Here is a 72,089-nt window from a genome sequence, read left to right as displayed (position 1 = left end):
AGGGATACAAAGTTTTTCGCTTGCGTATTATTAATAGTACCTGGATGACCGAGCTTTGCTCGGTATAGCAAACACTCATTGACTTCGTGTTACTTAATAACGCCATCTGCTGGTCGTTAAAACAATTAGTTGCAAACAAAATAGTATTATTATTCGCCAATAGATGTCAGGAAGAGTCATATTTTTCAGTTTATCGATTATCGATAAAACACGAATAAGAAGACATTTTCTGAAAATGATTCCTAGCTAGATCGATTTATCGCCCCCGAAACCCCCTATATACTAAATTTAATATATATATATAATTGGATTTATATATATATATAATTGCCTTTGTATATAATAAATGATTCCAATTATATATATATATAATTGGAATCTCGGAATCGGCTCCAACGATTTTCATGAAATTTAGTATATAGGGGGTTTCGGGGGCGATAAATCGATCTAGCTAGGAATCATTTTCAGAAAATGTCTTCTTATTCGTGTTTTATCGATAATCGATAAACTGAAAAATATGACTCTTCCTGACATCTATTGGCGAATAATAATACTATTTTATATATATATTTTATATATATTTTATATATATATATATATATATATATATATATATACAAGGTGTAACAAAAACAAGTGATAATACTTTAGGGTGTGTATGTGTTCCTTATAGAGAGTTCACTGTGAAAGTAGCAGCGCTGAAAGACCAAATTTCTTTTTCACTTTTGTATGGGGAAACTCGTGACGTTCGGGCGCTTGCCCATACAAAAGTGAAAAAATTTTTTGGTCTTTCAGCGCTGCTACTTTCACAGTGAACTCTCTATAAGGAACACATACACACCCTAAAGTATTATCACTTGTTTTTGTTACACCCTGTATATACATATATATACAGGAATTGCTCGTTTAAAGATATAAGATAAGATACATATAGATACCCGCTGTTTGGATGGTTTACATTATTTTAATCCAGTGATAGTATCCAGCGGTGTATTTAGTAACACATCGCTCTATTTAGTAATACAGCGGTGTATTTAGTAACACAGCGCTGTATTTAGTAATACAGCGTTGTATTTAGTAATACAGGGCTGTAGTTAGTAATACAGTGGTGTAGTTAGTAATACAGCGCTATTACTATATTCATGCCAATTTTCAGCAAAATCGGTTCAGCTGTTTGGGCGTGAAGCACTGACAGACATACAAACTTTTGCATTTATATTATTGGTGTGGAAGGATGGATAGATTCAACATTTCTGTCACTGTAAGCTAGTTGGCTTTATAATAATTAACTAGGATTTTTTAAGAATAGGTATTCATTCCAATATAAAATATGCGAAAGTGTGTCTGTCTGTCTGTTACCTCTTCACGCTCAATTTTGCGGAAATTTGGCATGGAGATACTTTGAGTCCCGAGAAAGGACATAGAATATATTTATCCCGGAAAAATGTACGGTTCCCGCGTGATAACGAATTTTGGCGCAACGGAGTTGCGGGCGTCATGTAGTTTTCAACTAAGTATTTGGAAAGTGATAGAATTAATGAAGACTACAAGTAGTAGCCTTCATTTAGCTTTTATCACTACAATTGAAAAAAGTGTACTGTAATTGCAATTACAGTACACTACAGCCTACAACAGCTGTCAGTTCCGGCCATTTCGAGAGCAGTACAATGTTGGCGCTATTTATTGTCATACAAAACATTACCGCTATAATTACTATGTGCCATAAATAACAGCAGGCTAATAAGGTTGTTAAGACTTTTGCAAACGCTCACTCATTTCTGTGTTATTCAGTTGATGTTTACGGGAACGCTCGCAAAGTAACAAAGTTGTAAATTCATTATGCACGTGGACATGAGTTTACGAAACCCTTTTTTCGAATTCAACTCGTAAATAACGAAGTTTACACTGCCGTAAACATTGTTTTCTAGACCTTCCCGACCCATTGGGAAAATTTATTCGCCTCCCAAACTAGAAGTTACCGCAAGATTTTCGAGTGCGATCAAATTCAAATAAGTAAAATATAGAAAAGAATCTTGGGCGAGTTCGAGTCTCGTGTGAGTCAGCTGACCCTTATGCCGGACGAATAGCAATGTTATTTCTGTGTAATATCCACAGATTGTCATGCTTATTTGAAATATTACCGAAGTGACTAGTAAGTAGTATCTAATCGTTTAGGCTACATTTCATTTCATTTCATTTTTTTAAAGTTACATTTGAAATGAAACTATGTATTACAATTTACAATATGAGCAGCCTGCATTGTTCTGACTAAACTTGAAATCATTTCAAGTAATTGTTCTGACCAATGTCTATCGTGGAACACGAACCCACGACCGTCCAGAGAGCGTTATGCACTAACCCATAACGCCTACTTCTTCTTCAGAGGCTTCACGTATTACCTTAGCAAGAAGGTATGCAGTATATTCTGGTCAATGGATGAGAAATAATAGAATGCTAATAGGCTGTTTTACCACTTCCTGATAAGTGCCGAATAGGCTATCCACCACTTATCTGACAGATAGAGTATGAGAAATGGTTAAGGCCCTAAATCTTCTTTTCTATGTAGCCGAACAAAAATAACTTACAATTTAAGCGTCTTACTTTTTATTCTTCACTGTAACGTTTTATGGGACCTATAATTATCTTTATCGAGATTGCGTAAAACAATAATATTTGATTGCCTCTATCATTATCGGGGTTCCATAAAGGGAATATGTATAAAAATAAAGAGACAGCAGTAAATTTTTATGTTTTTATCTCGACTGAAAAAATTACTTCCTCAGGATGGCGTTCAATAATGAAATTCTATATGCCAGGAGTCGAATAATTCGATCATAAATATTCCATCGCTCTTCATTTTAACGACAGGAATCAGGAGCATTCAAAGATAATTGCAATTGTATTCTGTATGCTACGACTATAAATTTCACTTTAATTGTCGTAAGCTTCGTAAGCTAAATACAAGGCGAATTCGGCTTATTCAAAATTAAAGTTTCAGTAAAAACCTTCAAGACAAAAAAATTTATACTGCGAACATTTAACTTCTCCATTTTGGAAGTCGGTTAAAAAATAAGTATATGTTCGACCCATAAAGTTAATATACCTAGCGGAATAGAGCAACAATCTCGAGCTGTCAAACGTAACCGAAATTGGTTTCATCTGTGTGTAAAAATATGCTTACACAAGCATGATTGAACATGATTTCTATGAGATTAAATTGTCAACTTGCGGCACGTGCCGACTGGACGTCAAAAAAAGAGTGCTGCTGTCATGTATCACACGTCTCTTTTTACCACGCAGTGTTACTGATAGTGACATCTCTCTTGCTCAGGCCTTTGTTTCTCTATTCCGCTAGGTATATTAACTTTATGGTTCGACCCGATTTATAAAGATCGAATTCGACAACCAGTCGCATGACAGCCAAACGCTCGTCGCGCTAAGCGCTTTACCAATGACCGCGCGTTTATTTTCCGGATGAGAGTATGGTACTTGTACTACTTCTGTGATTACGCTAATTGTGAATCACCCGGCTGGATTAATCTTTGAAAAGCTATACTTTTTTATTAAAAAAAAAACATCTCACATAATACATGGCCTAAAACTTACCAAGAAGTAAATACGATGTTAAAAATAATTTCGGAACGCAAACTTCAGTATGCATTTTCTTTCATCGTTCACCCAGTCATGCTGGCTTCTCACGGCGCGTAATATCACGGGCCGCGCCGCGCCAGCTCGAGCCACGCCGCCGTGGCTCGAGCAAGTGCGTCCGATCCAATTGAAATCGGTAACTTCATAGGCGCGGATCGGCGTAGCTCTTGATATTACGCACCGTAAGGCTCTGTCCCCATCAGACACGGCGCGGCGCCGGCACCATGTTACGGCACGACGCCGCCACCGTGATACGGTACGGCGCACGGTGTCACGGTGCCGCGTACGGTGCGTCCCTATTCAGTCGATATTTGCGCTCGAACGAGAGTGCTTGTCTAGATAATAGATATGGATCGCGAAAAAATTATTCTCTTGTTGTTACTAAGACGAAGATTGAAAAAGAATCATTAAATATTTTTTGAAGTCGGTTAAAAAGAAACCGAGGAAATTTATTATATTTATTATATTATATTAAATTTATTATAAATAAAATTTCCTCGGTATACATGACAATATTTGCATTACGCGACTTTGATATGTATTTTCATATTATGCCTCGTTTAAGTTTGGACACAAATTTTGTTCGGAAGTTTACATGGCACCGTGTCACGGTGCGGCGCCGTACCGTATCACGGTGGCGGCGTCGTGCCGTAACACGGTGGCGGCGCCGTGCCGTGTCTGATGGGGACGCAGTCTAAGAACGGGTAGCACGGACTTGCCTGTTGGCTCGTGCTCGCTAGAGTACAAATCGGCTCGGCGCGGCTCGTGCTATTACGCGCCGTGATAAGCCAGCACTATAATATGTTCCTATAGGATTTAGGAACATAATAATACAAGGTAGAATATTCTCATTATTGATAAAAATAAAGAATCTTGTACAGAGACCTGAAATTTAGGTTCAGGCAGTATAATATATATATTATAGCAATATTATTGCTCGATGGAATGCAAGGAAAAAAAATGAACTCAGACAGAAATCGGAATGCCTTTTATTTCTTCACTCGATTACAAGTGTTATTTGATTTACATGCTTTTGTTATACTTAATAATTAAATTATCAAATTCTTTATTCATCTTATTGTAAACAATGTAATTCATTCATACCTTGAAGTCACCTAAATTCTTGCCAATTAAAAAGTCGCATAAAAGCGACCGCAGACTTACAATTCCAAGTTGGTCAACTAAATCACATAGTATACCAATAGCTATAGCAGGGGTCACCATTAGTTTCGCTCGGGGTCTATTTTAGGAAATGAAATGACCTTCGCGGTCCGCACATTTTATATAAGTAAGTAAAAAACAATATTAAACAAAGGTAATTGGAAATTGCAAATACTTAGGTACTTATTTATTTACATATTATATCAATTAGAAAAGTGTCAATTTTTGTAGATAATAATTATCTCTCCGCTGCAAGCTATTGATATTTAATCCAGGAGATGTTTATCAGTAAGACGAGACCGAAATTTAAGTATTTTTAAAGGAAGTTCATCTTCGAAAGTGCTTGGTCCGCACACAATGGGTCGGCGGTCCGGATGCGGACCGCGGTCTGCCATTTGGTGACCCCTGAGCCATAACGACTTATGAGAGCTCGCACATTTTTCCAACTAAATTGTACAACTAAAAAATTGGACACCAATACAGTTAAAAATTGTGATACAACGCAATTCAGTTGTAGATATAATTGAAATTGTAAATCTGCAGTGACCCTAAAATATGTCTAATTTAAACTCCCTTCAAGAAAGCGCTCTTCGGTAGTATCTTCGCTGAGGCCCGAATGTTGTGTACGACTGTGACATAGGCTCTATTTACTATCTCACAAATCTCCTTCTCCCGAAGCTCCTTGGATTTAGATGCGTAATTACGACGCATGTCCGTTATATCTTTATCTGGAAAAAAAAATTCTTTGAAACTTTTTGTTTTTGGATAGGTACCTACTCGACACTCGTACATTACCCGGCTTCGTTGTAAAGGCTAGCTACGCAAGAATTATTTGCGGTGGCAAATTTTTTAAGTAAATTAGAGCATAGATACATTTTTGATCAGTGATTCTAAAAAAAAGCGAAAAAGAAAATGTATTAGCTCAGCTCTCTGTACGAGTATTTAATATAGCTAGTTATGACCAGATTAAACGGTTAATTTTCTTGTTTATTTTTCTTTCCTTCCGCAAATTCGGAATGCCGAGTGAGTACTGAGTAGTGACGCGTCTAGCGAGGCGCCTAACTTTCATGCCTCGAATAGCTTTGTCCATATTGTGCCTTTTTTTTGTTCAACAAGAGCATGCGTTATAGTCAACAGCGAAGGTGTGGCATGCCCGTGACGCGCGTCAAAATCCACCCGCGTTCAGCGGTTTGGACGTGAACAGACAGACAGACACACAGACACACTTTCGCATTTATAATATTAGTATGGATGGAGCTATTGTTTTAATTTATTTATTCTAGTTAAATTATTAAGCTGGCTACTATCGGTTCATTAAATATGTTAGTGTAATAACTAATAAGCATGAAAAAAATGCAGTCGATAATAACAATCAATGCGAGGAGGTATGCGGCATTGATAATAATTTGTTCCACTAAACATTAATAGAATACCTAGGCTTTACACGTGTTGTTCAGTTGCCTAGGAACTAACGTCATTTGAAATGCTGCTAGGCATTGCTGCTATATTTCATATGTACAAATCACGTTGCAACGTTGCGAGGCGCTGTAATGCTTTATGAGCCATTGAAATTTAGCAACAGCCAACACACTGGCGGCAAGTCTGTCAATTCAATATTATCTATAGTCTAGTACAGTGGTCCCCAACCTTTTTTTTCGTACGGGCCACAAACATGTTTTGGTCTTGGTGTCGCGGGCCGCAACAAACATTTTTTAGGGTTAAAAAATAACATTCTTCAAAATTAACGATTTAAAAGTGGAAACAACTTAACTACTATCACGCAGACTTTACGTTATTTTGCCGGTAGGCGTAAATTTCAAAATTGTTTAACATCACGCGGGCCACAAATACAGTCCCGGTGGGCCGCATGCGGCCCGCGGGCCGCGGGTTGGGGATAGCGTTATTCACACGTCACATCGCAATGTGAATTGATCTTTACATTCTATCTATCCTTACACTAGACAGTCTACAGAATTTTAAGCAAGAGTGACAAAAAGAGACTTTTGCAGAATATCTCTAGATTTCGTGGACCAGTTAAACCACACTTATATCAGAGTCTATGACTGAAATAATATTATATTTTTTTAAGTCACAGAAAACGAGGTGAAATGAGCATCTCGGCGATTCATGTAAGAAAAATCTATACTTACTTTTTTTTATATTATAAAGCTGAAGAGTGTTTTTTTATTTGTTTGAACGTTTTTGAAAAGTCAGGAACTACTGGTCCGATTAGAAAATTCTTTCAGTGTTAGATAGTTCATTTATCGAGGAAGGCTATAGCCTATACATTATCACGCTGAGACTAATAGGAGCGAAGAAACAGAGGAAAATGTGGGAAAAGCGGGGAAATTTATTTAAAAGGGCTTATCTCACGAATTATTGGAACAATTTTTATGTTATTTGGCAGAGATAAAAAGTAGACCACGTGAAGGATCATAGATGATTCCCGCAACTCCGTTGCGCCAAAACTCGTTTTTTGCGCGGGAACCGTACATTTTTCCGGGATAAAAAGTATCCTATGTCCTTTCTCGGGACTCAAAATATCTCTATGCCTTTCAGCAAAATCGATTCAGCGGTTTGATCGTGAAGAGGTAACAGACAGACAGACACAGTTTCGCATTTATAATATTAGTAGGTATGGAAGTATGAACTTTTTTGTGGGCTAGTTTGTCTGTGAAATTCCTAATTTACGCGGGCGGAGCTGCGCGTCTAGCATAGATATTAGGTACTATAAAGATGCTCACCATTGCTCAATTCCTTCTCGAGTTCCGGACCCACGGTAACCGTAGGTTCGCCCACGGCCTGGCACGTGATCGTCTCAGGGCCGACTTCATAATGTTCAACCCCTTTCTCGTCCACTTTGAAGTCGTACCCGTATTTCGCGGTGCCCAACACAGCTGCGAAAACAAAAATGTTATCATTCGATTTAACCTCTCAGAAAAATTTAATTACATCTTCCCTAGAAATATTGGATGGTATTTCAAACGAGTACTCTTAATTTTCTTTGAAATACCAAGCGTCGATTTCACAGTTGCCTAAATTAAAGACATGAGTGGACTCCCTCACCGGGAGCATTGACGTGTATTGTAACATTCAAGATTCTACTTTGAGCATTACATTACTATAGTGTCGAGCATTCGCATGTAGTATAACATTCGACTTTGAGTATTCCATAGCTAGTTGATCTCATAATGTCAGATTGATGTTACAAGTTGTATCAAGATGTTATGCCGGGTCCAGACGAGTGTAACGTGTAGTGTAATTCACCGTGTAATGTAACACAAATTCTACGTGTGGACGGCACTACGAGCATTACATGTAACGCTCGGGGTTTATCCATCGGCTGTCGATTTTCGCGCGAGCACAAAGGCTCGTTTGGACATTTCGCTTTGAGTTCGTGACTCATGTGCCGTGTTGACGCTAAATTACACGTAATCTTACATTACAAGTTACACTCGCCTGGACCCGGCTTTACACACTGCATCACTACAAGGTGCGCATTGTAATGCTCGGTTCTCCTCCCTCACTGATGTAATGCTCGACTCTGTAACGTTACATTACAAGCGAATGTTCCCGGTGAGGGAGCACTAAAGAGCAATTTTAAAAATTAGTACTACCTACTTCATCTAGCTAATGTCTATCTAAATATATCTAGCTATTTTAATATGGAATCCACATTTTATTATTTTTAAATCATTTTTCCGGTTCTAAAGCAGTTTACAGTTTACAAATTGTTAGTTACCCAGTTCACTCAATCAATTATGCATGTCACTGTCTTCAAATTAATAAAAAAATACGGTCCTTTTTGGTAGTCGGTTAAAAATAAAGTTAATATTTAAGGAGCGACAGTAGGCATAAAATTGTATATTTTGTAAGGGACACAAAAAACACATTTGTTTGCCTACTATCGCTCTGCAGTAACGCTACGGAGCCCTTCGTGCGCGCAGCGCGAGTCCGACTCGCACTTAGCCAATTTTTTAATATCTAATATTCATTAAAACGTATTTGTACACTGAGAAATTACGCGATATTTTCCGAGACCCCCCAAAAAATGAGATTTGGTGTTTTGAGTATAACCCAACCAGTTGGCGTAATTTATGGACGCCCCAATCCAAATCAATAGGTCACATTCTTGAAAATGTTTACATATGCTTGGAGCTTAGACTCAGTTAATGATCGGTACAAGTTGCTAGATTAGAAACGGTCTAACCACATTTCCCAAACAGCATTCGAAATGTGGTTTGTCCTTTGCCCCTGCTACTGGCTGGTCCAAATAAGATTAAACTTTCAGTATTTATGGTACTAATTGCGTCTCGCAGGAATTTCGGAGAGCGTGATATACTCTACCAAATGAAATTAAGGCGAGCACGTAGCATGTAATATACCTTTTAGTACTTTATTTTTGGTGATTACTTTTTACTACAATTTAAGATGTTTCGACCATGACATATAGAACATAATATGGGACACATAGATTAATCTAGAATCTAGATCAATGTAATTATTAATAATAACATGAACCTAGATTAATAAGGGCGAGCGAAGCGGACCCTAGTATATCCCACAACCTCAACATTTTGTGGTACACTTTACGGAAAAACTATCACGCATATAATTAATTTGTGGTTTAACATAGTAATTTTTATTTTTCTCTCCAAATCCTTCGAACCCTAGCACATAACAATATTATGTAGATGTGTTATCATCGGTCAGTCAAGGTGTGACGACGCGAGCCCTCACAAAGCTCGGCTTTTAGCTAGTGTAATTATTAATAACATTAATCTAGATTAATCTATGTGTCTGTGCAACGATGTAGGCAATATCTAGTAAAATAAAGAGTGTCACAGACAGAGCAGCTGGCCGATTCTGTATCGTTCATTAGTGAGTTAATAACTGAGTTAATAACGAAACGGAGGAGTGAGTAACGGAAAGTGCCACTTTTTGTATTCACTTGCATACAAAAGTGAGACTTTCCGTTGCTCACTCCTCAGTTTCGTTACTAACTCAGTGATTAACTCACAAATGTACGATACAGAATCGGCCAGCAGGTAATGTATATTAAGGTACATTACATCCCGGGATGTTATAGCTTTACATTATATTAATGTATCACACACACAACAGGTAATGTAATGTATCTTTCCCTACATTTCAATGCTAAACGCCTAGCTTGACACACATTTCAGCTGCTAAAGTATTATACAGGCTGTTCTTATTTTTAATGTTGTAATACTATGGCCTTTCGAGTTACTTGCTATTAGATTTACTAGATAGTTCATCAGAAGATGATTCGGATTGTAATTTTGATGCGCGCATTGTTACATATTGTGTCAAAAACTGAACGTTGTGGATTGAAGATATTTGATTGAAAATATAGGCTCTGGGGAACAGACTGGCTGCAGTACCTGCTGTGCTAAGGTGGCAAGTGGCAACACTGTGTGTATCTATCTATCATACACATATAATAATATAATCACAGAAATTTTTGAACACCCTATGAAGAGAAGAGATGTATAGTAATATACAGAAATATATTGAGATGTATTGAGATGTATTTAGATGTACCAAAATATAAATGTATATTTTCATATAGCTCTGTATTTTAAGATACGAAGATGTAAAAATATATGTTGTGTGTGGTGTCCTGACGATTTCTATAGAAAGATGTATCGAGATGTATCGTGCTATAATATACATCTTTACATTACCTGCTCTGTCTGTGACACCCTTAAAGGACAAAATATAGTCAGACATTTATATTTTAGTAAAATTGTTGTCTACAATAACATGAAATGCCTGAAATTCATGAAAAGCAAATGAATTATGTAACCCAGAGTCGTTAAATATTTCACAATGACAAATACGTTAAGTCAAAGTTATTACTTGTGTATTGTAAATCTTTTGCAGTTTACATTGTACACAAAACCTGTGCAAGTTGGAAATAATACGACATATTCAAACAGCGCTCGTTGACTGCAAAGTTTCGGTAATGTATGGCGTATCACTGCAAAAACTCTCCAAGTTTCAGACTTCGGGGGAGCTTCAATGATATTTACTTTGCTAGAATATCTTCGCGCTCTTCAGTGGTAAATCGTAGTTTGAACGACATTTTAGGTTTATAGGATAGTTTTTTAAGAAGAAACTTTTTTAAACATAATTTTTTTAAGAAGAAACGAGCAAACGGATCACCTAATGGAAAGCAGCTACCGTCGCCCATGGATACTCGCATCAGAAGAATTGCAGACGCGTTGCCGGTCTTTTGGATTACGTCATGCTTGTGCCATCAGATAAATTGATTCATAAGCCTACTTTATTCGGTCGGGTTATGTCACAGATCATGGCTTGATAGCCATGATCTATGGGGTTATGTCAAGTCAATGATTTGACTTGACATAACCCCACCAAATAACGTAAATCCACGTATAAATAACTTTTTCTTCTTACCCTTTATATTTGAAATACAAAAATACAACATGCGTATTTCCAGATACTTTCTAAAATACTAGATGACGCCCGCAACTCCGTTGCGCCAAAATCCGTTTATCGCACGGGAACCGTACATTTTTTCCGGATAAAAAGTATCCTATGTCCTTTCCCGGGACTCAAACTATCTCCACGCCAAATTTCAGCAAATCAGTTCAGCGGTTTGGGCGTGAAGAGGTAACAGACAGACAGACACACTTTCGCATTTATAATATTAGTATGGAAGTATTGATACAAACAATTAACTACATTATTAAATAACTCTACATAATTACACAATATAATGTTGATTAAAAACATAATGTTGAAGAATTCTTCAATTATTCAGGCATACATTCCATTAGAGCTATCCGTATGAGTATTTTTCCTCAGCACACACTCCTCTACAACTGCTTCTGACACGTAATACAAGTATTGAAAACATCTTGAATAGAATCGCGTGAGCTTACTAGAACTTTGTAGAGGTGGTTTTAGTCAAATAGATATACAAGTTGATATAGAATATTATATTCTACAAAAGAGTTATTCCTTAGGTGTTCAATGTTTTCCTTTTCAAATACCTTAGTATCTTGATATTGTATTAGTCAATACATCTATAATTGACTGTTGTTTTTTAGACTAAAATAAAAATAACTATAATACAGGAAGGTAAAAAGGACCGTAAGCGACTAAATACTTTTTTATTTACATATTTACACGTATTTTTACTACTTAAACCACGTATGTTATATGTAGCTTAATTATTGTTAAGTAAATAATATAATAGTTTTACAGCCGCACCCAGAGACATTAAGAGTGGGTTGCCAGTGCCGTAAATACGTGCCACCGGTGCCCAGGCACAGGGCGTAGACTCTGGGGGGCGCAAGAATGCCCAAACCAGAGAATCCTATACATAGCATTACTCTGGGTACCTATAATACCTAAGAAAACAAGGGCGCAGTTACAGAAGCTCGCACAGGGCGCAAAAAAGGCTATTACGGCACTGTCAGGGTTGCACCAACTTACTTTAACTATAACTGTAACTTTAACTATAACTACAGTGCAAAATGTCAAATCTTTGGACGCCATATTGAACGATAACCATAACCGCTCATACTTAAATCGAATTTTTTTCGTGAAAATTTACTATGGCTGAAAGTGTTGTTATAACAAAATATATTTTTCCTGTCGATTTTCACGGATAATTCAATTTTTATACTCACAAGTCACAATCCCATTAACTCTAGCTTTAATAAAAAAATAAATGCAACAGACATCTGTCAAATTCTGTGGTCAAAGTTGAGGTTAAAGTTAAGTTAGCCTTAACTATAAGCATAACTTTGACCATAACTGTAACTATAACCACGCCTCTGGTGCAACCCACTCTTTAAGATGCTTAAACATCAATTTAATGAAGAGTTTGACAGACAATGTCAACATTTTTTTTAAATAATTAATATTCGTTGTAGTGTATATATTATGGTTCTTTAATATCGTAAATGTGCATGCTCCTTAATAATGTCTTACTCAGCGTAATACATCCTTAATAATGTCTTACTCAGCGTAATACAAACTTATTGTTCAAGTACGTTGTTTTCCATATTGTAATAATTATGTGTTTTTTTGAATTAATAATAAATTGGATCTTGACCTAACCAGTCGTTTCCATTCCCATCTCAAAGTGGCTGACCATCGCCACACCTCATCGTCTTGGAGTGCGGCAGTTAGACCCAATTTCACCATAGCTGGGCACCGTTAATCAAATAGTTAACTTCGTTAATCGTTAATCCGTTAAAAAAAAAAAGTTAGCATCGTTAAACGTTAAAGCGTTGCATTCGCAAGTTAACGTTAATCGTTAATCCGTTAATATGTGTAATATGGCCTTGTTATAACTTAAATCATTGGTTTAGTGTACGTACAAAACCTGTTGGTTTCTGGAAGTTAACAGGTTAGGGATAAAACAAAATACTTCTATAATAATTATTGTATTCTACCTAACTAAATTACACTGCACTCTTCTTTATCAACATACAGTGCAAATGATCACTGATAGCAATTTATAATAACAATATGTTTATCACTCAAAGCTCTTCGCTCTATAGGTAAGCACCGGCGCTGAATAATGAAATGATAAAACGAAAGAAATCTCTTCTCACTCGCATGCGCCTGAAAATGTGTCTAGTATTGTTTTTGTTTCATTCGCTGCTGCCGTGCCGCGGCGCCGCGCTGCCCACCCGCCCGGCGCTTGTCGTTTCATGCTCTGTCTGAACCTGTTTTTCGCGCCGCGCCGCGGTGCCGTGCGGTAAATAGTAGGCATTGGATTAACGATTAACGGACTCCTGCATATTAACGGAAGTTAACGAGTCCGTTAATATTTTAAAAAGTTAACTTAAAAGTTAATCCTTTAACCAAAATGTTAACTTCGTTAATTAACGATTAACGGATTAACGAGTTAATGCCCAGCTATGAATTTCACCAACCTCTGTTTGTTAAATCCTAACAAGGCATTACTTAACGGACCTTGGAAAATTAAACAGACTGTTAAAATACTTATGTCCCACAGTAAAAATTTAACAGCGGATTAGTAAATGCAATGTTAAGTGAACAACGAGTGAATAACATTCAATTCGTTCGTTCTTGTTATAAGGCGACGAAATTGCAATGTACAAGTTTAATACGACATGTTGGCTGCAATGTGTCATTTTCACCTTATTCGTATAATACGTCATCTGGTAGATAATGCGACCAAATTAAAATATCACTGATCGCATACACTACAATAGTTCTTTTTAATTTACCAGGTTAATAATTATGATCTGTCAAAGCTGAAAACATGAATCATGATACAAACTTTTATTTACTTATTTCGGTTTGGTAATTTTGATACTGTAAGTCAGTGTATTTGCAATGTCAAGGAAAATCCGAGGGCTGAATTTTTGACAAAATGAAAATAAATAATTATGCCTAACATGAAAAATAATAAATAATATGTAAGGATGTGGCGAAACATGGCGGAAACACTCAAAAGTCAAAACTAATTCTTTTATTGATATTGGATATTGTCTTTGACAGTTGTTGTTTTGACTATTATAACGGCCTGTTATATATTTAACGGACCTCCCCAGCAGGAATTAAAATTTAACACCGTGTTAGGCGATTTGACATGACATTAGCGTATGGTGGAACCCTCGATAGCTCTAACAGGCCGTTAACTGATTTAACAAGCCATTATTTATTTAACATTGCTTGATGAAACTGGGTCTTAGTCTCATAACTCGTAAATTACTATTTTTCATCACCACAAAATGTAACTATTTAGACAACTACTCAGTGTTCGTCAAGCTTTAATTCCGAGCAGGATTCAGAGCCGCTAATGTTCCATGTGTTTCATCTGACATGCGAGGCATTAGCATGTTGTACGCGATTTCGCGAAATAGGCTTCATAAGCTTAAAAGGCTATGCAATCTACCATAATAATAAGCTATAGCCTATAACTATTATGCTGCGCGTCCACAGTGTCTCCTGCGTTTCCGCAATGTATTCTGCGTTTCGTATACGTACAGCGTATAAGCGGTATAAGGCCATCTATATTAAAGTGCTGGGCCACTGTCTCGCCGCTCTACTCGGTAGGTGTTATGGCCCTTACAAACTGCTAAATCATTTTATGGGCGCACGTTGTGCCATACAAATCAACATAGCGCAACGAAAATTAGTGTCCCTTATGTAAGCCATACACGCTACGGTCTACCGGAGAGGTGACCAGAGGGCCTAGACTGTCTACTCTGGCTTAGACAAGCGGCAAGCGATTATCGTAAACGCCAACGCCAACGTCAACGCCACAAAATGTATGGGATTTGACATTAGTATTCGCTAGCGAAGCGATGACTTACGTCAAATCGCATACATTTTGTTAGCGTTTACGATAATCGCTTGCCACTTGTCTAGTAGGGATGTGCAGTTATGTCTGCGCAGCTGGTGTCACTCGAAAGAATTGATTTTCGATTTTGCGCCGGTCGCCTGCGCAGGTCCAAAAAACTGCACAGGTCTATTCCTACACACAGTCCGGTCACACGTCCGGTGGACCGTAAAGCCTGATTTCGCTTTAGACTTAATATTATGTGTCTTGGCTTAATATGTTGATAGTATCAAAATATTTATTGTTAATCAAAAGTAAATGTATATATCCATCATTGAGGATTTAGCTTAAACAGAATTTAAATACGAAAGTGTATCTGTCTAGGACTCCTCACACTAAATATTTCATCCCTCATATTCGCCAACTTTAAATTAAACCGTCACACATTCGCAAAAAATTAATTAAAAATCAATTATAAGCACATTGAGACATTGTCATCCAAGTTTACGAAGGTAATTAATTATCTGCTAAAATACCATAGAAATAATTAATCTTGATCAATTATGTTTACACGTGCCTAGGCTTATGGACCGTTTGTGGTACATAATATTATGTTATGTACTTAATGTAAAAACATCTCTGATCTTCTAAGCTTATGAATATTATAATGTTCATTGTATAATGTGTCCCGACACCAGTGTCCAATCCTTGCATCATAACATTAACGGCTCGGACACTGGAGTTGGGACACATTGTATTGCTATACAGTTTATATAGACGAATAAATTTACAACTAGCATTATAATATACAAACAAACAAACTAGACAAAGTCTAGTTTGTTTGTTTGTAATAACGAATTGGTTTCAAAATTGGTTGACTAACTGAAAAAAATCACATCACAAGTAAACACCATGATATGAGAACAAACATATTCCCTGATGATGAAATAAGAGATTCGACAAAAAAGAAGGTCATAACTCTTACCATGTCTACTAAGTTTCTCACCAAGCAGGGATTCGCCCGAAAAGACTGCCCAAAAATAATATATTCAATTTTAAAATATAAATTGCACTTACTTCCTTTAATTGAGTATGGTCCGGAGAAGGTTTTCCCATTTCCCAACTCGACAAGCAAATCACCATCTGCCTTTATGTCCACCTTGGTCTGTAGATCCACTGTCTTCGTGTCTCTGTCCATTCTGTAAAATAGATTTTATGATGATAATCCCAAAGTGATAAATACAGTGCCCCTTAAGGCGCTGTGGTTGTTGCAACTACGTAAAATGGGTTTTTTAAAACACGTTTTTAGTAAAGGAAATGTCATTATTTAAGTATAAAATAAGTACCGTTTTAAAATTGAGAAAATTTCCTATACGCAAAGGTATATCAGTACACAATTTGAAAAATTCTGCTCGATAGAAAAAAATCTCAAAGATGACTGTTATAATGCTGTTTTTCATAATTAAATTATTTAATGGCTAAATTACACACTTTCTAGAAAAAAAACAAAAAATGTAGTATATGTGTCGTAACCTAACGTAAACGATTTGATATATTTGATTTGTGTAATACTAAAAACAAAAGGTTTTTACTCCTATTTTCTATTATCAAGGCACGCGGCGAGCGCGTAACAGCCGCTGTACAAGGCGCGCTGATATGAATGTTATTTTAAGAGTGTCACAGACAGAGCAGGTAATGTATATTAACGTACATTACATCCCGGGATGTATAGCTTTACATTATATTATTGTATCACACACACAACAGGTAATGTAATGTATCTTTCCCTACATTTCAATGCTAAACGCCCCGCTTGACGCACATATCAGCTGCTAAAGTGTTATAAGGCTGTTCTTATTTTTAATGTTGTAATACTATGGCCTTCGAGTTACTTGCTATTAAATACACTAGATAGTTCATCAGAAGATGATTCGGATTGTAATTTTGATGCGCGCATTGTAACATATTGTACCAAAAACAGAACGATGTGGATTGAAGATATTTGATTGAAAATATAGGCTCTGGGGAACAGACTGCCTGCAGTACCTGCTGTGAAGTGCTCTGCTAAGGTGGCAAGTGGCAACACTGTGTGCATCTGTCTATCATACACATATAATATAATCACAGAAATTTTTGAACACCCTATGAAGAGAAGAGATGTATCGTAATATACAGAAATATATTGAAATGTATTGACATGTATTTAGATGTATCAAAATATAAATGTATATTTTCATATAGCTCGGTATCTTAAGATACGAAGATGTAAAAATATACATTATAGTTGCTGTGTGTGGTCTCCTGACGATTTCTATAGAAAGATGTATTGAGATGTATCGAGATGTATCGTGCTGTAATATACATCTTTAAATTACCTGCTCTGTGTGTGACAAGCTTTAATGTCCTTAACGTCGATATTCGCACTGACAGACATCGACCTGCTTATTTTAGGGACTACTGGGCCTTAAACACAGTCCATTTTGAAAGTGGTAGCGCTGAAAGAACCAACGCCCTAGCGGCGTCATGAATTTGCCCATACAAAAAAAAAACTTTCACAGAGAACTCTATACACACCCTAAAGTATTATCACTCTGTTTTGTGCACCCTAACTATCTATACATATTATAAAACAAAGTCGCTTTTTTTTCCTGTTTGTCCCTTTGTTCCCTTTAATCTTTAAAACTACGCAACGGATTTTGATGCGGTTTTCTTTAATAGATAGAGTGATTCAAGAGGAAGGTTATAGGTATAATCATTTATCAAATAGTGGAGAAATACTGTTATTGTTGGATTTTCCTTGACGAAGATGGAAATGTAGCGAATCCATCCTGTTACATGTATTTACCTGCATTTCACAAATAAAAATATTCTTTTCTATTCTACCCTGTATCCAAACAAGCGGGGGCTCGGTCAAACCGCAAACCATAGTAATCAATTCAGTGGTTATATAGGTATTACTGAACTGAAATAACCGCGGCTGTGCGCCACAGTCAACTGGGGTTTTAGATACAATGTAATTTTAGGTTGCACAGTATTAATTAAGAGCAAGGCCACATTAATAATATATAATAATAATACTCCCCACACCGGTTTCGGTGACGGTGGCCGGTTTCATTGAAACCAGACCAGGTACGCAGGAGTAATTTTATAGTGCCCAAGTGTGTGCGCAGTACACAAGAGCACTCTCTATTCCTTTACTCTCATAACCCAGTGGGACGGAAGACCGACACGACTGGCGAGAGATCAGGCGCAGGACCGACTTTTTACATGCCCATCCGACGCATGGATCATCTTACTTGTCAGACAATCAGGTGATCAGCCTGCATTGTCCTAACCAAACTTGGAAATAACATGTTTCCAACGCGGGATTCGAACCCACGACCTCCGGAGTCGAGAGCGACGCTCTAACCACTAGACCACGGAGGCGTTCAATAGTAATAATATATAATAATAGCTCCCACACCGGTTTCGGTGACGGTGGCCGATTTAATTGAAACCAGGCCAGCTACGCAGGAGTAATTTTTTATAGTGCCCAAGTGTGTGCGCAGTACACAAGAGCACTCTCTATTCCTTTACTCTCATAACCCAGTGGGACGGAAGACCGACACGACCGGCGAGAGATCAGGCGCAGGACCGACTTTTTACATGCCCATCCGACGCATGGATCATCTTACTTGTCAGACAATTATTTGATCAGCCTGCATTGTCCTAACCAAACTTGGAAATTACATGTTTCCAACGCGGGAATCGAACCCACGACCTCCGAGTCAAGAGCCGCGCTCTATACCACTAGACCACGGAGGCGTAAGGCGACATTGCCCCGTTACTGTGCGTCGCTATTTGCCGCAGCGAAAGTCCAACGTTTAACATTGATTCTTTGCGTCTGTAGACGAGAACAGGCGAAAGATATTTAAGAGTTAGAGTTAGTTAGAGTTTACCGGAGGCCCAATCCCCTACCCTATTCCCTTCCCCATCCTCCCCTATACCCTTCCCTTCCCATCCCTACCCTCCCCTATTACTAAATTCCCTCTTAAAAGGCCGGCGACGCACCTGCAGCTCTTCGGATGCTGCGAGTGTCCATGGGCGACGGAAGTTGCTTTCCATCACGTGACCCGTTTGCTCGTTTGCCCCCTTATTTCTTTAAAAAAAAGAGATAAAGTGATTGAGACTGTCAACGTCTTTCACGGCATTGTTGGTAGAAGTCGCAACGCAGATAAAGCATAAAATGTTGAATGAATGAAGATTCAGAATGTAAAATATTCTGACGACGCAACGCACTGCAACGCCATGAAAAAATGTAGCTTCACTTTTAATTATATCTTGTCTTTGTTTTTTAAAGACAGAATTAGCAACAGTTTCACATCTTTAGGCAATTACTGTGTCTTTTCATTACCATTGAAAAGAGTATATTCATCAAGCCCCATACGGTCACCGGTGACCGAGACACAATAGAAATTCTATTGTGTCTCGTTTTTTCACGATCGACGGGTTAAGTACTTAAATAAAATCTCATTCTTTTGTAGCTTAAAGTTGACAAAATAACGCAATATTTCATGTATATTTGGTAAGAGTTTGGGTAATATTACTTACTTGAACTGAGAGAACTGTTGGTTTTTCAATCCTACAACTTTTATATTCTTAAGATGCATTTTCGCCTCTGGATTCTCGATCAGGACATAGTCAATCGAGGGTATATTGAGTGGGTCGATTGCTCTGATATCATATTGTGGTATGCCATTGCTGGTCTTCTCCAAAAACTCCTGAGTTGTCTTACTAAGGCACTGTGTGTCTTGGATTTCACATGGTGTTAGAAGGGATTCTGTAAAATGAAATACACCTTTAGGGCATGTACCTTAATATTTTACAATAATCTTATAACATTTTAAAGGACTTTAATTTAACACATTTAATGTTATATATTTTGTTTGTTATTAAACACATAAATAAAATAAAATAAAAATATATGCACTGTATTTAAACGAAACTTATATATTTTGTTTGTTATTAACACACAATTTGAAATGTTATAAAATATGCTGCAAATATATTATTTTATGTGCACTGTATTTAAACGATACGCTGTGGTTTTGCTTCCGGGAAAATTTGATTGAATGTGTATTAAATTTTGACTTTTCAACTTAATTTAAATATTGGTTTTAACTATTTCTAGTATTGCGTTTCCAGGTAATCTCAAATAGAGATTTCGAAAAATTTGTTTAGTGTATTGAATATTAAAGAGCAAATTTTTATATTGTTGGATAACAACTTAATTACTTAAGCTATGATAGACATTAGACTACTACAACTTAGTACATCTACAAAAATTACAAAGTGTCAAAATTTCTCAGGTAAAATCTTTAAATAGCAAAAATTTAAAGCTCCAATCACCATGGATATATTTTTGATCAAATTACCTTCAGATAAGACCCCAATAGCGAACACGATAAAAATAAAACAACTCAGACCCACCATCTCGGAAACGTAACTCGCGAGACTGACCAAGACAAACGACCAGGTCGAACAAACATGAAATTATCTGAGGCACATAGGTCAATCGCTATCGACTTGATGCATAATATGTAAAGAAATGATAAGGTAAATAATAATAATAATATCTATGGACGCTTCACACCACGTCAATCTGGCCCCGTGCTAAGTACCTGAAGGACTTGTGTTACAGATACCAGACAACGGAAATATATTTAATATTTTTATACTATATACATATATTAAGATTTTTATTATATGATACACATATTTAGTACACGCCCATGACCCAGGAACTTTGAAAACTTTTTGTTCCGTCGGCGGGATTCGAACCCGCGACCCCCGGCTTGATCTACCGACAGCCCACCCACTGAGCCACAGAGGTCGTCAATAATTATGAAATGATTCGGTGAAATTCCGGACTTTTAGACGTTAGTTTACTTATAAAGGAAAAAGTAAAATGTAAGCTCATAGCTCCATTCATGTTTCATCAAAAGTCATGTTTACACTGCCAAAGTGTGTGCGCAGTACACAAGGGCAGTCTTTATAAGGACCATTACTCTTGTGACCCACTGGGTCGAATGACTAGCAAGACTGGCGAGAGGTGCAGGCTCAAATTCGTTAATGCCTATACGAAGCATGGCTACGTCTATCAGAAAACTGACTGATCTGCTTGCATTGGCAACATCAAACATCATTTTAGGTTATATTATCTGGGAAAAATCTACAACCAACGTGGCAAAACCCAAGCGTTTGGGCACTAGGCTCAGGCGTCAACCAATTTTTTTGACAGATTCTCCATACTTGATTTGTAAAGTTAATTGGTGAATAGCCTATTCGTCACTTATCAGGAAGTGGTGAAACAGGCCCTAAGACTATTATATTTTTCTTTCTAATTTAAACAGGGGATACACAAACTATTAACTTTCGAATATTCATATAGGAATGTTATTGTTGGCTTATATTGTGTCTGAGAAATTATCGCCTATGTACATAATATTTACTTTAGTTTGGAATATATTGTTGAAAGTTTATGAGGATAGTGGACTGAATTAGTATTGGAGAATATTCTAGTTACTTGTACTATTATCTATTCTGTGGTTACACAGTAAGTGGATTAATTGGTGATATTTATCCACAAACTTATATATTTTATTTTTTCCGTATCAAGATCAATACCTTATACCTACAATATTATACCATGTATTAATTATTGTTGATATTTTCAATTTAGAAAATATCAACGTGGATAGACGTGGGAGAGCCATGCTTCGGCACGAATGGGCCGGCTCGACCGGAGAAATACCACATTCTCACAGAAAACCGGTGTGAAACAGTGCTTGCGCTGTGTTTCACCGAGTGAGTGAGTTTACCGGAGGCCCAATCCCCTACCCTATTCCCTTCCCATCCCTATCCTCCTCTATTACCCTATTCCCTCTTAAAAGGCCGGCAACGCACCTGCAGCTCTTCTGATGCTGCGAGTGTCCATGGGCGACGGAAGTTGCTTTGCATCAGGTGACCCGTTTGCTCGTGTGCCCCCTTATTTCATAAAAAAAATTGGCAATAATTGCTGTTCCATCTGTTAAAATCGCTAACATTTTAGTGTCAATAAAAATAACCTTTCCTTATTAACATTGATCAAAGTAAATTGGCAGTGATTACAGATCCTCCGATACTAAAAAGTTGGAGTATAAGAAGTTCGTTTGTTTTAAAAGTAAAAATTTACTTTTAACCATAGACTTAATATATACTGTCGTAGCATTATAGGTTTATGCTTTTAACAGATTACTGGCTATCATAGGTCGTTACTTATACAATAAGACAAGTTGAGATGGTTTAGGGTTAGTTACATATTGTTTATAGTTACACTTTATTTATTATCAAAATTTTAAATTTATAATGCTGGTATATAAACTGCTTTATCTAATCGATTTCTGTATACAGTGTGTTAGTGTAAGCACCGTTATCCTTGAAACCATCAGCGTAGCTAGCACGGGGTTTCCCAGTCGATTCTTCGGAAGAAAGTAATGGCAGTTTTTTTCCCATGTCTACATATCTTATTCCCGAGCATGGCCCCACCCATCGACTTGAGTTTCAGTGGACAAAGGCAAGAAACTCTTTCCATAGCAACCATTAAAGCAACGGCAATTATTATTTTTTTGACATTTAGTTTCTTGGTTCTTTTTTTTCAATTATGGCACCTCGGCTATAAAACCATGGCCAGTGTCGAGTAAATGACGGCAAATTCAAAAAATCGACGTGTAGCAACCTTGTCTATAGCCGGAATTATAGTTTTGATCTACGAAATACGAATAATAAAAACTAAGGAACTTTATTATTCGTAGTTTGTAGATCAAAACTATAATTCCGGCTATAGACAGGGTTGCTATACATCGATTTTTTGAATTTGCCGCCATTTATTCGACACTGGCCATGGTTTTATAGCCAAGTGCCATAATAAAAATAAAAACAGAATCAAGAAACTAAATGTCAAAAGCGGATCGTCATGCTTGACATATAGATTTTCAAAAGCGAAAGATATCGAGATACGAAAGAAACTTTTACTCCGATGTTTTTCCGGTAAAACTGTCAAAATTTAGTTTCTTTCGTTTGTTTACGTGCTTGTGCTAGCTATGCAGATGAGCCCGTCAAAATGAACAACTTTTTCTATGAGAACAATCCTGGGAACTCAAAAAAATTGGCTCATTTGATGGTTGGATGGTGTTTAACACACTGTATATCCAATATCCATATAGCCACAATTTTATAAATGCGAAAGTGTGTTTGTCTGTCTTTTACCTCTTCACGCCCAAACCACCGAACCAATTTTGCTGAAATTTGGTATAGATATACTTTGAGTCCCGGGAAAGGACATAGGATATATTTTGTCCCTGAAGAATGTTCGGTTTTCGTGTGATAAACGAGTTTGTTGCGGGCACGGACGTAAAAAAAATACGGACGGATCGCCATTAAGAAATGAGTGAAGCACCCTTAATAAGCCCAGGCGATCATATGTACACATCTTGCACAAACACTCGCACTGTAATAAGCCGATCGTACCGCCATTACGCAATTAGACTGCATCGCGGTGACACATCTTTGTCATTCAATCATAAATATGCCATCTTGTGTTGTAAAATGGTGCAAGAACAATACAACCTTACACAAAAAACATCAAGGAATAATATTTCATAGGTAAGATAACATATTTTTAAAGTATTTTGATAAAATAATGTAAATATTAATTCAACTTCAACAGGTCAGTAATGTCCATAACAAAGTGGGGAAATTTTCCCCAAACCGGGGAAAATTTTAAATTATTCTTGAATAATCAAATAATTAATTTTATTGTCTTTTATTAGTGTCATGTAAGTATTTAGCATATTGTTGACCAGTAATTAGGCAGGAATACAATAATAGGGGTGTAGACAGTAAACGAAATCTAATACAAATTATTGTTTTTTTGAGAGTTGTATTATAGAATTACCGAAAATGGACATATTTTACTTAATAACTTTATAATATTTTTTATATTTAATAAGTGATTTTTTTAATTGAAATAAGAGTGTATTTATTTTTTATACATATTTTTAGGTGTAACAAAATACTTATGTACTATCAGAGAAGTTGATTCCTATGCAAATCGGGGACATAAGTAGTTTGGTTGCGTTACGTCAAACCCAGCCGACAGATCACAATTAACATTGAATTGACATAAGTATTCGACCAAATAACGTTGGTCTGTCAGTTGCATAGGAATCAACTTCCTTGATGGTACATCTGTAAAATAAATATATTTCCTAAAAATAGTCTACACCCCTATTAATTTCTTAATTTACAAAAGTGGATATAACTGTTGTTTGACGACCTCTGTGGCTCAGTGGGTGGGCTGTCGGTGTTTCAAGCCGGGGGTCGCGGGTTCGAATCCTGCCGACGGAACAAAAAGTTTTCAAAGTTCCTGGGTCATGGGTGTGTATTAAATATGTGTATCATATAATAAAAATCTTAAATATATGTATAGTATAACAGTATTAAATATATTTCCGTTGTCTGGTACCCGTAACACAAGTCCTTCAGGTACTTAGCACGGGGTCAGACTGACGTGGTGTGAAGCGTCCATAGATAAAATTGTTGTCTTAGATTTCCTTCAGTAGTAGGGGAGGGAAGGTGCTATTGGTGTAGTCACCCGAGCGTCATTGAGACCTAGTAGGAATGAAAATATTGAATGGACCTCTAGACCAGGAATAAATTTAACACCATGTTAGGTGATTTGATTTGACGTTAGCGCATGGTAGAACTCTCGATAGCTCTAACAGGCCGTTAACTGATTTAACAAGCCATTATTTATTTAAAATTACTTGATTGTTTGATGAAACGGGTTACGGGACTTAAGTATCTTATATCTTTTCGTATACAGGTTTCTTATATAGGTTTCGGGGGCGATAAATCTGTCTAGCTAGGAATTATTTTTAGAAACTGTCATTTTATTCGTGTTTTATCGAATACCGAGCGAAGCTCGGTCAAATAGCTAGTAATAATTTTATTATTGTAAATGTTTGTACATAATCATTATTACTAATAATGTTATGTAAATAATATACTTCTCTGTACGTAACATGTGTTTTTTTTCTATCTATAGTGTCATAAAAATAATATTTTCATTATGACATCTTTAACAACCGCTTACATTTCTGAAGCGAAAAAAACATAAAAATATGTTTAAGTAAGTATAAAAAATACATTTAACTTGTCTGAGTTTACAAAATTTAAAAGTAGGGAAATTTATGATTTATATGGCAACCCTCATATCACGCACACGTCCTACACGGGCGGCCATAACTAGGCTTCACTCGTGATTAGAGAAGGTTACGTCCGTACTTTTTTTACGTCTGTGGTTGCGGGCATCAATTTTTTTATGATTATTTATAGGTCCATATTTTAGGAGTTCGGACCATCAAGTAAAAGTATGAAATGCTTTCTATTTCTGTTAGCTACGACTTCAAGATTTTTCGCAGATAAAAATGTTGTTCGTCTTATCAAAATGAAGCTACTCACATAAAAAATTAGCTTGATAGTATTAGAAAAATGTTCAAGGGCACCCGTACCATATTAAGAGGATACACCAGGGGCTAGTGAAATGAAAAAAAGTACGTGTAATATCTATAGCTGTCTCCCTTACCTCAAGCCTATACCGCAGAACGCGATAGAGACAACTGCAGAAAATCCAGAAAATCAACGATTCGTTGTCCCCTGATTCCTTCTCCAAAACTTAACCGATTTAAGTACTTTTTTCATTAAAGATTAAAAAAAGGCTTGAGCTGTGTTCCTATGTTTTGCTTTTTTTTGTATAATCTAGCCAAATCTGTTTTCTGGACGTTTGAACACAGCGGAAAATCTGGCCATTTTTTTAGGCTTATGAACGTTCATATCTTATTTAATAATTAAATTATGAAAAAAAAGAAAACATAGGGACATTGTATTAGTGGCCGTAGATATTCAGGAAAAAAATTATAACTCTACTAGCATTATCCAGGGAGGAAACAGGGGACAACGCTTGTATGGAAAAAATGGCGGTGTGGAATCCTCTTAAGGTAAATTATTACCTTACTTGTTAAAAATGGCAAATTATTCCAATTGATAAAACGTTGTCTATACTCTATTGTACTAAACATAATGACGTGCTTATCAACCTAGCTTCGGTTGGGCAGTTTTTGGGAACCTCATTTTGAATGCAAAATTTAGTTTGTTATAGGTCAGTGTGGTTTAATGAAACTTATTTAAATACCTAGTGACACCAAAAGCAACCACGTGTTATGGAGGGCCATGGTCAGAGTATTTTTTTAAATATAAAATAAGGGGGCAAACGAGCAAACGGGTCGCCGGAAAACAACTACCGTCGCTCATGGATACTCGCAACATTAGAAGAGGAGCAGGTGCGTTGCCGACCTACTGTTTCCATGTTCACGGGATATTATAGAAACAAGAAAATCTGTTTCAGAACCAAACTTAACGCATTGGCCAGTAAAAGTAAAAACAAAGTGGCCAAATAGCCCGTAAACCTAGTAGGGACCAAAAAAATACGACTAGGCGGCACGAACTGGGCAACTATGTTACTCAGGTTTAGCATGACCACCAATGAAAATATTTCTTCTTAAGCAATAAAATATTTTAGTTAATGTTTATCCTATTTATCAAATTTAATACAGAGTTACTCACAGTTTGAATAAGACGTACGAACTGACATGAAGTAAAGATTTAAAAAATAAGTAAGATAAGTTTTAAAAATGATTGACATTTTTTGAGTTTGATGAGATAGATCGTACTTGCTTAATTTATATGTATTATACGAGGAATCTTTCCTCTTGGTGCCTTTTATCATAATAACGCAAATTAAATTAGTTATAAAATAATCATCAAATAAAAGGTCAAATGTATCTGTTTTAATAGAGTTATCGAAAATCGTTTTAGAGATATGCATGGAATTTAGAGTATTCGATAGTTCCATATTATGTAAATCTGACTCATAATCTGTTTATTGAACTTACACAATCACTTATGAATAATATTATGGTTTACTAAGGGTGGGTTGCACCAGAGGCGTGATTAAAGTTATGGTTATAGTTAAGGCTAAATTTAGCTTTAACTTTAACCTTAACTTTGACCGGAGAAATTGACAGATGACAGCTGCTGCTGGTCCAATAAGGTTATAAATGAACGTGGGCGGGGGCGCTGCTGGTAAAGGAGAACTGTCAAAAATGACATTTAGCATTGTAGTCAAAGTTATAGTTAAAGTTACAGTTATAGTTAAAGTTAGTTGGTGCAACCCAACCTTACACACAATAGAAAAATTATGCGTCAGTGGGTTAAAACTTAACAACCAATGTGGATAATACAGGATTATATAATAGTAACTGGATCAAATACATGATTAAATTGAAACTACCCAACATTACCACAAATATGTTATGTACGGAACCAATACAAGAAATTAACATAAATAAAATGAAAAACAATGTTTGACCTTTGGCATAAAATCGTGACCAAAGATTAGTAGCTAACTATAAATTGGCCAAGCGAATGTTCCGGCATCAGAGGTCTGTCAACTCGGTTGCCGCCATGCTGTCCATACTCCTGCTCGCCTGCGTCGTCGCGTCCGCGTTCAGCGCCGACATCACCGACAACAAGGGACCAGAAATCGTCGGCGATTACCAGCTGGTGTACGTCTGGCCGAAGACGACCCAAGCGATTCCCAACTGCTACAAAACCTCCTACTCGTACAGAGGCTTCGAAGGTCACCGAGTAACCTGCGACTGCAAAAGAAATAACCCCAACTTGGCCCTACTCTGGCAAAACACCAAGTGGGTGGGCAAAGCGATCCTTTTCGACATCGTCGGCAGCTTTGACGAGGCCAAGGCCGCTCTGAGCGACAGCTGCACCTGCGAACCCTTCAACTTCAACCGTGTCCAGGCTCAGATGCTCTCCGACAATCTGCTGCTGGAGTACGAGCAGGAGGAGATCCTGAGGCACTACATCTTCGCGAAGACGATCCCCACTGAGGCGGAGATACGCGAAGCCATTACCTCTATAAAGGACCTGAAGTACGAAGATGGGATGTCGGTGTGCAAATAAATAACCAGCGAATAAAAACATCTACATATACACTTTTTCAATTCAGAATAATAGTTCAATCTCATCATAATATCTGGTCTTACTTTTCATGTCAAAATTTTTTACCAACTGCCTCCTAAGTTCTAACGCTAAGCGACCATTAGGGGTACATAATATACTTCAAGATTTCACAAATTTTGTGTGTCAGGGATCCAGGGCTTAAGAACTTTTGTAAAACATAAGTTTTTTAAAAACGTGTTTGATTTAAGAGAAAAATGACCCTCTAAATGAGACGCTAGGAAACACTTAAAGTTGGGAGACCGATGGTGCAAACAGGCTTCAGTATTTTATACAGAGTCCCCACTTAGGAGGCCTGTTTAGGCCAACAATATCTAGTGCCTATGTCAATATTTAAATTAGTATATCTAGATATGTCACGCCTCTGTGGACTACCTGTTTAGAGCCACACCCTCGAGCGTGCTCCTGTGTATCATGTAACATGTAATGCTCAAGAAGAATCGATCAGGATTTCACTAGTCATAGTCACCGAAATCGGGCTTCCATTAAAATGGTGAAAAAAACGATTAGGAGTTTTATTTAGCTGTGTAATTATATTTACTGGCTCAAGCTATGTTAAATAATAATCAAATAGTAACAGATTAGTAGGCGTGTTATCTGAATTATTTATGTATTCCTCGGTTCAGAGGGTACCCTCTGATTTGATTTATATGACAAATGCCTAGCATATAGTACAACAATAATAATTGTCACGATGACACGAGAAAGATATACCTACATATCTATATATTATATATTTAGTCGTGGGAGAGCCATGCTACGGCATGAATGGGCCAACTCGACCGGAGAAATACCACGTTCTCACAGAAAACCGGCGTGAAACAGCGCTTGCGCTGTGTTTCGCCGAGTGAGTTTACCGGAGGCCCAATCCCCTACCCTATTCCTTTCTCTACCCTCCCCTATTCCCTTCCCTTCCCATCCCTACCCTCTCCTATTACCCTATTCGCTCTTAAAAGGCCGGCAACGTAGCTGCACCTCTTCTGATGCTGCGAGTGTCCATGGGCGATGGAAGTTACTTTCCATCAGGTGACCCGTTTGCTCGTTTGCCCCCCCCCCCCCTTTTTTATATAAAAAAAGTAATTATACTGTACTCGGCGAAACATGACGGTAGCAGTCAATGACTGCCTGTCAAAAACTTGTAATTTTGTATATAAACAGCGACTGACAATGAAGTGTCAATCGTGGTTTTGTATAGGAAATGACAAGTTTTTGACAGGGAGTCAATGACCGCTACCGCCATGTATCGACGAGTACAGTATAACAACAATATAATGTTATTTCCTTTACTAATTTGGCAATGTGTTAACAATGAACTATAAGTCGTTAGTCGGTTAGGTAAATAAAAGACTATTTTAACCACACCAACAAGTATCTGCTCGTCTACGGTCTAGGACAGGGATGGCGAACCTTTTCGTATCAACGTGCCCTTTTCTGAAGAAATCTTTCCGCAGATAAGTCATATACGTGCCATTCAAATTTTCTTTGTGATTCGGCGTGTATTTCAAAATAATTATGCCGCATTTGGTGCTAGTCTCTAGCAAAGAATTCTATTTAAACTGAGGGTCTCTAGGAGCTACGAACTATGTGTGTGTGTGTGTTTTGTACGACTTTCATGAGTTCAAATCTTTTTACATCGGAAATTGGGGAATAACTTTTTTTATAAAGAAGTGTACAGTGAACTTGTCTAAAACCGTGCATGAATTATTATAGTTACCTCAAGGACAGGGGCGTAGCGTACCTTGGCGGGGCCCCATATAAAATTTGTTTGGGGGCCTTAGGAAGGGTAAAGATTTCTCAAAAAAGAAAAAAATGTTTGCTTAAAATTATAAGAAATATTTACTTATTCATCATAATTATCTATCTGTCACTTTTTAAAAAACAATTCAAATTAAATATTATTAACTCTCCTTGCCTTTTTTCTGCAAACTAATTAATTAAATCACTGATAGCTGATGATTGATGACTTTAGTTTTTCTAAATTTTCTGCCTCTATGGACAATAGTGACAGGTCTGACAGGCGTTTCTGTCCCATAAAAGTTCTATAATTTTTTATCAGTTTTAATACGCACAATATTTTACGCACCTTGGGGGCCCCCATAGGCGGGGGGCCCCGTATAATTGATACGGCTGATACGGCGGTAGCTACGCCCCTGCTCAAGGACTAATCTCAGGCCGATCCGATCGACAGTTTGTGCTTCTTTGCGATCAGCCCAACCATACGTATCAGCCTCGGGGAGGCTATATAGGGACTGTTAAAATTTCTTGAATAACCTGCTAAATGAAAGTTCATGCAACTATTGTACAACTGCTGCAAGCTGGAATGTAGTATCTTCAAACTCAAAGCATCGAAAACCAAACTCAAATACTCACATAAAATCCCACCACATTCGGTCCGAGTTAAAAACAAATAAAACAAATCTAATTTTCGCTTGAATACCGACTTTCGTACAAGCCTATTTGTGTTATGATATTTAACAAAGGCATGACTACGAGAATTAACTGAATTTGATTAATTTCTATTGTATTTCAAAATTTGAATAGCTTACAAGAAGGAAGTTTTCGATTTCAGGGTCCTGTGTGTATTAGTTAACTATGAAAGACTATGAAACAGTCATTAATAATTAAATCCACTAAATAAGTTTGAACCTATGATGAGAAAAGCTCCATCACCTCTCTGCACGCAGTGTGATGTAGTTGAGGATGTAATTCATATTTTGTTGGAGTGTGACCGAAACGAGGACTTTCGCTTTGAGCTGATGAGTGTATTATCTGATTTGAAATGCACTGGCACCATTAATACGATCTTGTCTTACCCTTTGTCCGAATTATCCATGGCTCTATACCGATTTGTTGAAGTTGGCATACGACGACGGGGATGTTCTCAGTAATGTTGTTATATATTATATTTTATAATGTTGTTATGCAGACATTTTTTTTACATTTAGAGATTAGTCCAATGAAGCGACACCGTCATGTTTGACAACGCTTCTAAATAAAGAAAAAAAAATTAAATGATGCATATTTCTTTGTTTCGAGACGCCTAAATTTGTCTATCCCCAACGTTTTTCTTCGTAGTTCAAAATTAAAGCGACAGGCGTATAATTAAATCAGAATGTACGCAACTAAAACCAGATGCTTGGCACTTTTTGAGCACCACTTATTCCGCGGTAATCGTATATTTACCTGTAATAAAGCATAATATCTTATCCCCCTTACTAATAAACGCTGCATAAGCTTTGAATAGTTATACAGTGTTTTATCTTCTTCAATCCAATTAAAAATGTCACTTGTGTGACAGGAACAAAACACTGTATAACTATTCAAAGCTTATACAACGTTTATTAGTAAGGGGGTACATCTTTACTAGTGATAGACCAAGAGTAGATACTCTTCGTCTATGCCCCATCAAACTCTGCGCAGAAGTTTCAGATACAAACAAACTTTTCCTTTTTATAATACAAATTAATATAATTAGCGCTAAGTATAATTAATATTCTATGGTTTAAGAAACCTAATAGCTTCTAGGTCCGTAAACCAATTAAATTTATTTTAAAAGTAGTAGTAATTAAGTATTCTCTAAATAGGTCAAACCACGGTCAAACTATAGAACGTTTAGTATTAGAATCGCCTGCAGCATTAATTATTTGGTGCGACTTAGCTAATTGTTGGCAGTAAGCCCGCTTGCTGGTTACTTAGGGGCGAAGTACTCTGAACCGGTTCAAAACGTATAAACGCGATTATAACATCGAAATGCATTTCACCAGCATAAACTGAACGCGTTCACAACAAATCCTAGTTTTATCTTCTGAACGCCCAAAGGGCTTGAACGGGTTTTATGACGTTGAACTTCGGAAGTTTAACGTCATAAAACCCGTTCAAGCCCTTGAAGTTCCATGGCGGAACGAAAAACATAGACAATAGAAATGTCAAGATGACAGTTTTGACAGATGCGTTTGTTAGTTTATGTATTGTCTCTTGCTATTTTGTAGTTAAATTAACGTGAAAAGGCTTTAAAATGACGAAAACATGTAACAATCGCGTGAAGTCACGTAAACTTGATTTAATAATCGCGATCAAAAGAAGTTTGTGAAATCCAATCGAAACAAAACGAGATTTATGTCGCAGCATGAACGCGTTCAATGGGAACTAAGTTTTATAAAACTCAATTTTATTTGTGTTTGGTGAAATCCCACCTTAATGTACAGACAAGACAGATAAGCAGAAGTTAAATAGGGGTTGAAATGGTGTTCTCTATTTGATTGGTAGTTGGCGTCAGTACTCATTGGTTTCGTTTCGAAGTTCTAGACGGGCGAAATAGAGATGTGTGAGGCAAGTCCTCTAATAGGACTGGTGAAAAGAGTATTTGCATTTTTTAAATTAATATGGAGGCTTTGGTCACGTTGCGTAAGTATAGTATCTACAATATTGTACGGTTTAAAATGCCACACAAGAATAATAAGAAAGTAATAAATTAATCATATTATAGTATTTTTATTTGTAGGTACATGAATTAATATTTTCAGTTTGCCGTATTGTAATTTTATACTTATTAAGTATTATGGTGCAGAACTAAACTCTGTTCACACAAAAAGTACAATTTTATATTATGGTTTCAAAAAGAACTCTAGCAAACTGTTTGTAACGTCAGATTTTCTCTTTAATTTTCAATTTCGTCAGATTTAAGCAAAACAATGAACACAAAGGATAATAATATACTAGAGTACAATTTAGAGCAATATGGTGTTTATGACAAGACAGGACGAGTCTCCGAGGAGTAGCTTTATGAGCTCTGCTATACTACAAGTAAAGTCAATGAACTCCAGTAGTCGCATGAATATCTTATTCTGAAAGCGCGCACGCTTTAAGGCCCTTCCCCTACGGAGATTCCGGAATTTACGGTATTTAGAGCCTTATAAACTCATTTAGACGTGGGAGAGCCATGCTTCGGCACAAACGGGTCGGCTCGACCGGAGAAATACCACGTTCTCACAGAAAACCGGCGTGAAACAGCGCTTGCGCTGTGTTTCGCCGAGTGAGTGAGTTTACCGGAGGCCCAATCCCCTACCCTATTTCCTTCCCTACCCTCCTCTATTCCCTTCCCTGCCCATCCCTACCCTCCCCTATTACCCTATTCCCTCTTAAAAGGCCGGCAACGCACCTGCAGCTCTTCTGATGCTGCGAGTGTCCATGGGCGACGGAAGTTGCTTTCCATCAGGTGACCCGTCTGTTCATTTGCCCCCTTATTTCATAAAAAAAAATTTAAAGCAAACAAAGTTATAATAAAAATAAAGCAATAATCTTCAGTATATCAACATTCCTTTCCCCGTTTTAAATTTTCTATTTTTGTTTATACTCATGATATTAGCTTCCAAAGTAAAACCAATTGATTAAAATAATTGAAGCATACCTTCAGCATCTCCCTGGTATTTACAAATTACGTTTATTTGAAACACACGACAAACAATACATAGACCATATTTTCATTAACTACATATTCCCCGTTTAAAAAAATTTTTAGATCAATTTTGAACGATCTCGGAACGCGTCAAATGGTCAAGGTCGTTTGCTCGGGGGATGGCCTTAATATCGGTATGGATTTATCGCAATAATCCCATACTAATATTGTAAATGCGAAAGTGTGGCTGTCTGTTACCTCTTCCCGCTTAAACCAATGAACCGATTGTGATGTTTGGTCATGCAGATACTTTCCTGGGAAAGGGCATATTATGGATAGTTTTTGGCACGAACTTAACGCGCGTTTGGTGTAATTCGTAAAGGAGGCTAGACAGAACGATTTATTTTGTCCTCGACACTGTTTTATTAGTACCTGCATGGGCATGGGCAGAGGGCGTTGATTGTATTCCTGTGCGTCAACTAGATGGCGTTTTTTTTAAATAAACAGTGACGCGTTGTTAGTATTCCTGAGCGTCAATAGATGGTGCTTTTTTTTTTGTTTTTTTTAGTGTACCTACTTATAATTATTATGTATACAAGTTTTTGAACATAAGCACAGAATATATATTAGTAGTACCAATATAACTTTGTTCCATTCGGGTGTCCCTTGACACCTCTCAAGTTTTTATTGAAGAAAAATGTACGGTTCCCGCGCGATGATCGACTTTCGGCGCAACGGAGTTGCGGACGCTATCAAGTAATAGAATAAGAGACAAATAATAATAATTTCATAACAGTTGTACATGAGCACCAGAATATTTATGTTAATTGAAGACGCGAATGGAAGAACACGTCAGTAAAAATTAAAAAAAATGTCGTTTTTTGCGTAAATGGAGGCTTTCGGGCCGGGAAAATTATTTGAAATTAAATGTGCATTTTAATGTGTAGCCAGATATTAGTCAGGTGATGAAGTAGATAAGATAAAAGGTTTGTTCAAATTATAAGAGAAAAAATTTGTAAATGACGGTATGTTACAAAATGTTAGTTATCGTGTTCTTCAACTGACGTCCTCAAATGTTTGCATCTGTTATGACTCCATACGTACTTATTACTTTGCAAAGCATTGAGATACTTTGAAAAAGAAAATCTGTCAGACCCAAGTCAACTCTAAAACTTAGATTACGCGTGCTCTGACTCTACTTAGACGAAGTTCAAAGTCCACGGCATAACAATAAGTTATAGCTACACACTGCACACAGACTTTCGCTGTATCTTTGGTCGGATTGAGATATTTTTCAATTTAAACCGCTGCAAGTAGTAAGAAATTTTTATGTGTTTTTATTAAGATTGCAAATAAACTGCTTTAAATTTTACATACTATGCTGGTGTAAGGTGTAATGGTGATTGGAATAAAACATATTTAGACCTGCAGTGAAACTATTTACTTTCAAGCCTATTATTATAGCGAGTAATGTCAAAATACTACCTGCCTTGACATTTAAATGTCAGAATATGAGCCAGTGATAAGTTTAACAACATTCAAGAAGACGCAGTTGAGACTTGAGACTTAAGGAGTACACGTAGTATTTTATTTCCCTCGCAAACATTCTGCGCAAATGGTGCATAAAATATAACTTCTAAGCTTATTACAGTTGTGTGCCCGAGATAAATACCTTCAGGTACTAATTTTGCCTGCGTCATTACGTGAGGACCGTGCATTCGTTGTATAAATGCAATTTAGTTTATTTAGACTTGAATAAAAAAAGATTAAGGTCCAATTTCACCAACGTCTGTTAGTGTTAACAGTTTGTTAAAATATCATGTCTTCTCTTTCATTCATATAAAAACGAAAGAGCTAACGTAATACTAATTCGAGCGTTAACTTTAATCGTTGGTGAATTTGGGCTTAAAGGAGTTCAGAGAACCGCAAACTGACGCCGGTAATTCTACGCCTCAAAGGCTTGCTTCTGTAATGTTGTGAAAAAGGATACTTACAAGATGAATTATCCCAGAGTGATACTTTATGTAGGTTAAATGTTAATACCTACAAATCGGTATCTCCTGAGACATATTTTAAAATGCGAAGACGAAATTTCTAAACAATTTAAGTGTGGGTTGCACCAACTTACTTTAGCTATAACTGTAACTTTAACTATAACTACAATGCAAAATGTCAAATCTTTGGTTAAAGTCCAAAATGGACGCCATATTAAACCATAACCTTGAGCTCGACAAGGCTTTGAATGAACGTGGCGAAAAAAGGAACTAACGCTTTCATCATTCAAAAACGCCATTTTTGACAGTTCTCCTTTACCAGGTCTGCAGCGCCCCCACCCACGTTCATTTCAGGCCAGACCAGCCGTCATCTGTCAGATTCTGCGGTCAAAGTTAAACTTTAACCACGCCTCTGGTGCAACCCACCCACCTAAGTGCGCTATGCTCTATAAAGAGCTCTATTATAAAGATTGAAAGATTGTCTTCGCTTTATAATTAATGTCTTATTATAATTTGTAGATATCTCAATATATTTACATAATATACAATACATTATACATACGGTAAAATAAATGTAGTTCACGTCAAAAATGAAATATTCCGTACGCTCCAAATTACTCTACCTAAACAATATATTTTATTCATGAGCTCAAGCTATATTTGCCTTTCGAATATTCATCTCAATTACAAATTCCCTTCATAAGTATTCTGGTGAGGCATTTCATCTTTTACATCCTTACTAACGACCATCAGGAGAGTAAGGTGAAAGGAAGGTTAAATTTAATATACCCATATAATTGAATTTAATCGTACCAAAATCAACAATGTAACAGGTAAGGGGTTAGAAACGTCTGAAACATATCTTATGAGTTATGAGTTATGAGTCACCTTTTAGACCAGCGGTTCTCAGACTATTTTGGTGGCTGAACTTTTTTAGGAAGTGGCCTTTTTGACGGACCCCCAAACGGTTCACATATTAAGAGAACGTTTTGTCTTTGAATGAACAGTCTCTATGCTGGTGTCTGATGAAATTTCTAAAAACAATGTATATAATATCGCTCGTATAGTATACCTAATTTTTACAATTTCTACAAAAAAAAAATCCTCCTTACACTAAAAAGCGATCCAGCAAATGATTATGCTGATGTTGAGCCTGAAAATGCCATGCAGTGGCTCCGCGACTTGAGAGCGATAGTATGTATATCAGCATAATCACGTCTTATTAAGAGTACTCTTGCTGGATCGCTGGCTGGCTGTAAAGTGTAAACCCTAACGAAAAAAAAACAATCATTTTTAAATCAGATCATGCATTTCACATCATTAATCGTGAATATATTATGTTTAAAAGTCCATTATAAAGTTAACTTTAAATTAAAAGCAATTAAATAAGTATCATTTATTTGCCGTTTAATTTTTACAGGTATGACGTTTGAAGCTAACTTTAAATGGCGTCACGAATAAAGCGAAGCACTCACACATTTATTGATTACTTAACCTTGTATTTAATGAAGATTTTGACATAGTTTGTGTCAAAATATTATAATTAAAAAAAAATATCAAAATATTATAATTATATAGGTACTTATGTAACACATTTTACGTCAAAATCTTGATTAAAATTAAGTAATCAATTAAGGTCTCTGAGTTAGTGATCTAAGACAACCTAATCTGAAAAGCTGGATTTGGAAGTTAAAAATGCTAAAAATCTAGCAAAATATTATAATCTGATCGCATCGGCTTGATACAAACTTTTATAAGGAAAAGACTGGGCCATAATTGGATTTTAATAACGATGTTATTGTTCCATAGGAATTTCCTGCCTTGAAGCTAGGAGATATCCCTACATGCTGGGGTTATCCAAACTTGGTAGCGGGAGGCGCTACCAAGTTGACTTTTGTAATAACTGCATACCAACCATTCTGTAATTCAGATATTCTTACAACCTAATTTCTATAAGGAACTTCATAGTAATCATGCTACATATCTATTTCTCTTCCCTTCTTTCAAGGCCTTAAAATCGGACTTCCGCTTGTCCTGTGCCACTAAGGCGCAGCGCAGACGACAGACTATCCGTGACGCACTTTTTAGTCCGTGGAAATAGAACCTATGCAATTATAATATGCAGTAACGCACACGTCTGCGCTGCGCGTCGTGTGTGTTAGTGCATAATATAATTAATACAAAGGTTCTATTTCCGCGGACTAAAAAGTGCGTCACGGATAGTCTGTCGTCTTAAACATCAATTAAGCCAGTTCAACTTAGAGCCGGTTTAGGATGAAGTAAGCCGTATAAACTTGATAATTCACATTTGAATATCGACAAGGATGAACTGTATTAACTATTAAATAATATCCATACTAATATTATAAATGCGAAAGTGTGTCTGTCTGTCTCTTCTTCATGCCCTCACCGCTAAACCGATTTTATGGCGGTACTTTGGGAGTCTTTGGAAAGGACATACTAAGTATAATTTTCATCCCGGAAAAATGTACGGTTCTCGCGGGATTAACGAATTTTGACGCAACGGAGTTGCGGGCATCAACTAGTTTGACAATAAATTGTAATGATATCATAACACTTAAGTCATACGTAAAATCTTAACGAGTTAAAAAATGTCAGAATGCCGATCTTGCAAACAGGAAATTATTTGGGTTTTATTTCGTTTTTAAAATGAATGCGAACATAAACTACGTCGGATCTATATCTTGTACACTTCTTGGGGTGCTTTGGTGTGGGAAACATGTTGGTAGCATGCGCTAGGTTCCTTTTGGGAACGTTTTTGGTGCTTTTTTGTGCGTGGAACAGTTGTGGACAGTTTGTGAGCCTTAGAAATGCAGAAACAAGTAAGTTTTTTTTTTATTTTTCCAAATGACATGATCTAAGTAGTATGAGTATTGAGTATCCAAATAACTGAATGCTAGTGGGTGGCTAGGGGCACAAATTACAGGTATATTTAACTGAAAGTGTGATATTCTCCTTCTTAGTTAGCAAAAAAAAAATCTATTAGCAAAATATATTTTCTACGGTCTTCATCTATCATTCGTCGATCTTCATGCAGCAGTTGTAAAGAAAGCTATATTTTAACTTAAAATATAACGAAAATTAATCACATGTGACACCCCTATTGAGGTGCGTAAAATTCTTTACCATGTTCACGTGCCCAAATCTTGTAAAACCTATATAAAATGTACCTTTGTGATTATTCAGTGGCCCACGAATTTGACAGGCGAATGAACTGAACCAGACTTTGGTGTTTTCAGTAATGATTTAACTTAAGATGGGACATAAACCTATTATTGTAACAATGTTTAGGGGCTCTTTCACCACTTCCTGATAAGTGCCGGATAGGCTATCCACCACTTAGCTTGACAGATGTATGGAAAATCTGTCAAATACCTAAGTTGTAGAAAGCCCATCCGGCACTTTATCAAGAAGTGGTAAAACAGGTCCTTAGACCTTAGTATCAAACCTATACTGCTATAAGTAACAATATAGGTCAGGTTAGATATTATACCATTACACATTAAAGGCTTGTTCACCACTTCCTGATAAGTGCCGGATAGTCTATCCACCACTTAACTTGACATATATAGTATGGAGAATGTGTCAAATAGATTGTGGATAACCTATCCGGCACTTTATCACGAAGTGGTGAAATAGGCCCTTAAATGAATATAAGTATTACCTAATTACTTAAGTACCTAAGATTGTAGGTTCGATATTTTTTTACTTTGACAGAAAAAATCATAAGCCTTACCAGCATTAGCTAGGCATTTCGAGAAATTAAAGACCTATTAAGAGGATTCCACACCGCCATTTTTCCCATACAAACGCTGTCCCCTGTTTCCTCCCTGGATAATGCTAGTAGAGTTATAATTTTTTTCCTGAATTTCTACGGCCACTAATACAATGTCCCTATGTTTTCCTTTTTTTCATAATTTAATTATTAAATAAGATATGAACGTTCAAAAACCCAAAAAAATGGCCAGATTTTCCACTGTGTTCAAACGTCCAGAAAACAGATTTGGATAGATTATACAAAAAAAGCAAAACATAGGAACACAGCTCAAGCCTTTTTTTAATCTTTAATGAAAAAAGTACTTAAATCGGTTAAGTTTTGGAGAAGGAATCAGGGGACAACGAATCGTTGATTTTCTGGATTTTCTGCAGTTGTCTCTATCGCGTTCTGCGGTATAGGCTTGAGGTAAGGGAGACAGCTATAGATATTACACGTACTTTTTTTTTCATTTTTCTAGCTGCTGTGGTATCCTCTTAAGTATTATGATTTCAAAACTTATATCCCTGAAGCAGTCCTTAAATCATGGTGTGGTTTAGGTGTAAAAGTAAAACTGTTTTGTTGACATGTCTTGTCTTTAAACTAAAGACAAGACATGGTCGACTATAATGGTCGAAATTCGAACTTAAATTTAATTATCTTCTTCTTAGGTATATAGGTAAGTACATAATATATTATTAGCTCGATGCACTCCTTCATCATATAAACTAGTTATAACTGTGCAAAATTTCATTCACCTACGTTTTCGCATTTTTCGTCAAAAGGGATTCAAAGTTTTTTGCTCGCGTATTATTAATTATTATATTATGTATAGATAATAATAGGTACGCACACCTAACACGAAGGAAATTGCAAGAGACATATACGATTTACGATAACCAAAATTGTGATTTATTATTAATGTATTTTCCTTTTTAAAATGATGTCTGAGGGTCTTCAATGTAACGACGAAATCGACAAAAAAAATACCAGTTTGTATATACATAAATATATTTTTTTCCTTGTATGCAGTACATAAACAATGTTTTTTGCTCGTGCTTAGGTCGATGATCTGATGTCAATTCATTAGTTCAACAATTCGAATTTAATTCCAATGTCACGTTATCTTATCGCAATCACTGTTATTCGTCACAACAAATCCATAGTGTTTTTATTAGGCAATAGGCACCACCTCTGCTTCAGATTAGGAGTTACCTAATTTTACTGCCGTACTCAGATTTAAGTCGACAGAAATGATTATCGAACTTTAATAACCGAAAATGTTGTAATATTAAGCTATGGAGCTAAAAGAAATGTATGACATTTTTTGTCACATCTATACTTAATATTATAATTGAGAAGAGTTTGTTTGTTTCTTTGAACGCGCTAATCTCAGGAACTACTGGTCCTATTTGAAAAATTATTTCAGTGTTAGATAGCCTATTTATCGAGGAAGGCTATAGGCTATATTTTATAACGCTAATACTTATAGGAGCGAAGAAATAGAGAAAAGTGTGGAAAAAACGGGGGGAAATTATTTGAAAGGGCTTATTTGAACGCGTTAATCTCAGGAACTACTGGTCCGATTTGAAAAATTCTTTCAGTGTTAGGTAGCCTATTTATCGAGAAAGGCTATAGGCTTTTATGATTCTCGCCTAAACTATTTAATCTATTTTGATGAAATTTGGCATGGAGATTGGAGATACTAATTTGAATCTGGGACAAGCAATATTTTTTGTCCCGGAAAAATGTGCGGTTCCCACACAATATACTTTTCTGATTTGCGCGTAAACGACTCAATCGATGTACGGGAACAACTATAAACTAAAGTCCACGTGGACGAAGTCACGAGCAACAGCTAGTCTTTAATAATTAAATTAATGTAATTATTGGATGTCTCTAATTAAAAAAAACTGTACACAAATTATTTGTCTTCCTTATTAATTTACACCATACTAATTCACACTCAGAACGTCTAGACTCTAGATTGTACGTGATTTTTTTTTTTATGAAATAAGGGGGCAAACGAGCAAACGGGTCACCTGATGGAAAGCAACTTCCGTCGCCCATGGACACTCGCAACATCAGAAGAGCTGCAGGTGCGTTGCCAGCCTTTTACAAGGGAATAGGGGAGAGTAGGGAAGGAAATAGGGGAGGGTAGGGAAGGAAATAGGGGAGGGTAGGGAAGGGAAAAGGGTAGGGTAGGGGATTGGGCCTCCGGTAAACTCACTCACTCGGCGAAACACAGCGCAAGCGTTGTTTCACGCCGGTTTTCTGTGAGAACGTGGTATTTCTCCGGTCGAGCCAGCCCATTCGTGCCGAAGCATGGTTCTCCCACGTATATGAATAATCCTTTTGAGCAATTTGTGTTGACTATTGAGGCGTGCCACTTGGATTGGCTAACATTAGGTACACCTTGGCTTAGGTCACGTGTGTTCAGGCTAGAGGTGCGTTTTATTGAAATTATTGATGTGCTTGACTAAATAGTCAAGCCTAAAGTGGTAGAACTAAGCAAGTGATATTTAGCCTTAGGGTCAATCCAGACCGCAACGTGACTTGTAGCTGCCGTGATTCGTGAACACAGATTATTTAAATATGCAATTGACCCTAACCTGATTACATCCTTAAAACTAGATCTCAAAATCTGTGAGGTCTAGAAATCTGATTTTTTCACACAAGTAACTTCAGTTCATGAAGATGCTCAAGACGAAAACACGATTTAATATCTAAGAATTTGTTTTTCTTCTTCGAAGTCTGTCTTATCTTATTAAAATACTATTATACTGTAAAGTACATTTTTATTTATACCTACTGTGTTAATAGATAATTATGTAAATACGTCGCTTTGCACATGTACCCAACATTATAAGAATAAATTTGATAACATATTCGATGATACATTTACTTGGTCAAAATATTAACAGGAACTTACAAACATTTTAAAATTTAATTTCGTTATGTATGATTATTCTTATGTAACAAGTGTTAGCGTTTTAGAAAGGCTCAAGGCTAAATTTTGTAAAGTGGCAATAAATATACCTACTTAATTATTAATTACTTAACTATGTTTAATTGAATTTTTCAAGATGATTTATAATTTATTAAAAGAGGAGGCAAAGTTATCTGTCAATTTAATATCCTGGATACTTGCCCCTGTCGTTGATATACAATAAGATAGCTAATTAACGAAATATTATAAGTAGTTTTTTCTTTCTTCTTCTGCTTTGTCAGTATTTTTTTGACAATACTCTTTCTGGCAGTCGGTCAAAAAGCAATTTGTTGTAGCACTGATTGATTTAATTCAATTTATTGTTTGATAAGGAATGGATATGTACTATCAGAGAAGTTGATTCCTATGCAAATCGGGGACCTAAGTAGTTCAGATCACAATTAACATTGAATTGACATATTCGACCAAATAACGTTGGTCTGTCAATTGCATAGGAATCAACTTCCTCGATGGTACAATGTACATAATATCTAAATGTTGCATTAAAATATGTAGTAGAACTGGGTATATATATACATACTTGTCTATTTTAATTGTAACATCGAGGAAATTGATTTCTAGGCAGTTGACCTACGTCATTTGGACGGCTTATGTCAATCCAATGTTAGCTGTGATCGGTCGGATGTGTTTGACGTAACGCGACCAAATTACTTAAGTCCGCCATCTGCCTAGGAATCAACTTCTCTGATAATTACATAGCGTAAAGAATGTAGCGGTAAACCTTTCCTATAGACTATTCGGTGCCTATCAAGCGATTTTTCAACAGTTCCCAATTAGTGCTTTTGATGTTTTATAAATAATAGTAGTGTGCATCTATGTTTTAACATCAAAGGCACCTCGTGCCCTTTTGTGGAACATAATATTTATATGGACATTGCTTGCACGCCCAAACCGCTGAACCGATGTTGCTGAAATTGTGTATACTTAGAGATAGGTACATTTTATTCCGGAAAAATGTACGGTTCCCGCGCGAAATACAAATTATGTCGTAACGGAGTTGCGGGCCTCATCTAGTCATGTTGTCTAACTAAAGTACACCAATTAACCTCCGTATTTTGTTTATTTACGATCATAAATCATAATATTTGTAAACTCTGAAAGACAGTTTAATCTCGTATTTTGTACGCCCCATTTCTACGAGTTATTACGTAACTATTTTAATCTCGCTAAGTTTTCTCATCTGTGACGTCACACATCTTAAATTCAAATCCTGATCTGAGGTTACGCTGGAGTAAGTTTACCCATTTCTGTGCAAACTTCTGTTCTCCTGCTCGTTTAAAAAAGGGAACAAGAGCAGACCCTGTAGCCAAGTCGTTTTGACTTTTGTTTATCGCTTCTTTATAGAAAATCAAAATGTGTGGAATTGACATAATCAATAAAATGAAGTTGACGTTCGAAGCGTGTAATTAATGTCAATTCAATACAATTTGATCTGCGATATAAAGAAAACGGTCTTGGCTAGAGACTCAGCTGAGTGCTAGCAGCTAAGTAACATCTCAAATACAAACTTCGTTAGTTCCATGTGAGGATTGAGTGCAAGAAAGTTTTATGTATCGCTATCTTGTTGGGAATTCGATTTGGTATCATTTACTTTGCAGTTTGTACTTTATTTTCAAGAAATCCAATATGTATTCCGTGAAAAACTTCACGTTGTAACTTGTTACTGCTCGGTGTATTTATATCGCTCTGATTGTGTTGGAAGTTGGTAGCTACTTACTATTTATTTTAACAGTTTATCAAAGGAACTTGCTCCCAAAAACACTGCTCAGATGTTTGATATGCAACCCTGATAATAGTGCAAACTTAGGTTTTATTGATTATTGTTTCTTAGGGTGGGTTGCACAGACTTACTTTAACTATAACAAAATGTCAAATGAGCTGTCAAATCTCTAGTAAAAGTAAATATCGAACGCCATATTTGACGATAACCTTAACCTTAACCACACCTCTGGTGCAACCCATCCTTACAGTTTTTATGTTTTTTCTTAAATTATACAACCCAAAACAATTTCTGTCTTGAATTTAAAAACAAAAAGAGGAAAATCTTAATTCTTAACAAAAACGTTTCGCAATTCCAGCAATGAAGCCGCTTCCGTTCCCGACGTGCAAAGCAGACGACTTGGAATGTTTACGACGTGGTTTAAGAACATTCTTCTTCCTTATGAACTCTGGATACTTGGGCATGAAACAGATCGATCCGATGGAGCTGAATAGCATATCCATATCGCTACCCGAAGAGCGAATGGGGTTCTTGCTGAGGAGAGTGAACGTGAGCGGCGCTCTGTGGACTAAATTGGTTGATAGAAGGTAAAATGTAAATTTTTCGTAAGAGAAAAATGTTCGTAAGATTATCTTGAGCACCTTTACAAATAAAAGCTAGGTCTTTATACCGTAACTCATCGGTGGTTCACTTAAGCGCTATTGGAGAGCTCTAAGATTTCAAATAAATTATCCAGTGAAAATATACCTTACAGTTTGTGACTTAGACGAAAGGCTGTAACGTTGTTAATGGACTTAGACACTCAGTTCGCTAAAGTCTGCGTATTAAGGAATATTGTTGGAGCTTTTAGGCATGCATCTTTGCTCTGTCGACGTGAAAACAGAAAATTACATGTAACTAGGTAAAGGTTAATCGTTCAAGCGACAAAATGCTATTAAAAGAGCTATGAACCCAAACAACTAACAAGAAATATATTTTTTGGCCGGGCAAAGAAACAAACTTGGGAACCGGCCTTAATAGTCCTAAACCCTGCCCACTTTCGTTGTAAAGTCACTTATGAGTCATTGCGGTCTTTTTTATGATGGCACATTCGTGTTAGGATTTCCCGGTAACCTTTTTTTACAAAGACGAGCTTTTATTCTTATATATTTTGTTCATACAACTCAATAGTTTTATGATTATAATAACTCCCTATTCTTCGAAATTCATAACATAACCTATTTACAAATTCAAGTACAACTATACGCGTTTATAATAACCACATACCCTTGGAAGAAAATTGCACCCATTACTCACGAAACCTGAAAAACAAAGAAGTTCTCCTTAAGGAAAATACGTGTAATGTTTTGCTTAGCATCATAAGAGGGGGTGTAACTCAGTGGTAGAGTGTCTGCTTCGCATGCTGAAAGTCCTGGGTTCAAATCCCAGCACCTCCAATATCAAATGCTTTTGCTCAAACAGCAATAAAAATAAATAATAAGTTGTCATAAGATAAATATAGTTAATAGTTACACCTGACTAAACTATACACATCAATAATAATTAAATACGAATAGGACTGAAGTACTCAAAAGTAATATTATTATTTTTACTAATTTAAACTGTAAAACAAACCAAACGCAACATTTAGGTCATTAAGTCTAAGAAGGAAATTAAAAACTTATCAACCCGCATCTGCAGTGACGCCGGCAAGGTAAAACTCATTAAGTTAATTTGCAGAAAAGAAAAACTAAAAACCAACCACGATCCTTCGAGAAGAAAAAATGAAAATGTAAATCAAACCACACGCCGGGAATTTCCCTTTGGGAATAACGAGAAAGTAATTAGCGACGTAACAATCGGCGTGGTAAAAATTAACGCAACGAAATCAAACATAATTTTCAGCGTTACTGCTAATTTGCTTCAGATACTGCCAATTACTTTTTAATTCCTTGAATTGCGAAATAATTATTACCATCCTGTTTCGAGAAATTAAATTATTTCCCCTGCGTCCTTATTAAATACGACAATTATTATAAGCAGCAACTGTAAGCTTTAACTTACAATTACGAGTATGTCAACTTGGCTTTGTTGTCTCACAAACATACATATAGTTCGTCACGTGTGATACATACCAGAGGGGTTTCTAAAGTAAATACTACATACAATCAATGATATTCTACTTATACAGATCTGTTACGTTCATACAATTTTCCGGCTTAAATCTCTTCCGAACAACATTGACAAATTTGACAGATAAGTGAAACAAAAGATACGAAATGCCATTTACATAAAAGAGACAGACTAAATAAAAGACGACCCAATTGGGTCTTATTTGAAGCTCCACAACGCGCGCGGTAGTACCTAACATATCTGCTTTGAGTTTTTTATTATTATATCATAGCATACAATCTAATAAGGTTCCGAACTTTTAAATTCATGCCAAATTACAATCGTAGTAATCAGGTACCTTTTCGAAATTCCAACATGTTTCCGTAATGTTTGGACCGAAGTATAACATTTTGTCTACATTGTTTTCTTGTAGTGTACCAAGAGTAAATTCTTGCTGAGGGCAAGAAATATCTGGGTCACCTATCTATCATATTGTATGAAAAATTACCGGAATAACAACATTATACAAGATACCCCACTTAAGAGACGCCGTCAGAATACTAATTATTATCAAGGAAGCTGTACAAGCCCAATTTATTTAACGTAAATGCTCTTGTCTTAAAATAGGTCACACGTCTATTCCAATGCAGACTGCAGTCTTCAAGCGTTTTAGACATATCCAACCATACTACTATGCTGAGGCCGTACCACGAAACCGTTTTGAGACAAACAATCGGACGAGAATGCCGCGTCCTGCTCTAACAACGTCATTTCACGTTTGTTAGAGAAGGACGCAACATTTTTGTACGATTGTTTGAGTCTCAACTCTCAAAACAGTTTCATTGTACAAGGCCAGATTCCCATTCAGTGAACATAGGTATAAATAAGTAAAGCTGCAAAACAATAAAAATAGAATCACTCCAACATTCCGAGGTAAAAATAAAATAATTTGAGGTTGATACAAAAACTTTAGACAACAATAGCTCTTGGAAAGCCAAGAAGAAAGCATTAATTATTTTCTCTAGCCAAGTTTCTTTGCTGAAAAGAAATCGGGGATTTAGTTTTAGCAGAGACAAAAAAATAAGCCACCAGGAAATAAATAAAGGTGACATATTTAAATAGAGCATGGAGATTCGAGCAAAGATTTAATTCTGATTAAAAAAAACTTGGAACTGTGGTTATATTTTTAACATAAAAAGTAAAATCAGTTCAAAAGATCTTTAAGGGCCACGAACGATCTGAATATTTATTAGTAGTGAAGGCACAGAATATACATTAGTAGTACCAACAGATTTCCCACTCGTGCAACTCGTTTAAAAAAATAACAACTCATGCTACGATACTATAAAGTTCAAATTCCTACCGCGCAGTGCTAGGTGCCTACAACTATATTTGCCTACATGTGCGCTCTCTTTCTATCGCGTAAGAGGCACCCTTTCTGACGAAAACAAGATTGTCACCTTTTAGAAAATAAAATAATCTTCTTTTAATTACTATAGCTACTAAAAGCAAACTTTTTTATAGTAATAATCAAATTTTAGTAACCCAACGTATATTTTATAATAGTTTTATATTCGATTATAGTAGCAGTAGGAGCTGGTCAGGAATTTTTTACAACTTAAACATAGTAACTTGTGTTTATTTACGTATGCGGTTTGTTTGTAACAAATTAATTTATTTGCTATGTTTGTATATTTTTTTTATCTTTTTTTGTATTTTAAAGTCTTAAATTACTTTATTGAAATATTTCTTTGACATTTTTCAATTGTTCATATTTAATTCAATTCAATTCAAATATTCTTTATTGTGCACACAATACAGAGAGAATACAAACAATTTAAACAAGATTACATAGGGGTCACAATGGCGGCCTTATTACTAGGTAGCAATCTCTTCCAGGCAACCACGAGCGAAGGTGATATTGTGGAAGAGATAAGTGTGCATGCGTAGACAAAAGAATACTTACACATATTATATATTATTTATATTTATTAGATTAATAACGATTCTGTCACAGCGGTTAAATCAGTACGTAGATATATGCGACGAAAAAATCTTGCGCGCGCGTCACCGCTTGCTTGTGAGTCCCTTGTGATCTGCTCCTTTAAACTTACTTTAAAGGGGCAGGGTACTTACAGTTCGATACCTAAACACGCGAGTGGGACAGGCCTGGTGAAGGCCGACTTTAATAGTACCTGCAATCTACATAGCTATGTTTAAACGGTATTGTGGCTTGTCCAAGTTCAAGGGCGGGCTGATTAAGATATCTCAATTAACTTTAAATACTATTGCTATAAGCGGAATTATCACGATTATAATAATGAAGACGTGAGTTGAAGAACACGATAGGTATTTAACTTTTTGTAACATGGACATTTACTCATTTTTTCCCACATAATTTGTACAAGCCTTGTATATTATCTACGGGACTTCATCACCTGGCTAATATTATATTTACACATAATGCAGTTTTTTTCTTTTAACTTCAAATAATTTTTCCGGCCCTAAAGCTTTCATTTAAATGCAAAATAACGGCAATTTTTTTACTGTTCGTTATTGTGTTCTACAACTCACGTCTTTAATTATTAAAATATGGCCGAGATTTCATAATAAGTATATTAAGAGCGAGGTCACGTTGCTTCGTTGCGTTCCGTAGTCGATATAATATTATGAATTGAGAGAAGTAGGTAAATGAGCTGCACTATCACCTGTCCGGTATTGTAATCTAAGCGGGGCCTTAGACGATCAATTTTAGTGTGTAATGTCACGTATTGTGCAATACTATTGACAGTCATTAGCTTTGTCCACACTGTGCATTTTTCTGTTCGTCAAGGGCATGCGTTATAGCGCAGTCAACAGCGAACGTGAGGCATGCCCTCTGACCGTATCCAAAACTTCAAAAATGACAATATTGGCGTTGCGTTCCTTGACACATTCAATTATTGAATGCACCAATATGAAAGTTGATGACGAAAATTGAAGATGAAAGTGCACAATGTGGACATAGCTTATGGTTAATATTGAACGCGCCCGGCTTTCAATCTTGTTGTCAAATAAGTTCAATAAATAGTTGTGTGATATTGCGCAATAAAATTGATCGTCTAGGGCCCGCTTAGGCGTCTCCGTAATGAAGATGTAGCAAACGATGTTAAACTATTCCGATACGACGACACAATGTAACGATGTTCCGTTGAATAAGTGCAATGGTATTTTTTATTATTATTATGTAATTTGGGGCCGTCTATGGGCTATTCGACCATATCCTTCTTTTGCTATCTTTGTATATACCGGTTTTTCGCACCAAGGATATTTGAAATAATATTATTGCTTAATTGTAATTAGTAATTATTAGTGCAATGGTATTAGCAATGTAGTTTTCCTATTTAGTTTTCCGTTTTCTAATGTCAACGACATTCAATAGAAAATGGTTTTAGGGTCATTTATAAGCCTTTAATAATAATATTAGAATTATCATTCCATTGCATTGACGAATTCCAAATCTGAAAAATACACGCCACGTAAATCATTAAAAAATAATCGGCCAAGTGCGAGTCGGACTCGCGCGCGAAGGGTTCCGTACCGTTACAGACGAAAAATAATCCAAAAATTGTGTTTTTGTATGGGAGCCCCCTTAAATTTTTATTTTATTAGAATTTTACCCTTTGGGTACGGAAAAATTATAAACGAATTTTCATACGTGGACCACATGTAGAACATAAACATTAAATACGCATCTGAAGTAGGTAAATATTTGTGCTATCATGTTTCTCCTGTGTCAAAATATTATTTTATGGGCTTTAGCAGTAATTCGACAGGTCTTACAAAAACATTCAAGTTACGGTAGCTAAGTCAAGCTGTGGCACTATTGAAGCACATTTATATAATTTGAAATGTACCATTGAGGAAATTGATTCCTAGGCAATTGACGGACCCACGTCATTTGGTCGGCTCATGTTAATTCAATGTTAGCTGTTGACGAGTGATCGATCTGATGGTTTTGACTTAACGCGAGCAAATTACTTAGGGGCGCCATCTGCATAGGAATCAACTTATCTAATAGTAGATACCTACATACTTATTTGCATGAATTTGCTTTTCAATAACCTTTGATATCAATCCTTTCCGAAGTCCGAACAGATTCATCTAATTTATTTATATTTATTTACAGTTTTGATACAGAAAGGAACAGCGTCAGATTTTTCAGCGACTTACATGTGATGGGTGATTTGAGTGTGAATAGAGCAGAACGAGACGAACCCTATGTTGCCCGACTGACTATGGACATCGGTAAGCCGGTCACGGGTTATTACTAGACATCGGATTATATGCATACCTGCACATGCAAATGCATATAATGGGGCTTTTAGGCGATAGTGCATATTTTGGCAATTTTTCGTTGATAGTGCATATTTCGGCCATATTATGCCCTCGTTGTTTCCAAACTAGCTATCATAATACACACCGAGGCCACGAAACAGAGGTATGATAGATCAAAATCCTTCAAATATGTAGCCCATCCTTGTTTAAAGACTTCCGCAATACACCCGAAGTACAATATCTTACTAGAAACAGAATGTTTCTTTGTAGTTGGCCACATTTGAAAAAAAAATTAAGTCGGTAATTAACTTTCATGGGCACTAAGATTGTAAGTAAGGAAAGAAGAAAAGGTCCTGGATTTAATGGAATTATAAAAATTAGTGCATTTATTATGAGCAACACCGGAAAACTCTTCCAAAAAGAATACATTTTTATAATAAGTGACTTTTGATGGTGCATATTTCGGCCATTTTTTCGTGCATATTTGCATGCATATTTCGGCACTTTGATCATGCATATAATCCGATGTCTAGTTATTACTATAAGATCTACCTTACAACATTCAGGTGTTTTCCCTTTACGATTTTCCTGTTTTCGTCATTACCGGATTTCTTTTAAATAACATAAAACATACGTTCAGCATTGTTTTCGTCTAAAGAAAAATGCCTTTAATAGGATATAAGTACCCAATTCGTCTCATTAAATGCTAAGCATATTATACCAGATAATATTCTATTATGTCATGCGTATTTCCGACTGGATATTATATTATCGGAAATGTTAATCTTGTACATTGTATAATACAGGTTGTAGAATATTTTCTGCTCGTTCTATTGTATATTTTACATGCTCCATTTCAGTTTATTTATTCTTCAACCTCGCTATCTTTTTCGCTCATAAATAACTCAGAATTTTCAAAATTATAAACCTAAGTATTCTTTAGTAACGCTGGTGCATGGAAGGAAATTTTACGACAGCTTCCACAAAAGCGCATTTGATAACCCCTTTATTCATTTTGCAGCTGCCTCACAATTTATAAATGCTAAAACTAGCGATGAACCCGAGTTTTCAGTCTAGTTTGTTTTAAGTAGCTTAAAATTAGTTTGACTTAACTATTAAAGTATGAAACTTAAAGTCGCTTTAATGTTATAATTATCATCTGAAACCCTTAAGTAGTTTCTTAATTGAGTTTAATTTTCATTAGGGACTTGTTTATGTTTATCGGAAGCATAATCAACAACAGCATCATCAATATCGGAAACATTTATTATATTGGCGTTGAAACCCCTGGACAGTAAATATTTCGGCACCTACTTAGTAGTTGAAAGCTTTAGTAAAATCGGAAAATCTCTCTTCGGTTCACCAGGTAACAACACAATGTAGTTTACGGTTTCTTATAAAGTTGTAAACCGAACTTTAAAGCGACATTGTAAGAAGCTTTGCTGACTGGCTTTCTTGGTTTTCGATTACCGACTAAAGCTCACCTAAGTCAAGACTCCAGACGTAAAACGTAGCAAGCTAATAAGTATTAATGGAATCTCTCGAATTCAAAACTGTTATTATAATTTAATTGGGTATATTAACTGAAGATTAACAATAACTGAAGATTAAAAACAAAATACAACTGATGTGCATTCAGGTTTTTCTGTCATTGGCATTTAATGATAACAAAGCAAAGAAAAAGACTCCAGTATGTGGAAAAACTGGTTTCGCAAGAAACATCAGCTGCAAACGTAAATGTATGTAGTATTTTAATTTACTCTAAGGATAACGACTTTTTTACTACCGTCTCAGATTTTTTAACCTTGTCGTCTCATTTGGCACAAACCTTCGTCCTCCTGTCACACTCTATGGCCTTATGGAACCGTTCTGAACATTGAAGCAGTTCTAACAGAGCTGGGACAATTGACACCATACATCGCCTTTATCTCATTTAAGGAGAACCGATTTTTGTTACTGTACAGTATTGTCATCACAGAAATAAATCAAGATAGAACAGCGACGCGCATCCGTTACTAAGGAATCGCTCGTGTCAATTTTTGTTTAGCTTTTAGTTAAAACAAATAACTTACCCGTGGCAAGAAATACCTCCTTTTGACCGATTCACTTTCGTACTTCTGTTTTTACAATTAGACACTCCACAATAAGGCATTTTTGCACAACCTCTCCGGTGTAATCAATGTATCTTGCACGACAGAGCAAGATTGAAACACGCGTACTCCACCCGCTTAGCCGTTATATCTTGGTTTATTTCTGTGATTGTCATCTTTATATTCGGAATAATTCCAATCTATTCTCTCTTGCCCATCAAGGTCATAAGGGATTGGGCCAATCCCGGATTATTTAAGAAATTATATAATATTATATTATACATTTGTATTTTTCATTTCCAGGTGACGTAGAATCTAATATCACATACGCCTGGACAGCGGAACGTGGTATAGATGAACAAGCTTACATTCTGATCGGAAGGGATAGAATCGTGGTGAGGAATTCCAGAACACCAACTTTCTTTTTAGAGCCAGGTAAATCTTGAACTTGAATCCTAAATTTTGCTTATTCTATCTTATCATTATTATTCGCAAGAAAAGTTAGGCTTGGATGTGGTTTGACCGCTCTAGTATTCAAAATTAAAGATACCTTTCACTCAAAATATTATACTACATATTTACTCAAATCTTGGAGTGCTTGTAATTAAAAGATTTACTTAAAATTAAGTCCAAAAATTTTTCAACTGCATTTAAAAAGACTGAAGAGCAGGAGCTCGTTAAAATTTTGAGCTGAATGAAAAGATAAACAGCAACTTACGTACGTCTGCATATTTTCTAAATTAGGTTGTTTATTGAGGTAAAATAAATTCATACAAACTTCTTACTAAATAGTATAATATTCAGTTACAGTAGATTCTAAACGTTCGCAGTGACGTCAGTGCTCTAATGGCCTGACTTGGGGGGAAAAAAAAGGTTAATTTGGCACTTGTTGTACATATTAATTTAATATTTTTATGCAATTTGCCTATGATCTCAAGAACATACTCCCGGGCACACATTAAAATTCCGCTTTTCTTTTGAAAGACATGCTACGACCATTTTTAGCTGTATGTTACAAAAATTATTTCTCATTATAGCGCTTGCCATGCGCCTTGCTTAAGCAAGCAAGGCGCATGGCAAGCGCTTATAAGCGCTATAGGCCTAAGCCTAAAACATAATAGTGTTAACTTAGAGCGTCTTATTAGTTTTGATAATGAATTTTCAAATTATAAAGTGATGGATGGATTATCCAGACAAATGGAGCCTTGTAGATGTCACGAACAGTACGAAGTTAAATTTATTTCCAGTAATTTTAATATTAAGTCAAAAAACCTTTTCGCTTTCGTCAAAAGGATCCTAATATCATTTATCACTTGGTTTTGTCACTGATATGAACAACGGCTAAATGCGTAGAGGTATTTAGATGATATAATAATAATAATAATTCTTTATTTATTTTTCCTCACAAACTGTCTTAAGAGCTAGATAAAATTTTTAATCAGCATAGTACATACATAGGTCTGTGAGGAGCTGGTGTTTGTGTTAGGCCAAAGCCTGTGGTACAAATCACCAGGTCCCCAACCTCGGACAATACAGTGAGACAAATCAATAGTTACGAATTATTAGAGACAAAGGAAAAAAATATATATATTTTATGAGTCATTCTTATCCGATTACAGCGAATCCGAATCGAAGGGTAAATATTTTGGTAGTCTATGTATGTATGTAATATGTGCCCCCGTAATGGCTAAACCACTGGTCCGATTTTAACAAATGAGTTGTCAGTATGTAATGATTTAGCTCAGATATTATTAAAATTAATACTATCGTAATAAACAAAAAGACGGATCTTTTTCGCAATTTATACACTTTAGTAACTTGATTCTGGTTATAAAATACGCGTTCTAACAAGTTCTAACAAGACGAAAAGGGGTTTTAAAGAAGGTTGATGTGGGTAAATTGCGTAATTTTTATGGCTTCAGAAACTAGCTCTAGGACTCAAGAAGTTTACAGGAAACCATAAAAATGATTTTATACCCAAGCCTTAGGGTCACCGGCACCGCCGGGGTTACTCGTCTGGTGTTGTAAGTAAATAAGCGGCGGCTTATCGCTTACCACCGGGCGCCTATTCTCATAAATCGAATGTTGCTTCGAACGCAAGCAGTTTCAAAATCATATTAATGCCTCGATTACACCTACCGAGTAGAGTGGCGAGTCAGTGCCTTTGGCCGAGCACTCGATAGGTGTAACAAAGCCCTATGCTGTTTTAAAGCGCAATTCGCAAGTGTGAGCCTGCACTCGAAGCTACAATGCGTCTGCTTATTTTCTGATAATTTGTATTTTTAAAAGCTTTTATTTAACTTGCTCTGTATGTATGTAAGTATGTATGTTACGGTGGAATTTTGGAACTCAATTTTAAGGTAGATATATTTACGCGATTGAGCTGAAATTTTGCATAAGTACGCGTTTAGTTTGGATGACCATGCACGATAAAGTATGTGACATCACTCTAAATCCAATATGGCCGACCATGATGGCGAAATAATTATTTTCTATGCAGTCCTACAATATGGATATTAAATGAAAGGGATTTTTGAGAGTAACTCGAAAACGAATGAAATTTCATTCTCCATTCAACATGGTGGCTCATCCAAGATAGGGAAATAGTTATTTTTAATGCACTTCTGCAATATGGGTATCAAATGAAAGGGCTTATTGAAAGTAACTCGAAAACGAATATAACGTCATTCTACATCCAATATGGCGGCTCATCCAAGATACGGGAATAGTTATTTTTAATGCACTTCTGCAATATGGGTATTAAATTAAAGGACTTACTGAGAGTAACTCGGAAACGAATGTAATAGCATTCTATATCCAATATGGCAGCTTAGCCGAGACAGGGGAATAGTTATTTTAGCACTTCTGCAATATGGGTATCAAATAATAGGGCTCATTGAGAGTAAATTGAAAAATAATATTCAAATTGTGTCGTGTCGTGCTTTTCATGTCGTGTCTTGTCGTGACATGACGTGACGTGACGTTACGTGTCGTGACGTGACGTTACGTGTCGTGACGTGACGTTACGTAACGTTACATGTCGTGACGTGACGTGACGTGATGTTACGTGTCGTGACTTTACGTGACACGTGACGTGACGTTACGTGTCATGTTGTGACTTTACGTGACGTCACGTGACGTGACGTGAAATGACGGGACTGAAAGCCGGGTTTCATAAAATGCCCAGTTGAATCCTGTAACTTTTGTTAAATTAAATTTAACTTTTTATTCATGCAGAAATCTAGCCAGAGATAACTAAAAAACCAAAAATAAAAAAACAAAAAACTTTTTGAAAAAAAGCTTTTATTTAAATAGTCTAAAAAGAAGAAAATAAACTCCTTAAAAATTTTAACTATTAAGTTATAATCCTCAATATATTATACAATTTGCATGATAATAAAAGCTTGTCGCGTGATTTGTAAATAAAATATTATATAAGTACTATAATAATTGGTAGGTACTTACCAAATTTTATATTTAACTATATAACTGAGTAAATTGATATTTAATTTTTATTTTAATAAAATCAAGTAAGTAAGTACTGATAGATTGTTAATTCTCGCGACAAGCTTTTATTATCATGCAAATTGTATAATATATTGAGGATTATAACTTAATAGTTAAAATTTTTAAGGAGTTTATTTTCTTCTTTTTAGACTATTTAAATAAAAGCGTTTTTTCAAAAAGTTTTTTGTTTATTTATTCCATTCATCTATTCCAGGGGTCCCCAATTGGCGAACCCCGGTCCGCATCCAGACCGACGACCCATTGTGTGCGGACCCAGTATATTCGAAGATGACCTTCGTTAAAATTAATTTCGGTCTCGACGATGATGTCTCGATATACTGATGAACATGTAGCAACAAAAATTTTCACTATTCTCATTGATATAAAGTACAAATACATTTGTAATTTCCGTAATTACATTTGTTTAATTTTCTTTTTTTAAGATGCGTGGACCGCGAAGGTCATTTTATTTCTTAAAACGGACCCCGTGCGAAACTAATTGGTGATCCCTGACCTATTCTAATTAATATTGTATTAAGGTATAAGATACCGGCAACATAAAGCGGCAGCAGACGACGTGTCTGCTGCCGCTTTATGTTTATTTATTTAAACACTTCATGCAAATATTTACATAAATAAAATAAATAAATAAAAGTATTTACATAGGCGGGCTTAAACCGGGCGGGCGTAGAATAGGAATGTAGATAGGCGCATTCTAAAACAATATTAGTTGACATAATAGTTTTATAGATATAAAGAATGTTTTATCATCTTTTTTGTTTCTATGTTTTTCTATGAATAAGTGTCGCTAGCTTCGTGTCGCTAGCTGCGGAGGGTGTTTCATAGAAATACATAGAAACCTGTAGTGTCGCGGCGACACGTCGTCTGCTGCCGCTTTATGTAGCCGGCGTTCAAAAAGCAGATTGTAACCATAGTCCTATTACTTATTTTACATTATGTTCTTTTATGGGCAATATCGTTATGTTATTATTACAAATTGCCTACCAGCAGGGCTCGGAAACCTGGTTAATCTTCGCGATCCTGTTCGTTAGAAACGCCATACATTTCCAAAAGAGCGTTTTCATTTCGATTCCGCTCTGAACGGACCGAAATTATTTCTGGTTTTGTTCTAAGAGCAAAATGAAATTGCTCACTGCTCAAAATACCGGTTAGAACCGTTCGCGGTTATGTTCGCCCCGCCCACTCACACACACCACGACCATCACCCATTGTCCACACATAAACAAGTTATGGCCTATTGGCTGTTAGCTAGTGCACTAGAAAGGGATAGAAGATATCACTGCACTAGTTACTTTCCGCGATAAATTAACCAGGTTAATTTCAGAAGCAATACCGCTCGTAATTCTTTTTCGCTCCGAACGAACACTTATCTAAAAACCTGGTTAAAGAGCATTTTAACCTGGTTAAAAAAATACCGGTTCCGAGCCCTGCCTACCAGAAGAATAGCTATGGACACTTTATAAAATTATTTTGTAATTTTAAAGAGTTTTTGCTTTTGGATGATGGATTTGGATTGTGACAGTTAAAAAAACCTGTTATAACATAATATTATAGCTATGGTATAACAGCTTCTTTTGGCGATTGGAGTCTAATCATATATAAAATGTGTAACTAAAATAAATAATAGCTCTTTGTAGGTATAAAATCTTGCTTGCTTTCAGAATCAGCGGACTCAATTGCAATAAGGGAAGCGATCAGTAATAAGCCTGCAATCTTAGAGCACATCTCCAATGAAATCACATTGTGCATTATGCAGACTATTGTGGAAAACTTCAGGTACTTTGCAAAATTGGTGCCAGTGAAAGAATTCTACCAGCTGAATTTAATGTGAACATACTGTCTACAGACCCAGTACCAGTGAAGTAATTCAACCAACTCAATTTGATATTGTGAACATACTGTCTACAGACCCAAGAAAGTGATTAAATGTTTTTAGATATAATTGTTTTATTTTTATTTTTGAATGGCCTTTGAATTTTTAATTAAAATAATTTCTATGATTTATGAAGAGTGCAACATTATTAAAAGTTAACATTGTGGATCAATAGATAAAAATAAGCCTTAAGGCTGATTTTATTGTTAAGCGTTTCGCAGCGCCGTTGGAGCGCGCGCGTTCTAAGATGTAACGAACATACGGGCGAACGGCGCTGCTCAAGCGCGCGACTTAGAAACGCAACTACTACCCCCATACATCTTCGAACGCGCGGCGCTCCAACGGCGCTGCCGAAACGCTTAACTATAAAACCAGCCTTACTGTAAAATTTTGTACCATATTAGTACTTCAATATTTAAAGCAAAATAAGTGATATTGTAATATTACTTAAAATTAAAAATAAATATTCAGGAAAAATGATAAGTTACATTTATGCTCTTTGCTGTTATGGTTGTAGATAAATTTTGGTTCATAAATATAAAACTAAGAAAATAATAATGAAAAAAATGTTTATTAATACCTAAAATGCATCTCCCAATGATTCCTCCATGAATTTCTTATAAATAGCCATAAACTTAGCAACAAAGGCCTCTAAATGGAAAATTGCTTTATTTCCTTGCCTCATTCTATGTTCATATTCAGCTGCATAGCTAGCGACTTGACACTTCATGGCCATATCGCAGTTTCGGACAAGTTCTTTTAGTAAGCCAGCAAAAATCATATCGGGAGGTATTCCATGAATAATAAGCTCATACAGTTTTTGTCTAACTTCTCCTAATTTCTTTGGACTCTGTTCTGACAAAATCATTGATGCCGTTTCTCTTATGAATACTTGCCAATCTGGTTCGGTAACTTTTTGATCCGGTGTGAAGGGGTATTTTTGAACTCTACATGCCTCACACATCAACAATGCCCGGCGAAGATTCCTGTCTGAACATGTAGCTATACGCAGTGCTAATTCCGAAGGTAATGTCAGCCCTTCTTTCTTACACACATTGTGGAGTACAGCAGCTATTTCATTTTCTGTAGGCGCAGGTACTCTGATAGTCAAACAACGAGACCTGATAGCTGGTATGACCCTTGATATTGAGTTAGCTATTAATATAAGGCGGCAAGTACTCACATACTTCTCCATCGTGCGACGTAGCGCATGTTGAGCATCCTTAGTCAAGTCGTCAACTTCATTTAGAATAACTACTTTAAATTCACGCTGTCCAGATGAATCTATTTGGTGTGTTTGAGCTACATTCTTGACTAAATCCATAATAACAACTCTGTCGTGTATTCCGACGTCTGTTGGGTTAACCTCTATGTGATAGTTGCTACTCACTGTCATGATCTCAATCTTCTTATTCGAGGGCGTTGTGAAATGCATAGTCTCTTGTCGCAACCTCTCTGCACCAGAACCGTATAGTTCCCGAAGTAAACACATAATACGAGTCTTCTTTCCAGCTCCCGAAGGACCATAAACGAGAAGATGTGGGAAGTCACTCTGTTGCACAAGGCTTTTGAGGCGTCCTGCCTGTTCTTTATGATAATCGAGCTTCATTAGGTCTTTTGGACGATGTTTATCAACCCAGAGACTCATTTTTCTTGTAAAAATTCACATAAAATCACTAAAAAAACAGCTTTTTTACAAATATGGATGAGCGTAAAGTGTAAACAAATTTTGCCGGTTTATATTTTGCGTGTCGCGTACGGTAAATCCGTGACGTTGACAATTTGTCATATTATTTTGACAGTTGACAAAAACGCGCGAAATTTTACATTACATTTTTTACTACGGCTATGGAGTGTAGATGGAGAAGAATTACTATCTCTGTATGTAAAAAATATCCGCTAAAAATTGAAATGCGTTAAATTAGGGAGGCGCTACAGTAGCAACAGGGTAAATATTAAATCATTTAGCAGCTTTTATTTTAGCTATTTTAAGTTATATTTTAATATAAAACTTCAATTTATATTTTGTCACCAACGGGCAACGGCTACATTCGTACTTCCATACCCTTTGGTGCAGCTAGCGCCACTCTTGGAGGATTTTTCAACTGTTATTTACTGCGTACACGGTACCTACAGCTGGACACTTTTTCAAATATCCCCCATATAATGTCGGCTGTACACTCTCGCCGAGACACAGCGAGGCGGCCTGAGTGTGAGAGTGTAAATGGGTGCGCTTGCCTCGTCTCGCCTGTCTCGGACCCTCTCGGTCCGGTGTTGGTATTGCGGCGGTACCCACAATTCGCCTAACATTCCTGCATCGCGCTATCGAAGTTTTCTGAGCGTGTCGGTATATATACGACAGCTGAAATATATCACGCGGGCTTCGGCCTGACCGAGCACAACACCTCGCTCGGTCGGAAGATCTTCCTTTGGCCACCACACATATCCCACATTGGTGACCCTCGACAGAACACGCCTCCTTCATCATCATCACTCCCCGCCCCTCCGCACCGCGTCAGCCAGCATCGCCTCATCGGGTACATCGTCCACTAGCCGCAATGTACCGCGGCCTAGGCGACTCCGCATCGGCATCATCGGGCTTTCTCACTACACCGACCGGTCAGCAAGCAGAGCACATCTCTCCTGGTCAGTACGTAGCATCGGCCCCGCACGGCAGCTATCCGACTCACTGGATCCCGTGCAGCAGCTTACAGTTCCGACTCACTGGGACTCACTGCAACAGTTCCGACTCACTGGAACTCACTGGCACTGGCGATTCAAGCGACAAGACTTCAACATTCAACCTCCGGTCTTCGGGGGGGAGTGATGTGGCGGTACCCACAATTCGCCTAATATTCCTGCATCGCGCTATCGAAGTTTTCTGAGCGCGTTGGTATATATACGACAGCTGAAATGTATCACGCGGGCTTCGGCCTGACCGAGCACAACACCTCGCTCGGTCGGAAGATCTTCCTTTGGCCACCACACATATCCAACAGTATTTTGCGCCCGAGACAAAGGGTCTCGCGAGCAACGCGATTCACTATAACTAGTCGCGCTGCTAGCGAACGCATTCACTACTCTCGCGTCTCACTACTAGTCGCGCCACTAGACAGTGCAGAACAGAAAAATAACAATAATAAACGTCATTATCAGTTATTATATTCTGTGAGAAATAAAATTAAGATCTTTGGATTACAATTATATCTTTCGATGCATAGTGAATGGTGAATGGTGATCAATGATCATTGATCGTAGATACGTTTTCGCCAATGTTACGATTGAATTAAGCGAGAATATACATGATCGCACTCGGGCAAGGGGCTCTCGCACGGGACTCTCGCCCGAGAGCTCTCGGCGAGAGTGTACAGCCGATATAAGATAGTTCTCCTCCATCTACCCTCCATAACTAGTAACAACGGTACATTAGTCGTGTTCGTTTCGTTTTTCAATGCACATTGCGCATGCGCAAAGTTAAAAATTAGTGTCAGTGCGAGTGTCATGTTCTAAAATCTGACAAAAATTGTTAGTATTTTATCATAGAGTATTTTATTGATACGGTATTTTAGAACATGACACTCAATTATGAAGTTGACACTCAGCTGCCAAGCTGCGAAAAAATGAGACAAACACGACGGCTATTATTATTAATAATATTATTATTATATTATGTAAAATAAACAGCTATAAAATTCATACACGTCTTTTAATATTATTTGATACCGATTACCATATTACGTTATTTTTAATTTGTAAGTATAACTGTAACGGCTATAAAAATGAAAAAGATTTGCACAATCTTCATAATAATATTATTAAGAAGATTGTGCAAATCTTTGCTGGCACTTCACATGGCTATTTGCATTTGGGTATTTGATATAATCGGCTGCCTATTCACCAAACACCATGTCGTAGACGGTATGTTTGACAATTAAGTACCTATAATTGGCCTTATTATTTGGCTATTTGACAAATATGACCAATACCAAATACACGTACCTATCCTGGATAGGCTATCCGTCATCCGTACTTTTATCGGTTTTTGACGCACATCAAAAGTAGGCTGTCAAGAAAGTGAAGAAAGTAAAAAGTGGCAACATCGTAGTGTCATCCCTTTCAAATCAATCTAAGAAAAAAGGGATGACGCTACGATGTTGCCACTTTTTAATTTTTTCACTTTCATGACAGACTTTAAATTATAGGTAAGTACACAAATAAACTGATGCTGTGAACTTGACAACAGGTAGTATATTTTCAAATTTCATGTGATTTTCAGCGAACTTTCAGTATTTTTCAGTGTTATAAGAGCGGAAAACAACATTTTGTAACCTTTTTGGAGATTAGTGGTCCAATTTTTTGTAATAAATATTCGAAGTCTATAGCAATAATTAACAGCTGACATCCGACATTGTATTGGAGAACACAGACCAGATTTAAATGTTTGTAAGTTTGCTATATTTTGACGGCCGTGTGTGGAAGGTCATATTTGCCTTTATTTGTTTGTTTGCAGCGTATTCGTCAATAATGTTGCCAAATACAACAAATAGCTATTAGCAAAATACCGTATACAAATAGCCATGTGAAGTGCCAGCATAACATTCACCTCTAAGGTGAATGTTATGTCCCACTCGCGCGCGAACCGCGCGCGACGCCGCGGAATTTCCGCGAAACGTGAGTGTGGATCCGGTTCGCATATTTTTCGCACTTCGCGGCTGGTTCCCCGACCGCATCGCCACTCGCGCGCGAACCGTGCGCGATGCCGCGGCGCCGCGAAATTCCTGCGAAGCATGAGTGAGAGATCCGATTCGCATATGTTTCGCACTTCGCGGCCCGTTCCCCGATTGTTGTCGGTTTTCTGTCCCGCGAGTCGCGACAAAGAGATTTTTTTTTTATATTTATTTTAATAAGGGCTTTTGCCATACAAAACATGCCAGCATTGTTTAGTGAATAGAATATAATTAATCCTACTTTATACTTTATTACTTTATACTTTATATACTTTATGATAATATAAAGGCGAAAGTTTGTTTGGATGTATGGATGTATGGATGTTTGTTACTCTTTCACGCAAAAACTACTGAATGTATCTTAATGAAACTTTACAATAATATAGCTTATACATCAGAATAACACATAGGCTACAATTTTAACTGACTTTCAAAATGGGGGAGGTGTTATGTTCGTTTTTTATATTCAACGATTACTCCGCCGTTTGTGAACCGATTTTCAAAATTTTTCTTTTGGCGTACAGAATGTCATCCCAATTTGGTACTATGCTCACAGAAGTGATCTGATGCTGGGAGCCATGACTAATCGAGGGAACTCCTTAAAATTTATATGGAAACATATTGTCACATGTCACGAAACTTCGGTTTCATGGGAAGTAGTCTAAGCATATGCAATCAACAAGTAAGATTTTGCACCAAGGTGTACCATGATTAGATTGGGAAGGTGCTGAGAGAACACCTTTGCATTGCTTTAAGAACGGAAAGCTTATGCTACTATGCAAATTACATTCATCATCACTACCATATTATACCTTATAAAGTTATATGCATCATGGGATTATGAGCCTATTATGACCCATTGGTACTTTTCATAGTCATTTAGATCAAGATTCAATTTTGTCAAGCGATTTAAAAATATTTATTTGTTTGATTGAACACGTTAATCATAGGCACTATTGGTCCGATAAAAAAATATTTTAGTGTTACATAGCTCATTTATCAAAGATGGCTATAGGTTATTTTATCACGCAAACTTATAGGACCGAAGAAACAGAGGAAATGTGGTTAAAACGGAAAATTATTAGCAAGGGTTTATCTCACGAACTACTAAAGCAATTTTGTATGTTATTTGGCACAGATATAGAGTAGATTACGTGAAGAGAGATAAGCTATTTTGTTGCGAAAAAATGTACGATTTCCGTAAAATTCCTAATAATTTACGCGAGCGCAGCCGCGTGGGACGTCTAGTTTATAATATAAAGTAAGATAAATTTGGCTCAAGGGCGCAATCTATAGTGCGTCAAGAAAGTGAAGAAATTAAAAAGTGGCAACATTGCGTACATGTCGCGAACTTTGCGAGTGTGGATCAGTAAATTTGGCAGAATGCGCGATCCGCGCCGCAGTCCGCGGCGCGCTGTCGCGCGCGAGTGTGGATCGGCAGTAATGAATGACTAAAGCTTGACCGCTGTAAAGTCGACCCTCGTAAGTCGTAGCATACATTCAGTATGCTAAACTCCACTCGGGCTAACTTGTCGCCAGCGGTCATTGACCCCCTGTCAAAAACCTGCCACTTTCTATATAAACCGCGATTGACAATAAAATGTCAGATATTGTCAATCGTGGTTTCATATGGAAAATGACAAGTTTTTGACAGGGAGTCAATGACCGCTAGCGACAAGTTAGCCCGAGTGGAGTTTACGAGTATTCTACGAGGGTCGACTTTACAGCGGTCAAGCTATAGGTACCTAATCTTTGTTGAAATCATTGACTTTTATAGAGGTTGAAATAAAACTCTACAGTTCGACAAGGCTTTAATTGAATGTGTCAATGTCAGTCAATGTGCGCTGTTCTACCTGCTGGTAAAGGAGAACTGTCAAAAATTACGTTCTTGGGAAGGAAAAAAGGAACTAACGCTTCTATCATACGAATACTTTTTGTATGATAGAAGCGTTAGTTCCTTTTCTCGCCACGTTCATATAAACAGCCGTGACACAGAATATATTAGTAGTACCAAGCCGTGAGTAATTTGTATTCTGTGGCCTTGTCGAATTTTATAAAAAAAATTGAAGCCAAACAAATGTCAAAGTCGATATTTGAATCCGTAAAAAACTTTGCAAAATTATATTACAATTTACAAATAATTAACAACAATATCATCAAAAGTTATCCAAGAATATGTTTATTTAATCGTTTATTTTGTGATATACGTAATTAAGAACTTATTACACCATATAATAAGCAATGCTATATCTAAGTATAATCTACGTTTTTGTGTTTTGTATTATTGCTAAAGTATTTTGCGACGAGTTTAATTTATCTGGTGATGCCGGCCAAGCTTACGCTTTAAAAATTAATATAGGACATCCTCCACAAACGGTAATTATGACTTTTGATTAAAAATAACCTAATCCTAACTACATCGAATTTAAAATGTTTATCTATGAAAGATACACATAAACTGAGTATAGTTTTTCATTGCTTATATGTTGTACCTCTAATTAAGTTACTGGAAAAACAATAACAATAATTGAAATGTTTATCCTTAATAAGGACTTAATGAGATGGGACGGGCTGGGAAAAATTGATGAATGAGATAACATTGTAACCTTTACAACACTTCACTTCGTTTATGTATTTTTCAGTTAAGCGTCTTAGTGGATACTGGAAGCACAACATTAGCTATTGCTTCGTACCCTCGCAAGGAAAGCAATATTTATTTCCAGTCGGGCAATTCATCAAGTGTCTATCACAAAGGAAAAGAGGTAAAGTACTCAACTATGTGTATCTTTAAGAATAAAAATGTAGTACAAATAGGTAGGTACATAGGTGTCAAATGCACATGCCTATCCTACATTCTGCTTTTAGGATTAAGCTAAACTAAGTTTTTTTTTGCCTTTTTGCCCCAGGTTGGGGGTGTGCCTCAGTTAGCTGGAGCACCCCGGGGTATGTGGGACTCTTACCCACTAAAACCAACTGCGGTTTGCCTTCAGCCATATATAGAGATCCCTCTATACAACTCAACTCAACCTGGGGGTGTGCCTCAGTTAGCTGGAGCAGTGTCCTGGATCTGTCTAACACAAGAGCCCCTTCATAACCGGCCAGTCTACCTCAAAAGGGACTGGACTGCCACCAAAGTTAGGGAACGCTTAGGCATACTGAAGCATTCACCTCGACTCCGGAACTAGCTAAGCCAGGCAGGTTCCCATCCTGACCCGGATGGACCCGCTAAACTAAGCTGTCCTACTGCTGATCAAAGAACAAATTTAGCTGCAGAAAGTTTTATCATTTATGTCTACATCTTGTAAAGAGTGTAATTATTAATATAAAATATGGTCATGTAATGTTTCCATCAATTTTGTTTGCTATATTTACAGGTCCAAGCAAAATATTCTCAGGGAACATGGGTTGGTCAGCTAGTTTCGGATTTTGTTCAGTTCCCATCTCTGTCAAATGTACCAGAGGTTAGGACAGACATTGCTCTGATAACCAAAAGTCACAAGTTTTTCATGAATGGCTCAGGATGGCAAGTAAGTTCTTAGTATTATTTTATTTGTAATTTTAATATTTTATAATAATTCATTTCACAATTAATTGCCAGGAAATGTAAATATTTAAGGTATTTATTACATATATATTATAAATACAATATATATTATAAATACAATATACTTAAAGAAAAATGTAATTCAGGCATTATACATTTTTTCTCCTGGTATTAAAATTAAGTATAATATTATTCATTTTAAAAATCAGTAAAGTATCTTATATATAAAATTCTTGAGTCACAATGTTAGTTACCGTACTCCTCCGAAACGGCTTTACTGATTTTTACCAAATTTTATATTATGCATATTCAGTAGGTCTGAGAATCGGCTACTGGCTACTTTTTATATTGATTTAGTGCATTTGTTGAATAAATAATAGTAAATTATTACAACTCAAGGTCACCTAAATATTGCAAATGTATTGAAATGTGTACCAAAGGTACACTTTTTTGACAAGTATTGTGGAATGTGGAGCAAGGTTTTTTGACGGAGTTACTTTTCCTTAGTTTTTATTATTCGTAGTTCATAGGCAGATTGCAGGCCTACATTACTTGGTCAAATCATATTGGTCGCGTTACGTCAAACCCAGCCAACAGATCACAATTAACATTAAATTGACATGATCAGACCAAATGACATTGGTCTGTCAACTGCCTAGGAATCGTAAGGTAAGCTGGCCTCACACAGCCGGAATTTCATAATCGGAAATTCATATTCTCACAGATCAATCTATGAAATTCATAATCTGAAAAAATCTGAAATTGTATGGAGCGTACTGATATTGTATGGTATTCCGGTCATTCTGAATTAATAATATGAATTCAGATTTCAGAAAGACATTCCGGCTGTGTGAGGCCAGCCTTATACGGGCAATTGAAATTGCTCCACTCCAGTCAATTCTCGTCAATTTGACGTCACAACTACATCAAGCAATTTTTGGCAACAAGCAGCAATATTGCACAATACATTACAATACAATTGAGCGATATAACGCAACTTCATCAACTAGTTACTAGGCAATACTTCATACACAAGCCCATCGGATATTCGTCAATTCGTATCGGCGACATTGAGCGATATGAAATGGAGCAATATCGCCGAAATAATTGCCGCAATTTATTAAAATTGCGCCATATTGCTTCACTAATTGCTCCAGATTCATTCCATTGCCGCAATTGTTGTCTGTGTAAGCGCTTCTTTACTTAACTGCATAGTAACAAGACATACTATTTAATGATTTCAGGGTCTCCTTGGTTTAGCTTACTTGCCTGTAGGGGCTTGGGGGGAAAATGTTATAGTTGGCTCCTGGCTGGACTCACTCGAAAAGTACTTGGATAAGCCAGTTTCGTTTGAATTGAAGTTATGCGGCACACTCAGTCAGACTAACTCCACCCACTATGGAGTTTTTAAAATGCTTGGTAAGAAAATTTGCGCTTGATACAGGCCATCCACTAGGAAAGGATTTTTCAAAATTCAATAATATGGGTATTAATATGTGCAAGGCCACAGGCGAAAGCTAGCCTGATATTATTCTAACGGAAGGTCAAAGTAAGACCACACTGTGATTATTGTTATAAAAAAATCACAACAATTTGATAAGTGACAGTCAATAGAACTTTTGTGAATCCTTAATCAGCATTATTATTTTATTTTTGATTATGTTTAAAATATTTTAATAATTTATATAAAAGTACAATTAATTAACACAACAAAGTTGACCAAACAACAATTATTCCTACAAAGGAAGTAGGAATTGTTAATCCAACATCATTCAACATTTTCTTTACAGACACTTTTCCTGAGGAAAGTAACATTTTTAAAACTCCCATTTTACAAAAGAGATGGTATGAAGTAGGTGTGCTATCAGTTAGACTCTTGAACTCATCGGAAAACAACAGTAGTGACAGTTCTGATATAAACAAAGATAACTGTGTGAAGTTAAATGAAGAGAAGAGCATAGTGGACAGCGGTACAACTAATATAAGATTACCCGACTCGGTATTTAGACAGGTATGTTTATGTATTATTCTACTAAATGAGATCTTTAATATTATTATTGGTTAGAAAATTGCTATTTCTTTATATTGGTTACTTCTTTCTTTTTCTTCTCTGTAGGTTGGTTGTACTGTGTAAATATATTTTGTTTATTTTTTTGTTTTCAGGTAGTTGACCAACTCAGGCATTCAGCACAAGCATCAAACAATTTAATTTTAGATGAGTTTTGGTATCATGGAGAGGTAAGTTATTATAATTTATAACAATGTATACACTATACTGTATAGTGTATACTGCACTTAATCACACATTGATTTTACATGTAAAATGCAACACCAAAATTAAATTTTGCAATAGTCGTAAACGCAACAAAAAATATAGTAGGTAGTATTAGGGTGCATTTTACTAATCTGTGTTCTTAGTTCTATGCACTTTTGTCTATTCATCAATTTTTCTGTGGAAATTGGTGAAAATTTACAATTTTGTATATAGTGCTGATGACTCACTGCATACTTAACGAGAATAGACCTAAAATACCTACTTGTGGCGGTACCCTCAATTCGCCTAACATTCCTGCATCGCGATATCGAAGTTTTCTGAGCGCGTCGGTATAATATACGACAGCTGAAATGTATCACGTGGGCTCCGGCCTGACCGAGCATAACACCTCGCTCGGTCGGAAGATCTTCCTTTGGGGTCGCCACGCATTATTCCCACATTGGTGACCCTCGACAGAACACGCCTCCTTCATCATCATCACTCCCCGCCCCTCCGCACCGCGCCAGCCAGCATCGCCTTATCGGGTACTTCGTCCACTAGCCGCAACGTACCGCGGCTTGGGCGACTCCGCATCGGCATCATTGGGCTTTCTCTCTACACCGACCGGTCAGCAAGCAGAGCACACATCTCTCCTGGTCAGCACGTAGCATCGGCACCGCACGGCAGCTTATCCGACTTACTGGATCCCGTGCAGCAGCTTACAGTTCCGACTCACTGGGACTCACTGCAACAGTTCCGACTCACTGGAACTCACTGGCACTGGCGACTCAAGCGACAACACTTCAAGATTCGACCTCCGGCCTTCGGGGGGGAGTGATGTGGCGGTACCCTCAATTCGCCTAACATTCCTGCATTGCGCTATCGAAGTTTTCTCAGCGCGTCGGTATATATATAATATACGACAGCTGAAGTGTATCACGTGGGCTTCGGCCTGACCGAACATACCACCTCGCTCGGTCGGAAATCTTCCTTTGTGGCCACCACACACATATCCCATAATTTTTAGTATATTTTTTTCCAGGCTGGATGCTGGCCTGAGCCCCAAGACTGGTCTCTACCATCTTTAGCTATTGACCTACTGAGCACTGAAGCAGATAATTCATACTTTACGCTGGAAATACCTGCACAGGTAATTGTTTAGTTAAGAATATTTGAACAGACCGCATCTGTATTTTACTTTAGGTACCAAAAGGCAAAAGAGAATATAATACAATGTGCAATCAGCAATGTAACAAATGTGAATGATATATCTTGTAAATTTTGGGCTTTTAAAATATCATTAAATTAGTTTCAGTTGCAATTAACAATGCTAAGGCCGCGTTTCCACTGACGCGGAGCTTAGCGGTGGCAAATTGACCAATCACCATGCTCGAAATCTTTGCTCCACTTCGCTGTCATTCCGCTGGAATAGCACGATTGGTCAATTTGGGCACCGCTAAGCTCCGTGGAAACGCACGCTAACCCTGATCTGATAGCTGGGTTTGACATAACTTGACTAAACCAAGTAGGTGTGCCATCTGCAAATGAATTAACTTCATGATAGTACAATACCATAAAGTTAATATACCTAGCGGAATAGAGCAACAATCTCGAGCTGTCAAACGTAAGCAAAATTGGTTTTCATATGTGTGAAAAATATGTGTAAGTGTATACGTACACATATTTTTCACACAGGTGTACGTATACACTTATACAAGCATGATTGAACATGTATTCTACGAGATTAAATTGTCAACGTGCGGCACGTACCGACTGGACGTCAAAAAAAGAGTGCTGCTGTCATGTATCACACGTCTCTTTTTACCACGCAGTGTTACTGATAGTTACATCTCTTTTGCTCAGGCCTTTGTTTCTCTATTCCGCTCTAGGTAGGTATATTAACTTTATGTACAATACAGAAGATTTCTTTTTAATAATATTTTGCCAAAGGTTTTATTCAATTATGACTTATTTACAGAACTTCATGCGTGTAGTGTCAGCACATAACAACAGTAGGGGCAGCGGTAGCGTGTCGGAGTTCTGTTACAAGCTGGGCCTTGAGGCTGGTGGGAAAGAGACTGTATTGGGATATACGGCGATGGAGGGACTTCAAGTGAGTAGAATTACATTTAAAACCTACGAGTAGTATTAGAATAGATTAGAATAGAAAATTCTTTATTTGTACAACTTAAAAACAATATAGGAAAACTATATACAAATAGGCAGTCTTACTGCTAAGAGCATTTTCTGACAACCTAGTATTATTATTTAAGAAGAGTAAAGGTGAAGCCAAACGAGCGTAATTTGTGAGTTGTGAGTCGGCAGAAATTCTGTTTGACTGCTACACGAGGGTAGTTTTGTGAGTTGTAAGTTGCAGAATTTCAGTCGAAGAAGGAAAGTGCATTTTATTCAGTTGCTGTCCAACATTTATACCAGCTGTTTGTGTCGTGCAATTGTGTGACAACTGTTGTCGACGTCTTTGGTAAAAACAGTACGGCGTATTCGTATTGTTTGCTAACTTTCGAGCAATAAACTAATTTCTGCGAAGGAAATTGCCGGGGACATCCAGTTACATAAGTTCTGTGTAGTACTTGATCGAATTAAGCAGAATTTAATATTTTTGTATAGCATAATATCAACATTAGATATGCGCTTGAAACATAGTTTGACCGTAATAATTTTGTAATGTTTAAAAGTATTTTATTTATATTTTAGGTGCTCTTCAACCGCTCCGGAGGTTGGATTGGCTGGCGGCCGTCGGATTGCGGGTCCAAAACGAAAATAACCGGCCCTTTCAACATCTCCTCATCATTATCAAGCCTCTGCCAACTCACCAAGCCTGTGCCCGACGTGGCAGAGTCCATAAAAGCGGCCCAATGGATCCTCTGTGCCATTTCTATAATAGCAGTCGCGGTAGTCATATATTTATTGGCCCCTGGTATCAAAGTTTTACTAATCAGACCTCTACCGAGGTCCCAACAAATCTCGCTGTCCCAAGCGGCTCTGGTGCAGCAAGAAACGTAATGTCTCTTTCGTGTGACATTGCAAAGGCATCGCCGAGGAGGATAGGGAGAGGGGGGGGGGGGGGGGGGGTTCCTTCCCTAGAGATCAAATGTAGTACTTTTTTACATTGATTTTGATATTAGAACTGCGGGGCTAAAATGGTCGCGGTTGAAGAATCATGATATGAATCATAATATGATTCATTTTTCTAAAATCCTAAAATCGCAAAATGCAACTCTGCTTGCAATTCATTTCCGTATTTTTGTACTAATTTGACATTTGTCAGTTTGACAGTTTTGACAATTCATTTGCTGAATTGATTGAGAGGAATGCTAAATGTGACCATTTTAGCCCCGCCGTTCTTATCACAATCGTCATCGATGCAAAGACTTTCAAAGTGTGTCTAAATTATAAACACACTTAAGCCGAAAAAACGGGGCTGAAGTTCCGCATGATTATTGATTACGT

At 36.8% G+C, this 72,089-nt stretch overlaps 5 protein-coding genes and 1 non-coding gene across 7 annotated transcripts; 4 read left to right on the top strand and 2 right to left on the bottom strand.

The window, feature by feature from the left end:
- Nucleotides 1–4,614: 4,614 nt before the first annotated feature.
- Nucleotides 4,615–20,698, bottom strand: LOC121733684 (juvenile hormone-binding protein-like). Of its 2 annotated transcripts, XM_042124019.1 has the most exons (7): nt 20,542–20,698; nt 19,718–19,946; nt 16,205–16,326; nt 7,554–7,706; nt 5,356–5,537; nt 5,291–5,301; nt 4,615–4,770 (listed from the first exon to the last, which is right to left on the bottom strand). In XM_042124019.1, the coding sequence occupies exons 1-5, from the start codon at nt 20,597–20,599 to the stop codon at nt 5,374–5,376; spliced, it is 726 nt and encodes a 241-aa protein (XP_041979953.1). In that variant the 5' UTR covers nt 20,600–20,698; the 3' UTR covers nt 4,615–4,770; nt 5,291–5,301; nt 5,356–5,373. The 2 variants fall into 2 exon arrangements, with proteins under 2 accessions (XP_041979953.1, XP_041979954.1); XM_042124020.1 differs by lacking the exon at nt 5,291–5,301 and having other exon boundaries at nt 4,615–4,806; nt 5,373–5,537.
- Nucleotides 20,699–27,647: 6,949 nt separating this feature from the next.
- On the top strand, nt 27,648–28,308 carry LOC121733695. The gene has a single exon (XM_042124030.1). It carries the CDS (start codon nt 27,692–27,694, stop codon nt 28,241–28,243), a length of 552 nt encoding a protein of 183 aa, XP_041979964.1. The 5' UTR covers nt 27,648–27,691; the 3' UTR covers nt 28,244–28,308.
- Nucleotides 28,309–38,412: 10,104 nt separating this feature from the next.
- Nucleotides 38,413–58,148, top strand: LOC121733634. Its single transcript, XM_042123948.1, has 5 exons — nt 38,413–38,532; nt 44,553–44,781; nt 50,454–50,572; nt 52,996–53,127; nt 57,882–58,148. Exons 1-5 carry the CDS (start codon nt 38,430–38,432, stop codon nt 58,049–58,051), a joined length of 753 nt encoding a protein of 250 aa, XP_041979882.1. The 5' UTR covers nt 38,413–38,429; the 3' UTR covers nt 58,052–58,148.
- Trnaa-cgc lies at nt 45,559–45,630 on the top strand. The gene has a single exon. It is a non-coding gene; the product is annotated as a tRNA-Ala (tRNA).
- Nucleotides 58,149–58,643: 495 nt separating the features above from the next.
- On the bottom strand, nt 58,644–59,820 carry LOC121733823 (replication factor C subunit 3). The gene has a single exon (XM_042124201.1). It carries the CDS (start codon nt 59,739–59,741, stop codon nt 58,674–58,676), a length of 1,068 nt encoding a protein of 355 aa, XP_041980135.1. The 5' UTR covers nt 59,742–59,820; the 3' UTR covers nt 58,644–58,673.
- A 5,148-nt stretch (nt 59,821–64,968) lies between these two features.
- On the top strand, nt 64,969–71,695 carry LOC121733607 (beta-secretase 1-like). The gene is made up of 9 exons (XM_042123903.1): nt 64,969–65,196; nt 65,463–65,582; nt 66,195–66,347; nt 67,609–67,783; nt 68,155–68,375; nt 68,528–68,602; nt 69,661–69,768; nt 70,597–70,731; nt 71,334–71,695. The coding sequence occupies exons 1-9, from the start codon at nt 65,062–65,064 to the stop codon at nt 71,640–71,642; spliced, it is 1,431 nt and encodes a 476-aa protein (XP_041979837.1). The 5' UTR covers nt 64,969–65,061; the 3' UTR covers nt 71,643–71,695.
- The last annotated feature ends 394 nt before the right edge of the window (nt 71,696–72,089 follow it).

Source organism: Aricia agestis, chromosome 14 (genome assembly GCF_905147365.1).
Source record: "Aricia agestis chromosome 14, ilAriAges1.1, whole genome shotgun sequence".
NCBI classification, from domain to species: Eukaryota; Metazoa; Arthropoda; class Insecta; order Lepidoptera; family Lycaenidae; genus Aricia; species Aricia agestis.
Note: the sequence above shows the minus strand (reverse complement) of the source record. Positions and strands in the feature narration are given on the sequence as shown.

Bases quoted from the DNA above. Each gene is read 5' to 3' on its own strand.
- LOC121733684 (XM_042124019.1), bottom strand. From the start codon at position 20,599: ATGGTGGGTCTGAGTTGTTTTATTTTTATCGTGTTCGCTATTGGGGTC. The intron at 16,327-19,717 runs GTAAGTAATATT...TCTATTTTACAG, and splicing joins CAACAGTTCTCTCAGTTCAA to AATGGACAGAGACACGAAGA. The intron at 7,707-16,204 runs GTAAGTGCAATT...TTGTTTTCGCAG, and splicing joins ACCATACTCAATTAAAGGAA to CTGTGTTGGGCACCGCGAAA.
- LOC121733695 (XM_042124030.1), top strand. From the start codon at position 27,692: ATGTTCCGGCATCAGAGGTCTGTCAACTCGGTTGCCGCCATGCTGTCC.
- LOC121733634 (XM_042123948.1), top strand. From the start codon at position 38,430: ATGTTGGTAGCATGCGCTAGGTTCCTTTTGGGAACGTTTTTGGTGCTT. The intron at 44,782-50,453 runs GTAAAATGTAAA...ATTTATTTACAG, and splicing joins ACTAAATTGGTTGATAGAAG to TTTTGATACAGAAAGGAACA. The intron at 50,573-52,995 runs GTAAGCCGGTCA...TTTCATTTCCAG, and splicing joins CCGACTGACTATGGACATCG to GTGACGTAGAATCTAATATC.
- LOC121733823 (XM_042124201.1), bottom strand. From the start codon at position 59,741: ATGAGTCTCTGGGTTGATAAACATCGTCCAAAAGACCTAATGAAGCTC.
- LOC121733607 (XM_042123903.1), top strand. From the start codon at position 65,062: ATGCTATATCTAAGTATAATCTACGTTTTTGTGTTTTGTATTATTGCT. The intron at 67,784-68,154 runs GTAAGAAAATTT...TTTTCTTTACAG, and splicing joins TGGAGTTTTTAAAATGCTTG to ACACTTTTCCTGAGGAAAGT. The intron at 68,603-69,660 runs GTAAGTTATTAT...ATTTTTTTCCAG, and splicing joins AGTTTTGGTATCATGGAGAG to GCTGGATGCTGGCCTGAGCC.